Raw genomic sequence first — 72,089 nt, 5'->3', positions numbered from 1 at the left:
CCAAACCAAATCGCAAAAACTCGGATATAACTCAAAAACGACATCAGAATTCCGAAACCAAACACAAACTCTAACTTAAACTTCAATCAAACTCCATTCTTAAGGACCAGAAATAAAAAAAAGTGCTGGAAGTTTTGGTAATTTTCTGATTTCTTTTGAAATGAAACAAAACTCGAACAAAAATTAAACTCAAACCATTTGTATTTTTGTTTTTCTGAAATGCAAACCAAACGTCAAAAATCTGAAGAAAACTCAAAGAACCCTAGAACTTTTACCTCTCCTGATTTTTCGAAAATCTCTAAAGAAAAATATCCTCCTCTTTCCCTTACTCTGAAAATACTTTTATATCCTTCCCTCTAGATTCTTTTTTTCTCTCTTCAAAAAATCAGATAAGGTCCCTTTGAAAACAAGCACATGATGAATGTGAGGCGCGGATTGAATGAAATCGATCCGACTTCTCTCACTCATCCAACGCTCGTCTTCCAAAATCTTCCAATCACGTGATATAGCATGAAAACGGGCGAGTGAGGGAGGGAATCTTCTTGGTGTCAAAAACCGTTATAATATATGGCAAGAGGAGAGAAGGGGGGAGCGCATGAGCCGAGTGTTAGGTGTAACTCGTGTGAGTTTCAAGCGAGTTTGGGGCTGGTTCGGATGAGGGAGATGGAGGAACAGTACTGGGTGCCGTTTGGGGTCTCTAGGTTTAGGGTTTAGTTTGGGAAAAATGTTATAATAGGGGTTATATATGTTTGGGTAATGGGCGGGTCAGAGGGGCAGGTTTAGGGGTGTTTTGGGATAAGGTGAAGGGCTAAATTGGGGGTGGGATTTGCGCTTAGCATCAATTTGCCCAATTGAATTTAAAAACAGCCTTTTTCAATTTCCTTTTTTTCTTTTTGTTTTCTTTTCTTTTTTTAATTAATTAAATACCTAAATTAAATTCCTAAATTAATTTAAATTGTAAATTAAGCTAATTATCTAACTATAATATTTATAAAAATTAGTTAATCCTAAATTAAAAGCTAAGAATGTAAAAATGAGCAATATTTGCATTTTTTAATAAAGCAATTAATTAATTAATTAATTCTAAAACGTGAACACAAAATCTAAATGCAATGCATGATATTTTTGGTAATTTTTATGATTTTAATAAAGGTAAACATGCACAGAAATACAAACAATTAACGAAAAATCCTATATAATTGCAAACAATTGTAAAAAATCTATTTCCTTAATTTGTAGTAGTATTTTACATAGGGCAAAAATCATGTGCTCACACTTACTGCTCTCAACCCTCGCATCTTTGAGGCAATGCCCGATCGAAACCACTTTTCCCTGGAGGACATCTCTCTCAGAGATTACCTCACTTAGATGCCGCTTAAGCTCGAGAATTTTGGAGTCCCTGGCTCGGAGCTCCTTCCCCATAAGGACATCCTTCTCCTTAAACTGCAAAAATCAACCCAAAGATATTAAAGTATGGAAGTCAGTCAGACGTACAGACAAAAAACAGACAGGAGATATGTAACTTGTTTAGTAAGATGAGCCTTTCCCCGGGGTGCCGCCTCCAAGCAATTCTAAAGGCCGCAGAGTTCTTCCTCCCTCTTGGTAGAAAGAGCCCTGAGCTCATCGACTTCCGAGGTAAGCTTCTTATGTTCGCCCTTGCGGCGAGTCAGCTCAGTTTCAAAATTGGCGAACGTTTGGTCATAAAGCACCTTGGCCTGGAACCATGGAAGAAATAAGGTTAGAAGGGCAAAGATCGGGGAGCCAAGTAGGGTTTACAAATAGATTACCTGCTCGCATAGTCTATCGATCTCGGTAAAAATAAGCGAAATATCAGGCTCAAGCTTTCCCTCAGATGCAGTAGAAGGCTTTTCGAACACATCTTTATCACCCACTGACGTTCCCACGCTGAGAGACTCTATATTGGGGATATCTTGCATCTCCCTCGGAGGATAGGCCAATTCAGAAGGGGAATCACTCACTTCAATGGCCTCGATTGGGTCAATCGGGGCAGCCCCTTACTTTTGAAAAGCTTCGAAATTAGGCTCCCCTAGGTCGCCTACCAAGCGCACCTCGGCTTGAGGGAAATTTTGGCCATCGGCAATAGCATCCGATACACCCTCGAAGGCCTCTTTAGCCCGAGGCGAGACCATGACATAACCGAACAGCGATTCGGAAGCCGCCTACTCAACAGTATGAGAGACAACAAAATCCTCTCCCCCTTCGGGTGCTGACAAAGGATCATCTTTCCTTTCGCCTCCAGCTCGGGGACTCCCTGACCCTTCTGGAATTAAGACTACTGAACCATCCTTAGGATCTTCCATTCTCGTTTTCTTGGATTTCGGAGGACAAGCCGATGACCACCCCCCCTCGTTTTTTCCTCTCTTCATCGGGTGTCAGAGTACCCGCTCCCCCAGGTAGAGTTTCTCTCATCAAGAAGGCCTCCCCCAGACCTGCCAAAATACAAAAACAAACATGAGGAATGAGAGCGCAATTAGAAACAACCTTTATGAAACTTAAAATACAATAGAAAATGAAATCTCACCATGATCCTTGGCTTCCCATCGAGCCTTGGATAAATCACGCCACATGCGCTCGATGTATGGGCAAATCGAGTACAGTTTAGCTACCCAGCCTAAAAGATTCCTTACCGTATCAGGGTACGCCGCGACAGTTGCATCAGCGGAGGAAATCAGCCCATGAAGAAATGTAACCAAAAGAAAGAAATGGGCAGTTAATTAAATATGTCTACTTACGCTTCATGTTCCATCTTTCGGGGAACAGCATCCTCTCTGCGGGGATCAAGTCTAAAGTCCTAACCCAGACGAAGCAGCTCATCTACCCCTCGCTCCCAACCTCGTCGGTGCAAGAAAAGAGGGCTTTCGAGGCCCGACAACGGAGCTTAATCATACCCCCGCGAAAGAGTCGCGGACTGTACATTCTGATCAAATGATCAAGGTTGAAGGGCATCCCCTCGATCATATTCACGTAATATCTGGTTATGTAAACGATACGCTAGAATAACGGATAAATTTGGCCGAGAGTCACTTGATATTGTTCACAAAAGTCAAGGATCACAGGGTCTATCGAAGGCATGGAGGGCACCGTCGGGCCGAGGATAAATGGATAAGTATACTCATTGAGGAAGTCAGCCTTATACGTCGTTATGTCCTCCCCTCGAGAAGGAACCTCCTCTAGCACCGCATCTCCCTAGCGACAGTCAATTTTTACCCTTTCGATGTCCGTTATTAAACTGACATATCGGGACGCGGGTTCGCATCGCCCCGGCTTCGAAGAAGGTCTCTCGACCTTAAAATTAGAGGTCATCTCAAAGGCCCCTGGAACACACTCTCCAGCGAAAGGAGACGCTGTCACTTTCCCCTCGGAAGAGAGCGTGGAAGAAGAAGGCACATCTCCCTAAGGGATGGAGGCGGAAGTGTTCGCCATTTTTACCAAGGGATTACAAAGAAGAAACTAAAAATCACGTTTCAGGAAAAGGCACTGGAGATAGGTAAGAAGAAAGAAAAACTCTGTTGGGAGCCTGATGATGCGATAGAAAGGAAGGGGCGAAGAAATGAATACTTATATAAGCCTAACATATGCGGTTGGAGCAGACCAAAAGACAGCCAACCACTATAATTAATTCAAAGATTTTAAGGATTGTGTGGACGCGACCCTTAGAAGCCCTGTCTATTATACCAATCACTTGGTAGGAAATAACTATTTGCTTCGATGGAGGCGCCAGAGGGGCAAGATCTTGAGGACGTTTCTCTTCATTTTACTCTGAGAAACATAAGGACTATCTGTATACGGCTAAATTGGGAAGACCAATTTTACGTTCGGCAAGGTATTATGTAACCTCATCTCGGAAGGCTCGGAGAACAGCCCAGGGTCCGATGCCTCCGGGGATCCTTCGTGCCTGGTATCGGGGCAGAACGAATCGGTGCTCATAGCAAGTAAGCGGGAAATTACCTAGGAACAGTGCTTTCTAACAACGCCTGTGCAAACATCGACAGCCTGCACAAGATTGATGGAGTGGTTGTACCAGCTACTTTATGTAATAATTACATGTGTTAAATAGTTATTTTCCCCTCATATATAAAGGGGACCCCTTTTCATTTTGTGGGGGATCCGATACTCAATATTGAATGTACAAGAACATTCTCTCTGCTCTTTAACATATTCTATTGATCTCATTACTTACATTTATTGCTTATATTCATTGTGTTCTATTTATTATTCTTCATTCATTGCTCATCATTGGTCATAAAAGGCTTCTATCAAAGCTATCATAACTATTAATCCCCCCTCGATTGCCCCTAGCTAAGCATCTGACTCGACCTTGAGGCCCCGTACACGCCAGCTCGAGGCCCCGATTTCCGGCCAGTCTGTTTGGTCATTATACTATCTACAAGATCTTATCTCATTTTCTAATCTCTTACCTAGCATCTATTGCCTAAACAACCAGCATAAAAATAGATCGCGTATTTTTAGAACCACAAAATCAAATCTAATTGTAATTAACATTTTAAAGGTAAACAGTAAGCAAATCAAAGAAAATGAGTTTCGTCAAAGTTGACATTTTGATTTAAAATACGGTCCAAGCTATGATACCCCATATTTATGGACTAGTGCCATACAAGGTACCACATGACTATGATTGTAAGGGGTATTAAGTGTGTTAAAAGTAATTAGTACTTTAAGTAATTTGAGATAATTCCTAATTATGTGAATAATTGGGTAATTATTGATTAATGAGGGATTAGCAAATTAATTAAGGAATTAATTAAGACATTATTGGATAGGAATTGAACAGCTAACGTGGCAGCAACTTGAAGTCAATCAAATGACTCTTAAAGTATGTTGCAAGGTGGCATTTTAAGAGAATATTTGTAGCTTAGTCATCCCCTAAAGTGGGCCCCATAACAAAAGCCTTAAGCCAATCTTCCTACATCATTATTTACTACATTATTGTTATGTAAGAATGGAGGTATATGTGCTAGGAGTGGACTTTAATTCAACATAGAATGGAAACGTTGTTTCTTTAGTAAGGAAAGTGTGATAAAATTCACCAAAATGGACTTGTTCTACATCTGTCAAGTACGATCTTCAACAATGAATTCATGCAAAGTTATAGGGCGTAATAGTAACAGGATTTGCGATTCTAAGGGAACACGGTGCATCTTTCTCAAGAATATCATACGAATTTTTCCCTACTCTGATCTTGTCGTTATGTATGGTCGCAATTGACGTGGTTTAGAGGGATTGTCAAGAGAATCGGCTCAGGTAAGTTAAGGCTATCCCTTCTTTCCTTTTGGGCATGATCCATACGATACAAATGAAACGAGCAAATGCACAACTTTCATAAATAACTTTATTCATACAAATGCTAGAGATGCTTATGTTCTTGATTCCCCATGTGTCCTATTATTCTATCATCTGTTCATGGGTCTCAGAAAATACGTAAGTTGATAAAGTTTATTTTATGATATTAATCAAAGGCATAACGGTCTTATGACACTCCAAAAGATTTTATTGACGTAATTCTCATGCATTGCATTCATTTACATTGACCCATGACAAGATGGATTTATATACGCGTATATATGTATATATATGTATACAGGATATGGGAAAAGGTTACGATATTATATACGTATCACCACCTGATCAGCTGGTATACGTTGATGATTTGCCCAATGTGGCTGAAATAATATGATGGGATTCCCTCAGAGGCTTGATGATATAATGAACGCATATAGCCATGCATGATATTCCATTTATACGCATATGCATGACATTATAATGTAAAATGATTCATGTCACACCTCCTTTTTACTACCCCAGAAGGGAGTATATGGGAGTTTTTTCCAATTTAAGTGACCATCGAAACATGATTATTTATTAAAATCAAAGTCACCACTTGGGATAATTTATCGGTGTACCAAGTCACCGGTTTGAATCCCGAATCGAGGAAGTTTGACTCTATTTATGGCCCGCGACACATAAATCCGGGTAAGGAGTTCTGTTAACTCGGGAGAAGGTGTTAGGCATTCCCGAGTTTTATGGTTTTAGCACGGTCGCTCAACTATTAATATTGGCCTAATTATCTGATTTAATACATCTTCAAAATCTATGTGCAATTCATTCTTTTAAACCGCTTTAACTATTTTTTAGAAAAATGCAAGGTTATTTAAAACATATCGTAAGCCATGCTACATGAAATGCACCCGCAGTTCACGACACGCTTTATTTAACCTAGTTGGAAATTGGAGCCGGGTCACATGAAATGTACACCCAAATTTCGGCAATTACAAATCACAACTACGTCACGAGAACCGTACCCGTAGTCATGATATATGTTTAGTTAACACGCCTAAAGCAAACTACAAGATTCATTTTTCGTAACCAAGTTATAATATTTGTGTGGGCTATGAGTAGTCTAAATGTGGATGGCACTCCTCAATCCATTCTTTCTTTAAGAAATTGTACTTAACTAAAGCCATCTAATGATGTTTGGATTTTCATCTAATTAAATTCAATCTAAAGTTACTCAAAACAAGCCTACATGGGGTATTGTATTTAAGTAATTAGCTGTTTAGGGCATGGTTCCAGAATTGCAATAAGCCCAGAAATGCCCAGAGGTCCTAAGAGAGAAACTGGGCTCAAGATGAGGCCCATAATTGAAAAGGAATCAACAAGAGGCATTGGGGCAAAACTGGGCCAACTACAAAGCCAGTTGCACGACTTATCGTAATTACTTGAAGCAAATTTCATTACATGAACATCTCGAGATCGAACAATGCATTAAACAAAAATATATAAGAAAAATGAAACAATCAAACTAAGGCTGCAGTGCCCTAGCTTGAGACTGGGATGCCTCGATTTTGGGCCCATGTCAGGCCTCATTCGATGCTCAACAAGTCTTTTACCCTATTACAACCCAAATACTTGCCAATTTAAACTAGATTGAAAGGCATATTCTGAGGCCAAATCACATTACTATACTAATGATACAACACTTAGTATTATAATAGCCTGCACATAATTTATTTTTTTATATCATTATTAAAACATAATAAAATTCCTAACTTTAAGCAAACGTCAACATGATTTCAAAACGTATGGCTTGCTAACATGGATTCATTCATGTCTAATTCCAACATCTAAACATGAGTATTTACAGAATTAATAGAAAGCATGGTGAAAATGTTCTGTCACCTAAACTCATATGGAAACTTACAAACAGTAGTTTAATACAGTCCCAAATAAATTACAACTAGAACAATATACTAACTTAAACCCTGAACATTTGAACTTTGAAGCTTACTAAGGAATAGAATACTAATGCCAATACCTAACCACAACTAGAGAATAGTAATTACCAAACTAATTAATATAGTAGATGCTAAAAAAAGAAAACATGATCTGAAAAGTCCATTCCCACTTAAACAACGTTACACTTCAACTTGTCATTTCAGGAGTTGGGAAGATACCTAGATACATCCAAAAACAACAAAAAAACTTCAGAAAAAAGATAGTGAGATCAGCCAAATTTAGCAGCAATAGTCAGCAGCAAGACAACCAGTTTAATGCACGTTTAGAACCCAAAAACCAGCAAGGTATTGAAGTTCCCTTGTTAAAACCCAGAAAAATGAAAATCAACTTTTCAATAGAATAGTATTCGAGCCCGCTTTTTAGTGTTTTCCAGTTCTGAAAGTTTTATATCCATCTCCCTTTTAGTGAAAGAAATGGTGCTCTTTATAGGCTTCCAAAAGGGCCATGTGCTGGATAACCAACAAGGAAAATATTCTCTTCCAGCCTAAAAAAAGCATCTTTTCTAACCAACTGGGACAACTGGCTGTCCCTCATTGGCCTATGCATTTTGTGCAAACCAAATGAGGTCAGCTGCCCCGATTCTATAGCCTTCCAAATATAGGAATTATCTGAAAGTCCTATTTATATTTTCCAAATTACCCCCTAAGTTTCCATTTGTTCAATTAACCCCTCCTAAGTTTCCAATGATTTGCAAACTATGCCAAACAAGAACAAGGCAAGCAAACATTGGAAAATAAAATCAAATAAAAACAGAATGCAGTTAAACCTTCAAACTAACCCTAAATTTATTTAACATGAAACAAATTATCCATGAAACAGAAACAGAAATAACTCAAACCTAATACTAACACGAATTTAAAAAGAAAAGTTATTAAAGCCTATTAATAGATTACTGAGAGGGGAATTCAACAAACATCTAACTAAGTACTGAACGTAAATGCTGAAATTAGCCTAACTGACTCGTGCAAACTAAATAAGGAAAGCAGGTATGGAAACTAAACATCAACCAGAAAGCAAAAAAAACATTTAATTACCCTAGCCAAGTCATTTGAATCTTCTGACCTTAACAAAAACAAAGATGAATGAAAGCCTTAACAACATATATATATATATATATATATATATATATATATATATATATATATATATATATATATATATATATATATTTGTGTGTGTGTGTAAGCACAAACGAAAAAAAGAATAACATAAGATAAAAAAACAAGAAAATAGAGAGAGGAAGTACCTACTGAAAGATGGGGAAGAAGCAAACAGACTTATGTTTGGCTTCGATAATGCTTAAAATTGACCCTAAATGGTTATTCTCGTCAAGAAGAACCATTTGGGATGAATCTCAACACTATCGAATTAGAGAAAAAGTGACGAAAGACCGGCATGCACACCCAGTGCTCTTAGGTTTCTTAGATCGAAATTCTACGATTTGCAGGACTTTTTGACGTGGAACACTTGGTGATTGAAGAAAAGGGTTGTAGGGTGTGAGTTTAAGGCGATTTGGGTGAAATAGAGTTTTTAGGGTTGAACTTCAGATCTAAAATTGGTGAATTTGGATGGTGTTTTTGGGAAAATTGACGGTGGAATGGTGTTGAGGGTGGGCTCAGGGTTATGGAGGATGAATATGGGCGGTTTTGGAGCGCTAGAACTACCGTGAGGCGAATTTCGGTGGGCGGCGGTTTATGGTTCAGGTTGTGAGGATTTGGGAGAGAAGTAGGGCGGCTAGGGCTTGATGGGTTAGAGATTGGACTGTAACTGAAGGGGTCCTGTGGGGGAGGCTGTGTTAGGACAGTCTTATATGAAAACAAAGCCAAGTTCACAGCCGTCGGATCACACGAGTTCAACAGTTGTGATGAAATGAACAGAAACGAAGTCGTTTGGTCTAGAGTGGGGCTGGATTGGGTGGCCTGGTTTGGGCTTGGGTCGGACCGGGTAAAGGTGTGTTTGGGGAGAATTTGGAGCACAATTTTGGGCTACAACAACCATTAGCCCAAATTAGACTTAAGACCAATCCCCTTTTTTTCTTTTTCAATTCCATTTTTAATTTTTCCCCTTTTTTATTTCTTTTTTTCCTTAATTACTTAAAATCCTAATTTAAACTCTAAATTAATCTAAATTGTAAAATCATGCTAATTAATAAATTATAAGATTAATAAAAATCAAATGATCCTAAATTAAAAGAGAAAAACTATTGATCTAGAATTAAAAGCTAAACATGTAAAAGTAAGCCAATTTTTGTGGTTTCATTTTTTAATAAAGCAACTAATTTACTGATTAATCCTAAGATATGAAAACAGAATCTCAATGCACTGAATGATATTTTTTGATGTTTTTTCATGATTTAAATAAACGTAAACATGCACATAAATGCAAACAATTAACAAAGAATCCTACAAAAATCCTATAAAATTGCAAACCGTTGGAAAAAATTTATTTCTTTGATTTGTAGGAGTATTTCACATGAGGAAAAAATCACGTGCTCTCAGCTGCCCCTCTTTGCTTGGAAACATGAAGAGTTTTCGGGGAAAGATAAAGTGAGCGGATACGAGTGTTTTTTGCCCGTTTGAATACTCCGTGGGAAGCACTTTGAAATATCTGACCGCACCTTGCTTCCGAGGTTGCCTACATATCCTTGGCTATAAAGGAATCAGGTCAGTGTATGTGATGACCTGGCTAGTCGTCTCATGAATTACCGCTCTGTTTTCCCCATTTCTGCTTCTTCATGCTTTGTTATCCGTATTTTGTGGTATCGGGTTGGTCAGATCTAATCCAGAATGAATTTGGTAAGGTTTGAGACACTTAGTTTCTTTTGAGGAAGCTTAAGTTGGAAAAGTCAATCGGATGTTGACTTATGTGTTAGAGGGCTTGGATGTGAGTTCCGATGGTTCGGTTAGCTTTGGGAGGTGATTTATGACCTAGGAGTGTGATCGGAATGGGTTTTGGAAGTTTGGAGTAGTTTTAGGCTTGAATTGGCGAAGTTGATATTTTGGCGATTTCCAGTTGATTGGCGAGATTTTGATATAGGTGTCGGAATGGAATTACGAGAGTTGTAGTAGGTCCATCGTGTCATTTGGGATGTGTGTGTATATTTTCAGGTCATTCAGACATGGTTTGGTTGAGTTTTTGATCAAAAGCGGAATTTGGAAGATTTTAGAAACGTAGGCTTGAATCCGAGGTGATTTGGCAGATTTGATGTTTTTTTAAGTGTTTTGATGATTGGAACAAGTTTGTATAAGGTATTTGGTTATGTTTGTGCTTTTAGTTGAGGTCCCCGGGGCCTCGGAATGATTTCGGGTGGTTAATGGAGAAATTGGAATTGTGTTGCAGCAGCTGATATTGCTGCTTCACGTATTTTCGCACCTGCAGTTTGAGGGAAGGTGTATCACAGATGCGACATTTGGGCTATTAAGTGAATTCCGTAGAAGCAAAGGATTTACCGTAAATGTGGTACCGTAGAAGCGGCGATGGGGCCGAAGATGCGGAACAACTAGGCAGAAGAATTAAAAAGAGTCCTTCGCAAATTTTGGATTATTTCACCATTTTTGGACTTCGGCTTGAGAGCTTTTGGACGATTTGGAAATACAATTTCAAGGGAACTTCGCTAAGGTAAGGATTTTGGACCTAAAACACATTTCTATGGTAGTATTTCATGGATTGAGGATGTAATTAAATTAATTAAAGGGCTAAAAATGGAGGATTAGAGTTTGAGTTTAAGAGACCTTTAAAGGAGGATTTGAGAGGTCATTTGGACTCTGGTTTTAGTGTTCTTGATATGCATAGACTCGTGGGGAGATGAGGAATCTATTGATATAAAAATTTCTGACTTTTGAGACGTGGGCTCGGGGGTCGAGTTTTGGTAATTTCGGGATTTGTGCCCTTTATTGATTGTTTTTGTTTGAGCTTTGTTCCCTTAGCATACTTTGACGTCCTCGTTCTAATTTTTGATAGATTCGACGTGCGTGGAGGCCGATTTGAGGGCAAAGGCATCATGACCTAGATATTGAGCCGGTTCAAGGTGAGCAATGATTGTAAATGATGTTCTGAGGGTTTGAAACCCGGGATTGCACATCGTAGTGTCATGTTGAGGCGAGACACACGCTTGATGACGAGCGTGGGGTCGTGTACTATTGGGGATTGCGACTTGGTCCATCCTGGATGATGATTTTACCACGTATTTAACTGAAAACTATTTGCTATCATCATTATTTGGGCTGAATGCCATATTTGGGCTTCGTGCCAACTATTTGAACCCTTCAGGGATTTTCATTGCTATTTCCTCACTGTTTTGACTTTATACTTGACTTTAGTCATGTTATTTTCCCCTGTTTTACTACTCAGACATGTGTACTCAATTTTAAGACTTAACTGATATTTTAAATGATGTTTGGGCTGAGAAACACTATTTTACTATTGCCCGAGGGGCTTGTGAGGGTTTTTGACTGAGTAAGGCCGAGGGCCTATATTATGAGGAAACACTGATACTGATTTGAGGCCGAGGGCCTGAGATATGTACGCCACGAGGTGGCTTGATTGATATGAGGCCGAGGGCCTAGTTTTGATGCCACGAGATGGCTTGTTATTGCGCTTGGGCCGTAAGGGGCCCCTCCAGGAGTTTGCACACCCCCAGTGAGTGCGGGTACCCATTGTGATGTGAGATTGAGCCCTAGGGGCTGCTATTGTTCTGAGATGTTGCCTAAGGGGCGGATGTGGTGATATTGTGCCCGAGGGGTGAACTTTTACTTGTTTACTTCACCTTAATTACCTGTCAATTACTTGTTTACTTGTTGAAAGAGGATTTTACTTGACTTTTCACTGTTTTATTGCTTTTAAATGGTTTTACTGCTTCATTATAGAATGCCTTATGCCTTACATGTTTTCTTACTTTCAGTTGTTATTTACATTTGTTACTCACTGAGTTTGAGTACTCACTTTACTCCCTGCACCCTTGTGTGTAGATTCAGGCGTAGCTGGTTCCGCTCCCGAGTACTGATTCCTCCAGCTTCAGGCGGGCCTTCGGAGATTACGAGGTAGTTGTTGACGTCCTCAGCCCCGTGTCTCTACTCTTTTATCGCTTCTATTTCCCTTCAGACAGTTGTACTAGTTATGGATTTAGCAGAATTGTATTATGACTTATAGATGCTAATGGCTAGTGACACTCCAGTTAGGTGTGACAACCCAAAGGGTCATCACTTTTTTTCAGTTGATTTCTGTGTCTCTAAGGCCTTGAAAACCTCATTAGAGTTGCCTCAATTTACGTGCACAGTTTGAGCACGTAGCCGGAAAGCTTAAATATGAAGCTTTGTGGAAAATGCTAAGTTTTGATGTTAAAATGAATAAATTTGACTTCAGTCAACATTTTGGGTAAACGGAACCGGATCCGTGATTCGATGGTCCGGAAGGGTCCGTAGGAAAATATAGGACTTGGGCGTATGCTCAAAATCGAATTCCGAGGTCCCAAGCCCGAGAAATGAATTTTTAAGTGAAATTGTTTTCTGAAATTCGAAAAGAAAACTGATTAGAAGGTGATGGTATCGGGCCCGTATTTTGGTTCCGGCGCCCGGTACGGGTCTTATATATGATTTGAGTCATTCCTTTGAAATCTGGTTAAAAACGGACGTCGTTTGTCGCGATCCGAACCTTAATTGAGAAATTTGATGTTTAAAAGAGTTTTGAGAAATTTCATTGATCTTGAGGTTTAATTCGATGCTCGTGATGTTATTTTGGTAATTTGATTACACGAATATGTCTATAGGATGTTTTGAGGTTGTGTGTATACTTGAGTTGGAGTTTCGAGGGCTCGGGTGAGTTTCGAGTAGGTTCCAGGATGCCTTAGGCTTAGAAAGTCAGATGTTACAGGTTCAAGAAGTTGCAGGTCTCTGAACCGTCTAGTGCGGTCTGCGAGAAATCGCGTGCGACCACGGAGGGGGCCGCGGTCGGCTTTGTGCGGAGCGCGGTGGAGGCTGTGCAGCCGCAGTCACCTTTGTGCGGTCCGCACAGGGTGCTGAGCTGCAGGTCTTCATGGAGGCCTGTGCGGCCGCGGTCCATTTGATGCGGTCCGCACAGGAAGGGGGGGGGGTCTGAGAGGGGTATAAATAAACGGGAATTTCAGTTATTTTTCACTTTTCAAAACCCCGAAAACATAAAAGGCGATTTTTCGAACGACCTTTTTTCTCCAAAACATTGGTAAGTGATTTCTAACTCATTTTCTTCACTCCTTAACATCTTTTAACATGATTTCAACTTCAAATCAAAGATTTTCATGGGGGAAATTGGGTGTTTTGGGTAGAACCTAGGTTTTTCTAATATTGGGGGTTTCGACCTTAATTTGAAGTCTGATTTCAAAACAAATTATATATTTGGGTTCGTGGGGGAATGGGTAACCATGTTTTGGTCCGAACCTCGGGTTTCGACCACGTGGGCCAGGGGGTGATTTTCACTTTTTGGGTAAAACTTTGAAAAACTTATTTTCATGTAGTGGGGTTGATTCATTTAGCACTTATTGATGTAATTAAGTAACTTATGACTAGATTCGAGCGGATTGGTGGTGGAATCCAGGGGTAAAGCTATAATTGAGACTCGAGTGGTGTTCAAGGCATCGAGGTAAGTGTTTGGTCTATCTCTAGCTTGAGGGATTAGGAGTTGAGTCATATTTGCTACTTGCTTCTTGTTGAGTACGACGTATAGGCATGGTGACGAGTATCTATACATTGGTGTCAAGCATGACTGTGAGTCTTAAATTGAAAGTTGTTGTGTTCTTAAATGACACTTGGGTGCTTTACTTAATGATCTTCTATGATTTAGCATTTTCAATAATTGAACTAAGTATAAGCTAAGTTGAGATTGGTTATAGCTGATTCTCCCTTGACGGGATGACTATTTCAATATTAATGTTCCTATGCCAGGAAAATACATTGTTGTGTTCCCTCACATGGAAGTTATTATACTGATTATTTTCCCTTGTCGGGTTTCCTTGAAATTGTAAGACACTATGAAATAGGAGCGGGTGGTACGCCTACCAAAAGATATTAGGATATGGGAGCGGGTGGTACGCCTACCACAAGATATTATGAGATGGGAGCGGGTGGTACGCCTACCACAAGATATTATGAGATGAGAGCGAGTGGTACACCTACTATAAGATATTATGAGATGGGAGCGGGTGGTATGCCTACCACAAGATATTATGAAATGGGAGCGGGTGGTACGCCTACCATAAGATATTATAAAATGGGAGCAGGTGGTACGCCTACCACAAGTATATTATGAAATGGGAGCGGGTGGTACACCTACCACAAGATATTATGAAATGGGAGCGGGTGGTACGCCTACCACAAGATATGAGAAATGGGATCGGGTTGCACGCCTGCAACAAGATGGAAACTGAAAGTGAAAGTTGACTTTACTTTTCTTTATCTGTGCTAGAAGTTTTATTGTTGGAATCCTTATTTATTCCTTGCTATTTTGCTTTATCAGCTATCCCCGAGGCAGGTTCCCTTTCCCTAGCTTTAATTGCTTATTACCTGTTTATTTTTCCTCCATGTATTGTATAACTGCATAGGTTTATCTGGAGTCTGGTCCTATCCTCGTCACTACTTTGCCGGGGTTAGGTCAGGCACTTACCAGCACATGGGGTTGGTTGTGCTGATACTATACTCTGCACTGTGTGCAGATCCTGGAGTAGCTTTCGGACAATAGTTGGAGGGCTTTCTTCAGTCCATCCGGAGACCCAAGGTAGACCTGCAGACGTTCGCAGGCCCTGGCGTCTCCCTCTATCTCTATTTCATGTTTCCTTTATCTCTTCCTCATGAACAATACTATGTATTTTCTTCAGACTTTGTATGTAGTGACTCTTAGACAGTCTATGATACTGTGACACCAGATTCTGGGGTATTGAAGTTTAAAAGTGGTAATAGATGTAGCTCTAAGCTTTATGAATGTTGACTTCCACCTATTTCCTAACTTCCGTTTTATTTATATTGTCGCCCTATGTTTGTTTTAAAAGAAGTAATATGAACAAGGTAGTAGATAAGGGTTGGATTGCCTAGCTCACATTAGTAGGCGCCATCATGACTCCCGAGGGTGGAAATTCTGGGTCGTGACAAGTTGGTATTATAGCACTAGGTTATATGGGTCTCACAGTCTACAAACAAACTTAGTATAGTCCGAGGTATCGGTACAGAGACATCTGTATTTGTCCCCCAAAGGCTACAGAGTTAGGAAAACTTCACATTTGTTCTTTCTTGTCGTGCGGTTCTATTTCCTAATACTGATTGAATTTCTACTCCGTTCTTTCGCAGATGGCGAGAACACGCGCTTCCTCATCTGCCGCTCAGCAGCCCGAGCCCCCAGCAGCAGCTTCCGCTAGGGGAAAAGGGCGAGGGCGAGGCCGTGCTAGAGGCAGAGGTAGGGGCAGAGTTTAGCCCCGAGCAGTAGCACCAGTGGTGGAGCCTCAGGTTGATTTTGAGGAGGAGGTTTCGGCTCCAGCAGCTTCGGTGGGCCCAGCTTAGGTCCCCGAAGGGTTTATTCCTACCCTAGTTCTTTAGGATGCTCTGGTCCGATTGGTGGGCCTCATGGAGAGTGTCACCCGAGCAGGTTTACTTCCTGTAGCACCAGCCCCTTCTCAAGCTGGAGGAGGGGCTCAGACCCCTGATACACACACTCCAAAGTAGGTAGCCTCCCAGATTCAGACTCCAGCGGTTTAGCCAATTGGAGCAGTTCAACCGGGTGCCATAGCTCAAACCGACGATGGAGCGGCTATGTCCGTCGATGCTTTGTGGAGGCTGGATAGGTTCACCAAGCTCTTCACTACTACTTTCAGCAGTGCTTCTTCTGAGAATCCCCTGGATTTCCTATATAGCTGTCACGAGGTTCTCATGAACATGGGCATTATTGAGACCAATGGGGTCGATTTTGCTACATTTCGCTTGTCTGGATCCGCCAAGACTTGGTGGAGGGATTATTGCTTAGCTAGGCCAGCCGAGTCACCATCTTTGACTTGGGTGCAGTTTACAGTGTTGTTTCTGGAGAAGTTTCTTCCCGTGACTCAGAGAGAGGCCTATCAGAGGCAATTTGAGCGCCTCCAGCAAGGTTTCATGATGGTCACCCAATATGAGACCAGGTTCATCGACTTAGCTCACCATGCTCTTATCATACTTCCTACCGAGAGAGAGGGTGAGGAGGTTTATCAATGGTCTTATTCAGCCGATTCGTCTTCAGATGGCCAAGGAGACCGGGAGTGAGATCACTTTTCAGGAGGCGGCCAATGTGGCCCGCAGAGTTGAGATGGTTTTGTCGCATGGAGGTGGTCAAGGGTCGTCTGGAGGTAGAGATTCATATGGTAGAGGCCATCCTCATAGGCCCTTTCAGTCAGCTCTTCAAGTTTCTCATGGTGCTTCCGGTAGCTGTGGTCCTCCGATGCAGTATTCTGACCAGCAGTCCTTTAATGCACCACTAGCACCTATTAGTGCACCACTGCTTTAGAGTTTTCAGGGTCGTCAGCCCCAGCAACCGAGAGCTTATTTTACTTGTGGCGACCCGAGGCACATTGCTAGGTATTGCCCTCGAGCTTCGAGCAGTTCTCCGTATCAGGGTCCTCGTGCTATGGTTCAGGCACCAGATGTTCCACAGACCGCCCAACCAGCTAGAGGTGGGGGTAGAGGTGCTAGAGGTGGAGGTAGAGGTCCTAGAGGTGGAGCTCAGGCCGCCAGAGGTGGAGGCCAGCCAACAGCAGGCCGTCCCAGAGAGGTAGTTCAGGGTTGTGGGGCCCAACCCCGATGTTATGCCCTTCCAGCCAGGTTCGAGACTGAGTCTTCAGATGTAGTGATCACAAGTACGGTTCTGGTTTGTGATAGAGATGCTTCAGTGTTATTTGATCCAGGGTCTACATACTCGTATGTGTCATCTTATTTTGCACCGTATCTAATCATGCCTAGTGATTCAATGAGTGTTCCTGTTTATGTGTCTACACCGGTGGGTGATTCTATTGTGGTTGACCGAGTCCATCGTTCTTGTATTGTGGTGATTGGGGGTCTTCAGACTTATGTAGATTTGTTGCTTTTAGACATGGTCGACTTCGATGTTATTTTAGGGATGGATTGGTTATCACCTTACCATGCTATCTTGGACTGTCATGCCAAGATTATGACATTGGTTTTGCCGGGTATGCCTCGTTTAGAGTAGAGAGGAACTCCTAGTCATTCTACCCGTAGCGTTATCTCTTATGTGAAGGCTCGGCATATGGTCGGGAAGGGGTGTTTGGCCTATTTAGCTTATGTTCGTGATTCTAGTGCGAAGGTTTCCTCTATTGATTATGTGCCTATTATTCGTGAGTTTTCTGAGGTTTTCCCTTTAGACCTGCCAGGGATGCCACCCGACAGGGATATTGACTTCTGCATTGATTTGGCTCCAGGCACTCAGCCCATATATATCCTGCCGTATCGCATGGTCCCGCCAAAGTTGAAAGAGTTGAAGGAGCAGTTGCAAGACTTGCTTGAGAAGGGTTTCATTAGACCCATAGTTTTGCCTTGGAGTGCATCGGTATTGTTTGTTAAGAAAAAGGACGGTTCGATGAGAATGTGCATTGATTACCGGCAGTTGAACAAGGTCACAATAAAAAATAAGTATCCACTGTCGAGGATTGACGATTTGTTCGATCAGCTTTTGGGTGCCAAGGTATTTTCAAAAATCGACTTGAGATCTGGCTATCATTAGTTGAGGATTAGGGCATCCGATGTCCTTAAGACAACTTTCCGCACTCGGTACAGGCATTATGAGTTCTTGGTCATGTCATTTGGGTTGACAAATGTATCAAAAGCTTTTATGGATTTGATGAACCGAGTGTTCAGGCCTTATTTGGACTCGTTCATGATAGTTTTCATTGATGATATTTTGATATATTCCCGTAGCTAGGAGGAGCACGAGCAGCATCTCAGAGCGGTTCTTCAGACTCTGAAGGATAGTCAGTTATATGCTAAGTTCTCAAAGTGTGAGTTCTGGTTGAGTTCAGTTGCATTCCTGGGTTATGTTGTATCAGTAGAGGGTATTCAGGTTGATCCGAAGAAAATTGAGGCAATCAAGAACTAGCCTAAACCAGCATCAGCTACAGAGATTCGGAGTTTCTTAGGATTGACAGTCTACTATCGTCGGTTCGTGGAGGGGTTCTCATCTATTGCAGCCCCGATGACCAGGTTGACCCAGAAGGGTGCCCAGTTTAGATGGTCGAACGAGTGTGAGGCGATCTTTCAGAAGCTCAAGACAACTCTGACTACCGCACCGGTGTTGGTTTTGCCCACAAGTTTAGGGCCTTACACAGTTTATTGTGATGCTTCCCGTATTGGTCTTGGTGCAGTGTTGATGCAGGATGGCAAGGTCATTGCCTATGCTTTAAGCCAGTTGAAGATTCATTAGAAGAACTATCTGGTCCATGATTTAGAGTTGGCAGCCATTGTTCACGCATTGAAGATTTGGAGGCATTATCTTTATGGCATGGCATGTGAGGTGTTCACTGATCAAAAGAGTCTTCAGTATTTGTTAAAGAAAAAAGAGTTGAATTTGAGGTAGAGGAGATGGTTGGAGTTGTTGAAGGAGTATGATATCACTATCTTATATCACCCGGGAAAGGCCAATGTGGTGGCCGATGCTTTGAGTAGAAAGTCAGCCAGTATGGGCAGTCTTGCTTACATTCCGATTGGTGAGAGGCCACTTGCTTTGGATGTTCAGGCTTTGGCCAATCTGTTTGTGAGGTTGGAGATTTCTGAGCCTAGTCGAGTATTAGCCTACACGGTCGCTTGATCTTCATTATTGGAGCATATCCGTGATCGACAATTTGATGATCCTCATTTGTGTGTCCTTAGAGACATGGTGCAATGCGGAGGTGCCAAGCCGGTTACCCTAGATGATGATAGAGTTTTGAGATTGCAGGGTCGCATTTGTATGCCTATTATAGATGGGCTCCGAGAGTTGATTTTAGAGGAGGCCCATAGCTCCTGGTACTCTATTCATCCGGGCGCCGCGAAGATGTATCAGGATTTGCAGTAGCATTATTGGTGGCATAGAATGAAGAAGGATATTGTTGCATATGTGGGTCGATGTTTGAATTGTCAGTAGGTTAAGTATGAACATCAGAGGCCCGTTAGATTGTTTCAGAGGATTGAGCTTCCCGAGTGGAAGTGGTAGTGGATCACTATGGACTTCGTTACTGGACTTCCGCTGACTCGGAAGAAGTTCGACGTAGTTTGGGTCATTGTTGATAGGCTGACCAAGTCAGCGCATTTCATTCCTGTGGCAGTCTCCTATTCATCCGAGAGGTTAGCTGATATCTATATCCGAGAGATTGTTCGTCTTCATGGCGTGCATGTATCTACATTTCGGATCGAGGTACACAGTTTACCTCGTGTTTCTGGAGAGCAAATCAGCGAGAGTTAGGCACTCAGATTGAGTTGAGTACAACATTTAATCCTCAGACGGACGGGCAGTCCGAGTGGACTATTCAGATTTTGGAAGATATGCTTCGAGCCTGTGTCATTGACTTTGGAGGCTCGTGTGATCGAGTTTTTCATTTAGCAGAGTTTGCCTACAACAACAGTTACTAGTCGAGTATCTAGATGGCTCCTTATGAGGCTTTATATGGTAGGCGATGTCGATCTCCGGTTGGATGGTTTGAGCTGGGAGAGGATTGATTGTTGGGTACGGATCTGGTTCAGGAGGCTTTTGGACAAGGTTAAGATTATTCAGGATAGGCTTCGTACAGCTCAGTCCATACAAAAGAGTTATGCAGACCACAAGGTTCGAGATGTGGCTTTTATGGTTGGAGAGCGGGTATTGCTCCGAGTGTCGCCTATGAAGGGCGTGATGAGATTTGGGAAGAAGGGCAAGCTTAGCCCTAGGTTCATTGGTCCATTTGAGATTCTTGATCGAGTGGGAGAGGTGGCTTATAGACTTGTATTGCCGCCTAGCTTATCAGTCGTGCATCCAGTATTTCATGTGTCCATGCTTCAGAAATATCATGGCAATCCATCCCACGTGTTAGATTTCAGCACTATCCAGTTGGACAAAGACTTGTCTTATGAGGAGGAGTTGGTGGCTATTCTAGACCGGTAGGTCCGTCAGTTGAGATCGAAGAGTTTTCCTTCGGTTCGTGTTCAGTGGAGAGGTCAGCCTCCTGAGGCGTCGACTTGGGAGTCCGAGTTCGATATGCGTAGCCGTTATCCTCTTCTTTTCCCCGACTCAGGTACTTCCTTCTTCTGTCCGTTCGAGGATGAACAATTGTTTTAGAGGTGGAGAATGGAACAACCCAAAGGGTCATCACTTGTTTTCAGTTGATTTCTGTGTCTTCGAGGCCTTGAAAACCTCATTAGAGTCGGCTCAATTTGCGTGCGCTGTCCGGGAACGTAGCCGGAAAGCTTAAATATGAAGCTTTGTGGAAAATGCTAAGTTTTGATGTTAAAATGAATAAATTTGACTTCAGTCAACATTTTGGGTAAACGGAACCGGATCCGTGATTCGATGGTCCGGAAGGGTCCGTAGGAAAATATAGGACTTGGGCGTATGCTCAAAATCGAATTCCGAGGTCCCAAGCCCGAGAAATGAATTTTTAAGTGAAATTGTTTTCTGAAATTGTTTAAGGAAATTTAAAAATGAAACCTGATTAGAAGGTGATGGTATCGGGCCCGTATTTTGGTTTCGGCGCCCGGTACGAGACTTATATATGATTTGAGTCATTCCTGTGAAATCTGGTTAAAAACAGACGTCGTTTGACGCGATCCGGACCTTAATTGAGAAATTTGATGTTTAAAAGAGTTTTGAGAAATTTCATTGATCTCGAGGTTTAATTCGATGCTCGTGATATTATTTTGGTAATTTTATTACACGAATATGTCCGTAGGATGTTTTTGAGGTTGTGTGTATACTTGGGTTGGAGTTTCGAGAGCTCGGGTGAGTTTCGAGTAGGTTCCGGGATGCCTTAGGCTTAGAGAGTTAGATGTTGCAGGTTCAGGAAGTTGCAGGTCTATGAACCCTCTAGTGCGGTCCGCGGAGGGGCCAGGGCGACCACGGTCGCCTTTGTGCGGAGCGCAGTGGAGGCTGTGCAGCCGCAGTCGTCTTTGTGCGGTCCGCACAGGGTACTGAACTGCAGGTCTTTAGGGAGGCCTGTGCGGCCGCGGTCCATTTGATGAGGTCCGCACAGGGGGGTCTGAGAGGGGTATAAATAAACGGGAATTTCAGTTATTTTTCACTTTTCAAAACCCCCAAAACATAAGAGGCGATTTTTCAAACAACCTTTCTTATCCAAAATATTGGAAAGTGATTTCTAACTCATTTTCTTCACTCCTTAACATCTTTTAGCATGATTTCAACTTCAAATCAAAGACTTTCATGGGGGAAATTGGGTGTTTTGGGTAGAATCTAGGTTTTTCTAAAATTGGGGGTTTTAACCTTAATTTGAGGTCCGATTTCAAAACAAATTATATATTTGGGTTCTTGGGGGAATGGGTCACCAGGTTTTGGTCCGAATCTCAGGTTTCGACCACGTGGGCCCGGGGTGATTTTGACTTTTTGGGTAAAACTTTGGAAAACTCATTTTTCATGCATTGGGGTTGATTCATTTAGCACCTATTGATGTAATTAAGTAACTTGCGACTAGATTCGAGCGGATTGGTGGTGGAATCCAGGGTAAAGCTATAATTAAGACTCGAGTGGTGTTCAAGGCATCGAGGTAAGTGTTTGGTCTAACCCTACCTTGAGGGATTAGGAGTGGAGTCATATTTGCTACTTGCTTCTTGTTGAGTACGACGTATAGGCATGGTGACGAGTATCTATACGTTGGCATCAAGCATGACCGTGAGTCTTAAATTGAAAGTTGTTGTATTCTTAAATGACACTTGGGTGCTTTACCTAATGATCTTCTATGATTGAGCATTTTCAATAATTGAACTGAGTATAAGCTAAGTTGAGATTGGTTATAGCTGATTCTCCCTTGCCGGGATGACTATTTCAATATTGTTGTTCCTTTGCCGGGAAAATTATTACATTATTGTGTTCCCTTGCCGGTAAGTTATTATATTGATTATTTTCCCTTGCCGGGATTCCTTGAAATTGTAAGACATTATGAAATGGGAGCGGGTGGTATGCCTACCACAAGATATTATGAAATAGGAGCGGGTGGTACGCCTACCACAAGATATTATGAGATGGGAGCGGGTGGTACGCCTACCACAAGATATTTTTAAATGGGAGCGGGTGGTATGCCTACCACAAGATATTATGAAATGGGAGCGGGTGGTATGCCTACCACAAGATATTATGAAATGGGAGCAGGTGGTACGCCTACCACAAGATATTATGAAATGGAGTGGGTGGTACGCCTACCACAAGATATGAGAAATGGGATCAGATTGCACGCCTGCAACAAGATGGAAACTGAAAGTGAAAGTTGTCTTTATTTTTCTTTATCTGTGCTAGAAGTTTTATTGTTAGCATCCTTATTTATTCCTACCTATTTTGGTTTATCAGCTATCCCCGAGGCAGGTTCCCCTTCCCCAGCTTTAATTGTTTATTACCTGATTATTTTTCCGCCATGTATTGTATAACTGCACAGGTTTATCTTGAGTCTGGTCCTAGCCTCATCACTAATTCGCCGGGGTTAGGCGAGGCATTTACCATCACATGAGGTCGGTTATGCTGATACTACTCTCTACACTGTGTGCAGATCCCAGAGCAGCTTTCGGACAGTAGTTGGAGGGCTTCCTTCAGTCCATCTGGAGACCCAAGGTAGACCTGTAGACATTCGCGGGCTCTGGCGTCTCCCTCTATCTCTATTTCCTGTTTCCTTTACCTCTTACTCAGGAACATTACTATGTATTTTCTTCATACTTTGTATGTAGTGACTCTTAGACAGTATGTGGTACTGTGATACCAGATTCTGGGGTATCGAAGTTTAAAAGTGGTAATAGACGTAGCTCTAAGCTTTATGAATGTTGACTTCCGCCTATCTCCTAACTTCCGTTTTATTTATATTGTCGCCCTATGTTTGTTTTAAAAGAAGTAATATGTGCAAGGTAGTAGATAGTTAAGGGTTGGCTTGCCTAGCTCACATTAGTAGGCACCATCACGACTCCCGAGGGTGGAAATTCTGGGTCGTGACATTAAGGCTGTGTTGGGTTGTTCTTCCGCGTATTTATGATATTATCTGCCACATTGGATTATCTATTCATGTTTAGACTATTTCTAAATGTTAAATTGTTAATAATTGGAAAAACGGTAAGGGTTGGTTGGCCTTGTCTTCATGAGAGGCGCCATCACGATCGGGTCCGGGTTTAGGGTCGTGATAGTGTGTTCGAGAAGTTTTGGTAGCTAGAACAACCGGAAAGCTATGATTTCACTGTTGCTGCTGCTGCTACTGCTTGATAAACTCCTTATTTCACCGAGGCAAAATAAAAGAAGTTAGGCTAAACTATGATCTATGAATTACAAGAATCCTATCTACCATCTTCAAACTTAGTCTTGCAGCTTCTACCATTCTATTGTGCATCTTAAACTGTTAACCTGTACTCTAGAGGTGAATTTCTATTGTTGCTAACGTGAATTGAATTCTGAAATAATTTTCCTTGTTTTCCAGGTGGGTGCTTAATTGCCGAAACTTGACCTGTATTCCCTTATCCTCTAGGTGAGCGCCTGATTACCAAAACTTGAACTATGTTCCCTTGTTCTCCAGGTGGGCGCCTGATTGCCAAAAACTCGAACTATATTCCCTTGTTCTCCAGGTGGGCGCCTGATTGCCAAAACCTGATTTGTATTCCCTTGTTCTCCAGTAGGGCGCCTGATAGCCAAAATTTGAACTGTATTCCCTTGTTCTCCAGGTGGGCGCCTGATTGCCAAAACATGAACTGTATTGCCTCGTTCCCTAGGTGGGCGCCTAATTACCAAAACTTGGATTGTATTCCCTTGTTCTCCAGGTAGGCGCCTGATTGCCAAAACTTGAATTGTATTCCCTTGTTCTCCAGGTGGGAGCCTGATTGCCAAAGCTTGAACTGTATTCCCTTGTTCTCCTGGTGGGCACCGGATTACCGAAAACTTAAACTATAGTTCTTTGTTCTCCAGGTAGGCACCGGATTACCGAAAACTTAAACTGTAGTTCTTTGTTCTCCAGGTAGGTGCCTGATTACCAAAACTTGGACTGTATTCCCTTGTTCTCCAGGAGGGAGCCTGATTGCCAAAACTTGAACTGTATTCCCTTGTTCTTCAGGTGGGCGCCTGATTGCCAAAGCTTGAATTGTATTCCCTTGTTCTCCAGGTGGGTGCGTGATTGCTGAAAACTTAAATTGTATTTCATTATTTTCCAGTTGGGCGCTTGATTGCCAAGACTTGAACTATATTCCCTTGTTCTCTATGTGGGCGCCTGATTACAATAAAACCGACAAAACAAAAGAAACCTTTCCGCCCCAGTTTGGTACCTAGGCACATTTGTGAGTGTTAACCAAATAATGTTACCCAAAAGAGTCCTGAAAATTAAAAGGCTAAATCTCATTATCCAGAAGGGCCCTGACAATTGATATTAAATCTCATCTTAAGAGTGAAAACTTCAACGCTAACTTATATCTCCTAAAGGTAGAACTTACGCTAGTCTTGTTATCTATGAAGGTCTTGGAATTCAACTAAGTCCCATTATCCAGGAAGGTCCTGAGAACTTTTTAAAAAAAAATTGAATCCTATTATCCAAGAGGCCCTGAAAACATCATATTAGATCCCATTATCCATGAGGGTCATGAAGAAAATTTTATTAGTTTTAAAAATATGGTGGTTAGTTTGCGGAATTCTTGTTAAAGGTGGCCTTTTCACGGTCGTGCTTTTTTCTGACTGGCCGCCTCGAACTGGCAAAGAATTTTTTGACTTTCTGACTGACTCTCAACCATACGACCCTGAATGACCCGAGTGCTCTACACTCAACAAGCTATTTTACATTTCTGTCCTTCCAATCTTAACTTCTGTATCTTCCACAAAATCCACCAACCACTCTACCACTTGAACTTTTACTAACACCTTATTTTCCATTTTGCCTCATGCTATTTCTGGTATGTTTTGGCCGCATTTTGCTTTGTGTAATTTGGACGTTGGTAGTAAGCTTTGAAATCACTTCCTACTTGCTTAAACAAAGCTGACATTGGAAAAGCCTTAGAGAAGTAAACCTAAAAGAAATGAAATGCAATGCCTTCGCGAGTTAGGAATAAAGAAGAGAATTTGTCACAGGAAGAATGTTTGAGGAAGAAAAGGAAAAGAGACTTATCTGAGTGAGGCGGCTGGCACCAATATTCATGTCATGCATTTCGGATTAATCAGCCAGCCTGTTTAACCAATCATCTTTCAGTTGTCATACTTTATGCCCCGGAATTTCCATATTCCAATCTCTTTGCAAAGTCACCAACTTTGTTTGGCTTGCGGCGCCCTGAAGGGTTTTCACCAACAAACCTCTCTCATTTGTTCATCCCTCAACTTACTATCGCCTTACGGTTCCCATGAAGGTTTTCACCAATAAGACTCTCTCATTTTGACTTCTCTCATCTTTCCATCGACCTACGGTGCCCGTGAGGGTTTTCACCAATAGGACTCTCTCATTTATTCATTTTCCTTATGTAGAATGCAGTGTTGCCCCTGATGCGAATCGTACCTCTATCTCGCTTGACTTGACATTCTCAAATATTGGTCGGAAGATCTTTCTTTGGACTACAATGTGGGTATAAAGGCTCAAAACAACTTGAATGGGTTCAAAGTTACAACTTTTGGAATCATATCTTTTACAAAACCACAACTTCTGCCCTAGTTTCTTTGCCTGGGGACTTTTGAATTTTATTTTGATGGGACCGAACCGTGAGGCTACCTACGTATCCTTAAAAGGAATCAGGTCGAACGTAGTTCATGTCATAGGAATTGGTTTGTTGTTGTTACTTTTCTCTTTTTCTTTTCCTTTCTCTTTTTTTTCTTTTCTTTTTTTTTTCTTTTTTTTCCCACCTTTTTCATTCTTTTCTTTCTCCTTTTCTCTTCTTTTTTCCTTTTTTTCTTATTTGTTTACCTTTTATATATGTGTTTCTGAACTTTGCTACTGATTTCAAAATAGGGGTACAAAAGAAAATAAATAAGGCTCAAAGGGGTAACAAATAATGAAGTATTTAGATAGTAGAATAAAATGCCTTCGTCATTCCAATCTTCAAAATATGCCAAGTAACAACAATTAGACAAACCAAAGGGATCATACATAATATCTTTTGACCGCATCAGAATTGATAGCGGTATCTACACATTTGCCTTCTATATCTATTAAATACAAAGCATCATTGGACAACACTCTTGTTACAATGGGGAGTTTTTCCAATTAAAGTGTCAATAATCAAAACGGGATTATTTATTCAAATTCAGAGTCGCCACTTGGGATAGTTTATGGTATCCCAAGTCACCGGTTTAAATCCCGAATCGAGGAAGTTTGACTCATATTTATGGTCTGCGAACACAGAAAGTCGGGTAAGGAATTCTGTTAACTCGGGATTAGGTGTTAGACATTCTCGGGTTCCGTGTTTTAGCACGATCGCTTAACTATTAATATTGGCCTAATTATCTGATTAATTACACATTTTAAACCTACGTGCATTTTTAACTTTCTAACCGCTTTTAATGTTTTTAGAAAAATTCATGATCGTCATACACTTGTTTGTTTTTTGAAAACACATCGTAAACCACACTACATGAAATGCACCCATGGTTCACGACATGTTTATTTTATTTAACATTATTGGAAATTGAAGTCGGGTCACATGAAATGCACACCCGAATTTATAACATTTTTATTTTGTTATTATTATTCAAAATTATGGTAGGGTCACATGAAATGTACATCCGAATGGGAAATTACATATCACGATTACTTTTAAATCCCAAACCCTACGATTCATCTCAACAGATCATCCATTCATCATATCATAGAACAGAATAACATCCAAAATAAATAATCATTCGCGCGATCAAAAAATAACTGAAGACTAATACTGGGAGATATCGAAAAGGGAGTTAGGCTCATGTAAAGGAACAAAACAAATCCAAGCATCAAATTAGCTCATTGGAACGCAAATAAACCTAAGGAAATGCAAACTTCCTAACAGAGTGCTATGGAAATGGATTATAAGCTCAATTGACTTTAGCAGACAAAGACAAACTAGCTGGAGATAAATATTTTCTAGATCTTAACCAAAGAGAGGAAGCAGAAGCATTGGCAGCAACACAATTTGCAGTTGTGTTACACTCGGGACAGTCAAGAGGTGTACAATTTACGATAGCATCAGCTACACTAGCCACACCAACTACACCAGCAACGCCTGCTTCAGTGGATCACGTTTAAACAATAAGAACCACATATCTTTTTTAGATAAGGTAAGAATTTCATGTGGATGTATATCTATGCCAGTTGTGGGAGGACAAGCAATGTACTCAATAGTCTAATAACAAAGAGTGTCCTTGGTCTCTCATTTTTAAGCTATAAAAGCTGCATTATGCTTAATTTGTTTATCTGTATTGTGGACAATAGCACCATCTGATCTTTACTCAAAATATTAATGTCAAAAAAAAGAAAGGGAACACTTTAAACATATTACTAAGACTTCACTAAAATGCTGCAAATTATATTATATTGTTAAACTTGAATCATTAAGAAAACAACTCCATCAAATGACTTTGTCATCTACCCAATTTTAACGAAATTGCCATCCATGATTTTAACGACATCAACAGAGAAACAATGCAGAAAGATGAACCTAAATTAAACTTTCGATTAACCTTGTTCAGAAGCTATTACAAGCAAATCCGGCGCCGGAATTCGTGCGTCCAGTAGCAAACGAACAAGACAGCAATAGAAATTGACTCAGAACCAACGAACTTGAACCTCACGAGCAGTCAACGATCCTCAGCTAATCTCTATGTATTTGGAACCCAAAGTCAGAGTGGAAACTTGAATTTTTTGTGTATTTTCAAATTTAGATTCAAATTGAAACTAAGAAGAATTGAAACTTTTTGTTTATTTCCCTTCGGATCTGTGAACGAGAGAACAGAGTGAGAACATTAGATAGAAAATGGTGAAACAGTGGTGGTTCGTCGATGTTGTTCAACCATGCTGTCACCGGACTGTTATCGATGAAACCGGATGAGGAAAATGAAGAATGAGGTCATTTTGGCCATGGCTAGTTGGGTTAAAGGGTGAAGATGGGGTCTGCGGTTGCTTCTCATTTTTGCAGAAGAAGAGGTGCTCCAGGTATTGGTGATTTAGGGTGGGCCTTTTGGATGTGTTGATAGCTGAAGAAAATGAAGAAGAGAGGTCTAGGTCGGGGTCCTGCGGTGGGTCTCCTTCAGAGTAAGGGTCACTGGTTTTTTTCCAGGTCTCCGGTAAGTAGATCCACACCTGTATGAGAAAACTAAAACCAAATAGAGTTAAAGATTTAGAACACTATGTGAGACAATAAAACTTCCTATCGGACATATTCAGGATATGATTGACGCTATTTTTGCAAAATAGCCTATGTGGCCAAAAGGTTGCTAGAAATGCAAACTCAACAAAAGTGACCTCTAAGACATGGGAAAATGGAGTGACTCATTTTATAGAAATGGCCTATGTGGACAAAAAGATGGCTAAGCATGCAAATTCAACACAATGGACCTTAAACAGAGAGAACATCTTTTTGTGTACTTATAACTCTAAGACATGGGTCACTGAACCACTTTTGCAAAAATGACCCCATTTTGCAAGAACGGCCGATGTGGCCAAAAGCGGCTAGACATGCAAATTCGACAAGGATGGGCCTTAAAGTAAAGAGACACCTAATTGTGGATTCAAGACTCTTCAGACAATTAAACAAACCGCATTGCAAAAATAGCCATATTTTTGCAAAAACGGTCGATGTGGCCAAAAGTGGGTAGAGATGCAAGATTTGGCTACGACCCTCGAAGCCAAGAACCTAAGACTCACTAAGAAGACCGGACCCTCTTTGGGTTGCCTACGTATCCCTCCTTGAGAGACGAGAATCAGGTTCGCGTAGTTCAGGAAGATTGGGGTGAGAATTAAAAAAAACTAATTTAGAGAAAATATATTTTTTGCCTTCTTCTTGAAAAATGACGAAACATGTAAAATCTTTTTGGATTTTCTTTTTCACTTTTTTTGGCGAAATTTTTTTTGGAAAAATAAATGATACACTTCACCCTACATGCTTTATTATAACTGGGCCCTACATGCTTTATTTTACTGGGCCTTACATGCTTTATTTTACACTTCACCCTCTTTTCTTTCTCATTTACCCTCAAACCTCTTTGGTCCGCCAAATGACCCCTTTTACCCTTGAAGATTGCAACATGTAGCACATTAGGATGCATCAGGATGGTCTTTTATTTTTGGGTACACTTGTCCTAGATGGACCCAACCCCTATGTTGAGTCCCCTAAGTCAAATGCACATGATGCAAACAAACGTTCCTACTAGGAATTCGGCATGGGTATATGTTATTCTAGGTTTATAACCTGGGTGTATTGTTCTAAACCTGGCTTACCCGAGCAGACAGCTCGAGCCGAGGGGGGCAGCGTACCGAGAATACAGAAGCTTCACCGACTTTGCAACTTGTCCGAACCTCATTCTAAAATTAGGATATGACTCTAACATAAAAGAAGTCACACGAAGTGCACACTTCCCAGATGATTTAGAAGACTCATAGATAAAAGGGTTTCGTAACAATTTATATACAGTCCAAGCAATATCAAAGCGGTAAAAAGCGACATTTAGCACAGTAAGCTCAAACACGTAAAATCAGATAATAAATAAAAGCCAACTATAACAGTTATTCTAAGCTCGAGTTCTGAACCCTGAACCAAAAGTTTTGGTTCAGAATTTTGTCTTAATTTCTCCAAACGGGTTTTGACCCACTCATCATCATCAATTTTGGTTTCAGCAACAATCCGAAGAGATGGAATTTCAACTTTCACGGGTATCACTGCTTTAGTACCATATCCCCAGCAGAGTTGTCAGAGCTGTCACACCTCATGTTTACTACCCTAGAAGGGAGTATAGGGGAGTTTTTTCCAATTTAAGTGACAATCTAAATGTGATTATTTATTAAAATCAGAGTCGCTACTTGAAATAATTTATCGGTGTCCCAAGTCACCGGTTTAAATCCCAAATCGAGGAAGTTTGACTCTGTTTATGGTCTGCGAAACACAAAAATCCGGGTAAGGAGTTCTGTTAACCTGGGAGAAGGTGTTAGGCATTCCCGAGTTTCGTGGTTTTAGCACGGTTATTCAACTATTAATATTGGCCTAATTATCTGATTTAATACATCTTCAAAACCTATGTGCAATTGATTCTTTTAAATTGCTTTTAATATTTTTTATGAAAATGCAAGGTTATTTAAAATACATCGTAACCCACGCTACATGAAATGCACCCGCAGTTCACTACACGCTTTATTTAACCTTGTTAGAAATTGGAGTCGGGTCACATGAAATGTACACCCGGATTTTAGCAAATACAAATCACAACTACGTCACGGAAACCGTACCCGTAGTCATGATAAATGTTTGGTTAACGCGCCTAAAGCAAACTACGAGATTCATTTTTGGTAACCAAGTTATAATATTCGTGAGGGCCATGAGTGGTCTAAATGTGGATGGCACACCTCAATCCATTCTTTCTTTAAGAAATTGTACTTAACTAAAGCCATCTAATGATGTTTGGGTTTTCATTTAAATTAAATTCAATCTAAAGTTACTCAAAACAAGCCTACATAGGGTATTGTATTTAAATAATTAGTTGTTTGGGGCATGGTTCCAGGCTTGCAATAAGCCTAGAAACACCCAGAGGTCCTATGAGGGAAACTGGGCCCAAGATGAGGCCCAGAATTGAAAAGGAATAAGCAAGAGGCATTGGGGCATAACTGGTCCAATTACAAAGCCCAGTTGCATGACTTATCATAATTACTTGAAGCATATTTCATAACATGAACATCTTGAGATCGAACAATGCATTAAACAAAAATATATAAGAAAAACGAAACAATCAAACTAAGGCTGCAGTGCCCTAGCTTGAGACTGGGATGCCTCGATTAGGGCCCATGTCTGTGCTCATTCGAAGCTCAACAGGTCTCTTACCCTATTACAGCCCAAATACTTACCAATTTAAACTAGATTGAAAGGCATATTCTGAGGCCAAATCACATTACTATACTAATGATACAACACTTAGTATTATAACAGCCTGCACATAATTCATTTTTTTTATATTATTATCAAAACATTATAAAATTCCTAACTTTAACCAAAATTTCAAAACATATGGCTTACTTACATGGATTCATTCATGTCTAATTCCAACATCTAAACATGAGTATTACAGAATTAATAGCAAGCATGCTAAAAATATTCAGTCACCTAAACTCATATGGCAACTTACAAATTGTAGTTTAATACAGTCCCAAATAAATTACAACTAGAATAATATACTAACTTAAACCCTGAACATTTGAACTTTGAAGCTTACTAAGGAATAGAATACTAATGCAATACTTAACCATAACTAGAGAACAGTAATTACCAAACCAATTAACATAGTAGATGCTAAACAAAAGAAAACAGGATCTGAAAAGTCCATTCCCACTTAAACAACGTTACACTTCAACTTGTCATTTCAGGAGTTGGGAAAATACCTAGATACAGCCAAAAACAACAAAAAAACTTCAGCATAAAGATAGTGAGATCAACCGAATTTAACAGCAGTAGTCAGCAGCAAGACAACCAGTATAATCCACGTTTAGAACCCAAAAACCAGCAAGGTATTGAAGCTCCCTTTTTAAAACCCAAAAAAATGAAAATCAAATACTCAACAGAATAGTACTCGAGCCCCTTTTTAGTGTTTTCTAGTTCTGAAAGTTTTATATCCGTCCCCCTTTTAGTGAAAGAAATGGTGCTCTTTATAGGCCTCCAAGGAGCCATGTGCCGGATAACCAACAAGGAAAATATTCCATTCCAGCCTGAAAACGGCATCTTTTCTAACCAACTAGGATAATTGGTTGTCCCTCATTGGCCTATGCATTTTGTGCAAACCAATTGAGGCCTCTATTCTAGAGCCTTCCAAATATAGGAATTATCTGAAAGTCCTATTTATATTTCCCAAATTACACCCTAAATTTTCATTTGTTCAATTAACCCCTCCTAAGTTTCTAATGATTTGCAAACTATGGCAAACAAGAACAAGGCAAGCAAACATTGGAAAATAGAATCAAATAAAAATAGAATGCAGTTAAACCTTCAGAATAACCCTAAATTCATTTAACATGAAACAAATTAGCCATAAAACAGAAACAGAAATATCTCAACCCTAGTACTAGCACGAATTTCAAAAGAAAAGTTATTAACGCTTATTAATAGATTACTCAGAAGGGAATTCAAAAAACATCTAACTAAGTACTGAATATAAATACTTAATTTAGCCTAACTGACTCGTGCAAACTAAACAAGGAAAACAGGTATGGAAACTAAACATCAACCAGAAAGGAAACAAAACTGTCATTAATTATGCTAGCCAAATCATTTGAATCTTCTGACCATAACAAAAACTAAGATGAATGAAAGCCGTATATATATATATGTATATTGTTTTCATGGGTTTGAATCAGCACAAATGAACAAAAGAATCACATAAGACAAAAGAACAAAAAAATAGAGAGAGGAAGTACCTACTAAAAGATGGGGAAGAGGCAAACGGACTTGTGTTTGGCTTCGATAATGCTTAAAATCGACCCCAAATGGTTAATCTCATCAAGAAGAATCATTTTGGGGTAAATCTCAACACTATCGAATTAGAGAAAAAGCGACGAAAGACCGGCATGCACACCAGTGCTCTTAGGTTTCTTAGATCGAAAAACTCTCTGATTTGCAGGACCTTTTGACGTGGAACACTTGGTAATTAGTGGTGAGGGGAAGAAAAGGGTTGTAGGGTGTTAGCTTAAGGCGATTTGGGTGAAACAAAGTTTTTAGGGTTGAAATTTAGATCTAAAATTGGTGAATTTGGGCGGTGCTTTTGGGGAAATTGACGGTGGAATGGTGTTGAGGGTTGGCTCAAGGTCGTGGAGGATGAATTTGGGTGGTTTTGGAGCACCGGAACCACCGTGAGGCAATTTCCGGTGGGCGGTGGTTTAGGGTTCAGGCTGTAAGGATTTGGGAGAGAAGTAGGGTGGCTACGGTTTGATGGTTTAGAGATGGGAGTGTAAATGAAGGGGTCCTGGGGTAGGCTGTGTTAGGACAGTCTTATACGAAAACAAAGCCAAGTTCACAGCCATTGTATCACACGAGATCAACGGTTGTGATGAAATGAACAGAAACGAAGTCATTTGGTCTTGGGTGGGGCTGGATTGGGTGGCCTGGTTTAGGCTTGGGTCGGATCGGTAAAGGTGTGTTTGGGCGAATTTGGGGCACAATTTTGGGCTTCAGCAACCATTAGCCCAAGTTAGACTTAAGATCAATCCCCCTTTCTTTTTCAATTCCCTTTTTAATTCCTCCCCCCTCCCCTTTATTTCTTTTTTTCCTTAATTACTAAAAATCCTAATTTAAACTCTAAGTTAATCTAAGTTGTAAAATCGTGCTAATTATTAAATCATAAGATTAATAAAAATCAAATGATCCAAAATTAAAAGAGAAAAACTATTGATCTAGAATTAAAAGGTAAACAAGTCAAAGTAAGCCAATTTTTGTGGTTTTCATTTTTTAATAAAGCAACTAATTTACTGATTAATCCTAAGATATGAAAACAGAATCTCAATGCAATGCATGATATTTTTTTGTATTTTTTCATGATTTAAATAAAAGTAAACATGCATAGAAATGCAAACAATTAACAAAGAATCCTACAAAAATCCTATAAAATTACAAACAATTGGAAAAACTTTATTTCTTTGATTTGTAGAAGTATTTGACATAAGGCAAAAATTACGTGCTCACAGCTGCCCCTCTTTGCTCGAAAACATTAAGAGTTTTTGGGCAAAGATAAAGTGAGCGGATACGAGCGATTTTTGCCTGTTTGAATACTCCATGAGAAGCACTTTGAAAGATCTGACCACACCTTGCTTTCGAGGTTGCCTACATATCCTTGGCTATAAAGCAATCAGGTCAATGTAGTTCGGGAAGTTTCGGTAGCTGGGATACCGGGAAGCTGTGATTTCATTGTTGCTGCTGCTACAGCTTGCTGAACACCTTATTACACCGAGGCAAAATAAAAGAAGCTAGGCTAAACTATGATTTATGAATTACAAGAATCCTATCTACCATCTTCAAACTTGGTCTTGTTGCTTCTACCATTCTGTTGTGCATCTTGAATTGTTAACTTGTACTCTTAAGGCGAATTTCTGTTGTTGCTAACGCAAATTGAATTCTAAAATGAGTTCCCTTGTTTCCAGGTGGGTGCCTGATTGCCGAAACATGACCTGCATTCCCTTGTTCTCTAGGTGGGCGCCTGATTGCCAAAACTTGAACTATGTTCCCTTGTTCTTTAGGTGGGCGCCTGATTACCAAAAACTCGAACTATATTCCCTTGTTCTCCAGATGGGCGCTTGATTGCCAAAACCTGAACTGTATTCCCTTATTCTCCAAATGGGCACCTGATTGCCAAAACTTGAACTGTAATCCCTTGTTCTCCAGGTGGGCGCCTGATTGCCAAAACTTGAATTGTATTCCCTTGTTCTCCAGGTGGGCACCTGATTACCAAAACTTGGACTGTATTCCCTTGTTCTCCAGGTGGGCGCCAGATTGCCTAAAACTTAAACTGTATTCCCTTGTTCTCCAGGTGGGTGCCTGATTGCTAAAACTTGGACTGTATTCCCTTGTTCTCCAGGTCGGCGCCTTATTGCCAAAACTTGAACTGTATTCCCTTGTTCTCCAGGTGGGCGCCTGATTTCCAAAGCTTAAACTGTATTCCCTTGATCTCCAGGTGGGCGCCTGATTGCCAAAAACTTAAGATGTATTCCCTTGTTCTCCAGGTGGGCGCCTAATTACCAAAACTTGGACTGTATTCCTTTGTTATCCAGGTGGGCGCCTGATTGCCAAAACATGAACTATATTCCCTTGTTCTTCAAGTGGGCGCCGGATTGCCAAATCTTGAACTATATTCCCTTGTTCTCTAGGTGGGCGCCTGAATACTGAAAACTTAAATTGTATTCCCTTGTTTTCCAGGTGGGCGCCTGATTGCCAAGACTTGAACTGTATTCCCTTCTTCTCCAGGTAGGCGCCTGATCACAACAAAACAGACAAAACAAAAGAAACCTTTCTGCCCCAGTTTGGTACCTGGGCACATTTGTGAGTGTTAACCGAATCATGTTACCCAAAAGGGTCCTGAAAATTAAAAGGCTAAGTCCCATTATCCAGGAGGGCCCTGGCAATTGAAATTAAATCCCATCTTAATAGTGAAAACTTCAACGCTAACTTATATCTCCTAAAGGTAGAACTTACGCTAGATCTTGTTATCTATGAAGGTCTTGGAACTCAACTAAGTCCCATTATCCAGGAGGGTCCTGAGAACCTTTTAAAAAAAAATTGAATCCCATTATTCAGGAGGGCCCTGAAAAATTCAAATTAGATCCCATTATCTAGGAAGGTCCTGATGATTTACGGTCAAACCTGTCTGGTACATGCTTTCCTCACGGAGGGTTCCTCCGGAACAAATAAAATTTCCTGCCCCTGTTTCAATCAAAGAAAATTTTAGTTTTAAAAATGTGATGGTTAGTTTGCGGCATTCTTGCTGAAGGTGGCCTTTTCACTGTCGTGCTTTGTTCTGACTGGCCGCCTCAGACTGGCAAAGAATTGTTTATTTTTTTGACTGACTCTCAACCACAGGACCCTGAATGACCCGAGTGCTCTACACTCAACCCGCTGTTTTACATTTCTATCCTTCCAATCTGAACTTTTGTATCTTCCATAAAATCCACCAACCACTCTACCACTTGAAATTTTACTAACACCTTATTTTCCATTTTGCTTCATGCTATTTCTGGTATGTTTCGGCCGCATTTTGCTTTGTGCAACTTGGACATTGGTAGTAAGATTTGAAATCCTTTCTTACTTGCTTAAACAAAGCTGACATTGGAAAAGCCTTAGAGAAGTAAACCCAAAATAAAGGAAATGCAATGACTTCGCGAGTTATAAATAAAGAAGAGAATTCGTCACAGGAAGAATGTTTGAGGAAGAAAAGGAAAAAAGACTTATCTGAGTGAGGCAGCTGGCACCAATGATCATGACATGCATTTCGGATTAATCATCCCAGCCTGTTTAACCAATCACCTTTTAGTTGTCATACTTTATGCCCCGGGATTTCCATATTCCAATCTCTTTGCAAAGTCACCAACCTTGTTCGGCTTGCGGCGCCCTGAAGGGTTTTCACCAATAAACCTCTCTCATTTGTCCATCTATCAACTCACTATCACCTTATAGTTCCCGTGAAGGTTTTTACCAATAAGACTCTCTCATTTTGACTTCTCTCATCTTTCCATCGACCTACAGTGCCCGTGAGTGTTTTCACCAATAGGACTCTCTCATTTATTCATTTTCCTTGTGTAGAACGGAGTGTTATCCCTGATGCAAATCATACCTCTATCTCGCTTGACTTGGAATTTTCAAATATTGGTCGGAAGGTCTTTCTTTGGACTGCAATGTGGGCATAAAGGCTCAAAAAAACTTGAATAGGTTCAAAGTTACAACTTTTGGAATCAGATCTTTTACAAAACCACAACTTCTGTCCCAGTTTCTTTGCCTGGGGACTTTTGAATTTTATTTTGATGGGACCGAACCTGAGGCTGCCTACGTATCCTTAAAAGGAATCAGGTCGAACGTAGTTCATGTCATAGGAATTTCTTTGTTGTTGTTACTTTTCTCTTTTTCTTTTCCTTTCTCTCTTTTTTCTTTTCTTTTCTTCTTTTTTTCCACTTTTTTCCATTCTTTTCTTTCTCTTTTTCTCTTATTTTTTCCTCTTTTTCTCCTTTGTTTACCTTTTGTATCTGTGTTTCTGAACTTTACTACTGATTCTAAAAGAGGGGTACGAAAGAAAATAAATAAGGCTCAAAGGGGTAACAAAGGATAAAGTGCTTAGATAGCAGAATAAAATGACTTCGTCATTCCAATCTTCGAAATATGCCAAGTAACAACAATTAGACAAACCAAAGGGATCATACATAATATCTTTTGACCACATCAGAATTGATAGTGGCATCTACACATTTGCCTTCTATATCTGTTAAATACAAAGCACCATTGGACAACAATCTTGTTACAATGAATGACCCCTGCCAATTTGGGGCGAACTTGCCTTTTGCTTCAGCCTGATGTGGAAGGATGCATTTCAATACTTGCTGACCCACTTCAAATTTTCGGGGACGCACCTTCTTGTTGTATGCTCTTGTCATTCTCTTTTGATACAACTGGCCATGACACACTGCTGCTAGTCGTTTCTCGTCAATCAGACTTAATTGCTCTAAACGGGTTTTAACCCACTCATCATCAGCAACAATCTGAAGAGATGGCATTTCAACTTTTGCAGGTATCACTACTTCAGTACCATATACCAGCAAATAAGGAGTTGCACCTACTAAAGTGCGAACATTAGTGTGATATCTCAGCAAAGCAAAGGGCAACTTTTTATTCCATTGCCTGGAACCTTGCACCATTTTCTGAAGTATCTTCTTTATGTTCTTGTTGGTTGCCTCGACTGCTCCATTCGCCTTGGGACGATACGGGGTGGAAATTCGATACGTAATCTTAAACTGCTGACATACTTCTTTCGTCAAATGACTGTTAAGATTAGCACCATTATTTGTGATGATCACCTTTGGGATTCTGAACCGACAAATGATATTTGAATGAACAAAATCAACCACTGCCTTCTTGGTCACAGATTTGAAAGTCTTAGCTTTAACCTACTTAGTAAAATAATTGATGGCCACCAGAATGAACCTGTGCCCATTTGATGCCGCGGGCTCAATTGGTCCAATGATATCCATTCCCCAAGAAACAAAGGGCCACGGTGCGAACAATGTATGTAACACAGATGGTGGAGAATGAATCAAGTCTCTGTGTACCTGGCATTGATGACACTTGTGCACAAAGCTGATGCAAGCCTGTTCCATGGTGAGCCAGTAATAACCTTCCTAAAGAATTTTCTTTGCCAGAACATACCCACTCATATGTGGCTCGCAAACCCCAAAATGCACTTCTGTCATGATAGTCGTGGCTTGTCTAGCATCTATGAATCTCCACAATCCAAGATCTGGAGTCCTTTTGTATAAGATTCACCTGCTCAAGAAAAATCCACTAGATAAACGTCGAATTGTTCTCTTTTGATAACCTATGGCTTGTATCAGATATACCTCCATCCTGATGTATTCATGGAACCACGTTTCACCATCAAGTTCTTCCTCAACCACATTACAATAGGTATGCTGATCACGAACTTGAATATGCAGAGGGTCAACATAAGCTTTGTCCGGATGGTGCAACATTGAAGCCAAGGTGGCCAAAGCATCGGCAACCTCATTATGGATCCTTGTAATATGCTTGAATTCTATTGATCAAAAACGTTGACAAAGATCATGCAAACATTACTAATACGGTATGAGCTTTAAATCCCGAGTCTCGCATTCTCCTTGAATCTGGTACACCAAAAGGTCCGAGTCTCCCAAGACTTCCTGTATTCCCATATATACCACTAACCTTAAACCCAGAATGAATTCCTCGTACTCAGCCATGTTGTTAGTACAATAGAAACGAAGCTGGGCCGTAATAGGGTAGTGATGCCCTGTTTCAGAAATGAGCACAGCCCCTATTCCGACACATTTCATATTAGCGGCTCCATCAAAGAAAAGTTTCCAACCTGGTTTTTCAACCTACTCCGCCTCGTCAATATACATCACCTCTTCATCGGGAAAATAAGTTCTCAATGGTTCATACTCTTCATCCACCGGATTCTCGGCCAAATGATCGGCTAATGCTTGGGCTTTCATCGCGGTCCGAGTCACATAGATAATGTCCAACTCTATGAGCAAAATCTGCCACTTTGAAAGTCTTCATGTGGGCATAGGCTTCTGAAAGATATACTTTAGAGGATCTAGGCGAGAAATGAGGTAAGTAGTGTAGGACGACAGATAATGCTTCAGCTTTTGTGCCACCCAAGTTAGGGCACAACATGCTCTCTCAATGGGAGTATACTTAACCTCATAGGATGTGAACTTCTTGTTGAGATAATAGATGGATTGCTCCTTCCTTCCAGTGATGTCATGTTGACCCAACACGCACCCGAATGAATTATCCAGGACTGTCAAATAAAGAATCAAAGGTTTCCCGGGTTCCAGTAGGACCAAAATAGGTGGGTTAGACAAGTACCCCTTGATCTTATCGAATGCCTCCTAACACTCATCAGTCCATTTGACCGCAATATCCTTTTCAGCAACTTAAAGATGGGCTCACAGGTTGTCGTCAGTTAAGTAATAAACCTGCTGAAATAGTTCAATCGCTCGAGCGGACTCATTACCTCAGTCTTATTCCTTAGCGGTGGTAACACTTGGATGGCCTTAATTTTTGATGGATCCAACTCGATGCCTCGCCGACTAACTATGAATCCCAACAGTTTTCTAGAATGGAACACCAAATGCACACTTGGCAGGGTTAAGCTTAAGATTGTACCTGCGGAGCCTTTGGAAGAACTTCCTCAAATCTCTGACATGGTCATCCTGTTGCTTTGACTTTACGATCAAATCATCCACATAAACCTCAATCTCCTTGTGTATTATGTCATGGAACACAGTAGTCATTGCCCTCATGTAAGTTGCCTTAGCATTTTTCAAACCAAATGGCATTACCCGGTAGCAACAAGTCCCCCATGGTGTGATGAATGCTGTCTTTTCTGCATCCTCCTCATCCATCAAGATCTAGTGGTACCCCGCAAAGCAATCCACAAAAGAACCGATCTCATGCTTGGCACAGTTGTCAATCAAAATGTGAATATTTGGCAATGGAAAATTATACTTTGGACTTTCTTTGTTAAGATTGCGGTAATTAACGCACACCCTGGTCTTGCCGTCCTTCTTTGGCACTGGCACAACATTAGCTAACCAAGTGGGGTATCGCGTGACTCGAATGACCTTTGCGCCCAGCTGCTTTGTGATTTCCTCCTTGATCTTCATACTCATGTTAGTTTTGAACTTTCTTAACTTCTGCTTGACGGGAGGGAATGTCGGGTCAGTGGGCAATTTGTGAACCACCAAGTCAGTACTTAGACCCGGCATGTCGTCATATGACCATGCAAAAATATCTTTATATTGAAAAACAGTGCTTTGATTATTTCCTCCCTGATTTGTGGTTCCAAGTGTACACTTATCTTGGTTTCCCTGATATTATCTGGATCCCCTAAATTGATTGCTTCGGTTTTATTCAAATTAGGCTTGGGTTTCTCTTCAAAGTGACTTAGCTCTTTACTAATTTCCTCAAATGCTTCCTCTTCATCATTCTCTATTTCATCATCACACTCTATTTCTTGGATTATTATTATAGAGTTAGATTGGCTTTTAAGACTTGGCTAAAGATTCCTCATGCATGTCATGTCATTGAAACCAACATAAAAAGAAATGTACAAAGAAAGAAAAGAAAATGACACTATCAGGAGTAATGGAAAATGGAAATTTCATTTCATTAAAATTAAAGGATAGAAGAGTTTGTACATCAATAGACAGAAAATAAAATCTGAATTACAACCCTGGAATAATCAAGATAAACTGAAAGGAAAACAAAGCAAACTATCAAAACTCCTTCCGGGTAGGGAGAGGAGTAGCATCCCAATTGTTAAGCTTCACTTTCAGACCAATAAATGCACATCCATTTTGCTGGAACCTTCCCCAGCATGTTCACCTCACCAAACAGACTCTGGAACCTTTTAATCAATTCCTCATCAAAATCAACCACAGGCTTCGGAACTGTTGTCACTAGACGCTTCACGATCCCTGCCTTGATGAAAGACCTAGAGAGATGTGGGACTGGCTTAGGGAGCGACCATGCCTTCTTTTTCAGATTTCAGGCCTTCTTCATATCATCCCGTGTAGGCTTGAACCCTAGACCAAATGTGCCCAAATTTTCACGCAAGGACACTGGCTGCACGTTACCTTACAGAGATGCACACAGACTTTTGCCCGGCATAAAACCATTTTTCAACATCTCGGTTGCTACCATGACGATTGTAGATGCTAACTTTGGACCCGGGATGTATTCCTATTCTGGAACCTTTTCAACTGATGCCGTTTTGGACACTTGATAGACCCACAACCCCTTATCATCTTTAGCCTCAATAAACGGGATGGAGGTATCATTGAAAGCACACAAATTCTGATCGCCATTCACGACGATTTCTTGTCTATCCCCATCTGATGTAAAGAGGACGGAACCGCCTTGGCAACATGTATCCAAGGCCTACCCAACAGCAAATTGTATGAAACAGCCATATACAGTACCTAGAACTCTATGGTGAATTCGACTGGTTCTATTGTCAACTCGAGCATGATGTCGCCAACAGAGTCTTTTCCCCCTCCGTCAAAACCTCGGACGCATATGTTGTTCTTGTGAATCCTCTTATCATCAACTTTTAACTTGTTCAGAGTAGAGAGAGGGCAGATGTTTGCACTGTAACCATTGTTAACTAATACCCTTGTGACCACAGAATCTTCGCATTTCATGGTGAGATAGAGGGCTCAATTGTGCTCCGTACCCTCCAGAGGAAAATCATCATCCGAGAATGTGATCATGTTAGACTCAAATATATTATTGGCAATCTTCTCCAAATGGTTCACTGTGATTTTGTCAGGGACATGAGCTTCATTCAGAATATTTATCGGGGCCCGACGGTGCTCATCTGAATGGATCGACAATGATAACAGGGAAATCTGAGCAGGAGTCTTTCTCAATTATTCTACGATGGAGTAATCTTGTACCTTCATTTTTATTAAAAACTCCTCCTCTTCTTCTTCAGTGATAGTTTTTTTCACTAGAACTGGATTGTCCATGAGTGTTTTAGCTTTCCTTAACTCTTCTGGGGCAAAGCATCTCCCCAAACGAGTTAATCCCTGGGCCTCGTTAACTTCCTCTTTCACTTCATTTTTCCTTATAGGTCACTATCACTAGCTTATAGTTCCATGGGACAATCCTGGTGTTAGCTACGGATAGCTGGGTCACAGGTTTGATAATGATAGGGTCCGTGCGAGCACCCTCCACAATTATGACTGGCTTACTTACTACCCCCGGCACGATCACCTATGACTTTTATTACTTTGCTACATCAACACTTGGGGACCTCTTTTCAACTACCGCAACTGGCTTATCATTTGGCATGCTCAACTTATTCGTCGATCCTTCAGCTATTGAAGAGGTTGCTTTTGTGACAACTGGGTCCTTGACTGACTTACTTTCACTAGACCGGATCATCATGATAGATTGTGAAAGCTTCTTAGGTTTCCTATATTTGTGCACTATCTCAATCATGTGCATTTCAGCATGGGCTGGTAATGGGTTCTAATTAATGTTGGGTGCTTCTGGGCTCTGGACCACAATCTGGTTTGTATCAATAAGCTCTTGGATGGCGTTTTTCAAGTTCCAACACTTTTCTGTGTCGTGCCCCGGAGTATCAGATCAGTACACACATCTGAGAGAATAATCTAGGTTCTTTGGATGGGAGTTTGGTAGTTTTGACTCAATTGGCCTCAACACATCCAACTGCCTCAACCTTTGAAATAGGGTGGTATAAGATTCCCTAAGCGGGGTGAATGTTTTCTTCCGCTGCAACCTTTCATTCGTGAATTCTGGCTTGTCTCGACAATTTGGACCAATAGGGTTTCAGTATGTTTGTGGTGGTGGGTAAGGGTTTTGTGGAGCTGGTGCACGCCATTGCTAGTGTGAAGGGGGTTGAGCATATGACTGTGCATGATAGACATGATATTAGGGTGGCCTGACTGAGTATTGAGGCTCTGGTGGTAGGAAGTAGTGATGGGATGGACTATATGGAGTTGGGGTATAGGCTTGAAGCTGGGGTCGAGGTTGGGTGTAGTGGGTAGGAGAATCCCCTGGTCCGTGCCATGATCCTGAAATGACCATAACAACATCCTCTTTCTTCTTTTTCCTAAGCAAGCCTCCGGTGCCATTCTGGATTGCCTGCATAGTTGCTTTGATGGAAGAGTAGCTCATGATCTTGCTTGATTTGATCCCTTCCTCTACCATTCCTCCCAGTTTTACTACTTTATTGAAAGACTTACCTATGGTCGAGATCAGATGACCAAAGTAAGTAGGCTCCAAGGCCTGAAGAAAGTATTCCACCATTTCGTTCTCTTCCATTGGAGGGTTAACCATTGCTTCCTGTTCTCTCCAGTGGAAACCATATTCCCTGAAACTTTCACTAGGATTCTTCTCAATCTTAGTTAAAGACAAACGATCTGGAACAATCTCGATGTTGTATTGGAAATGATGAGCGAATGCTTGGGCTAAATTATCCCAGGTATACCATCTGCTGTGATCCTGATGATTGTACCACTCCAATGACGCGCCACTCAGACTCTAGCTAAAGTATGCCATTAATAGCTCATATTTCCCACTGGCTCCTCTCATTTTACTTTAGAATCCCCTTAAGTAAGCCACATGATCTCTATGTCCGTCATACAGGTCGAATTTGGGAATTTTGAACCCAACAGGTAGTTGTACGTCAGGGAACAAACACAGATCTTTGTAGGCTACACTCACTTGACCTCCCAACCCCTGCATGTTTCTGAGAGACTATTCCAAGCTTCTCACCTTCCTAAACATCTTCTCTTGTTTCGGGTTCTTAGGTAGTTTCTTAGCCTTAACAAGAAGGTCGAAACGAGAAGTTAGGAGTAATGATCTAGGGCCTTGAAGGTAGGTTCTGGTGGATAATACTGATTATCTTGGGTTTGGAATAACGGCTCACTAGAAGATCGATGAAGCGTAGCTGGTGGAGGTGCTACGAAAACAGGGGAAGCTGGTGGAGGGCGGTATGGGGTTGCTTTGGCTGGTGGAGCCTGTATGGTTTGGGAATTGGTGCCATGATAGTGGTGGTATGGGGTGAAGCTTGGTGCATGTTGTGGAGATAAATCAACAGTGGGAGGTTCTTGGGATTGAGCCATTGGTAGGATGAAAGTAGGGTTGGCAGGGTATGATAGTGGGGGATGCCCTTTCATCCATGCCTGGTACATTTCGGTCATCTGGTGTTTCAACTTATGTAACTCCTCTTTCAAACCAACCTCAGACTCCTCCACCTTTCTCGGTGGATCAATAATACTTGCGTCCAGTTCTTGGCCAGCCATGATCAACTTGTTTTTAGACCTGGTGTTGTACGGATGATTGCCAGAATGACAAACAAACTAACCACCTTCCCGTTCTCAATGACAACAGCAACATGTTAGGGTTTAAGATTTAACAGATAGGCAACCGCACATTTCGGATGCAATGCACCTAAACAGTTAAAGCTTCTATCGTGTATTTGAATGACTGCATGTTTCATCCTGGCTTTTAACTAACTCTTCAAATTTTGTGCTTTCTCTTCTCTCTTTTTTTCTTTTCACTCCAATCCCTTTTTAATCACTATTGGCCATTCCCACTTGTTTTTGTTACTTCCCTTTCGTTTTACCATTATTTCTTTCCACTCAATTTTCTTTTATTCTCTCTCTTATTTTTCCTTTTCATTTTATGGTTATGATCGAATCCTATGGGGATTGCCTACGTACCATGACGCCGCATGAATTAGATCATTGCATAGTTCGGGGGATAAATGCAAAATAAAAGAAAGATACATTTTTTGGGTTTCAAATTTTCATAAAATAAAATAAAAACAAAAACATCCTGATTAAAACGACTTCTCTTACAGAATTAAACATAAAAACTAACAGAGTCAAGGTGGACTAATAGACTCCAAAAGAAAAAATGAAAATATAGACTCGAAAGTGGACTAAAGAACTCCAAAAGAAACTGAAAATACAGACTCGAACAATAAAATCAGAAATACATGAGTGCCTCAACTGCTACTCCAAGGGCCCGAGGGACATCAGTCGGTTTCGCCGCGGCCTATGCGCCATATCTTCTTGGAGGCGAAATAGGTCATACATGATCTGCCGGACGAAAATCATAACTGAAGCGAAGAACATGGACCTAGTCATGTCCTTACATTCGTTGCACTTCATCACAATGTAGTCCGCAATCCTCCTAACCCTCTCCCTGATAATACCCTTCTCTTGTAGCAACCGTCCGATCTACTGTGACCTGGCCCCCAAAACTTGTTCGGCTATATGATTTTTCTCTTGAAGCTGCTATAGGTCTTTTTCTAACTGCGACATCAGGGCATAGCAGTGCTCTCTTTCTTCTTTGAAGTCAGTTGCCTGCTTGGTTATTTAGTTCTCGAGAGTAGTTAGATTTTTCTTCAGGCTCGCGACTTCTCTATCATATTTCCCTTTCAATTGCCGAAAAAACTCTGCCCGTCCCTCTGCATTCTTTGCCAATTGTGCCCGAGCTCTTGTCACACTACCCTCGGATTTCTCCAAATCATTCTTGTACTCACATACTTTCTTCTTAAGACCCTTTATGAGTCTTTCATCTATTCGGCTCCTTTCCTGATTCTCAGCAGCTATCTTCATTCTTTGGATCTGGGATCGAAGGGCTTTGTTATTTTGGGCCAACTTTTTCTTCTCCCCTTCATCAACAACAGCCTGTACGCTACTATCAAATTTAAGATCTCTGATTTGCCCCTCCAATTTGCTTATCGTGGCCCTGCAGCTTGTCACTTTTGCCAACCAACATCATTGCTCATGTGCCCCATCAGTGAACTATTGGACATGGGACCTTTTGGCGGGTCGTTCGGGTTATTGATGGACTTGAGACCTTTTACCATACCAGGCCGTATAACTAGGCTCTAACTCGCCTTTGGACAAATCCCGTACCTGAGTGTGTGGTTCTAGGAACCTATACTGATGCCAAATCTAGCAAACCTTTTCTTTCGGGAATGCAACTTTTGGACCTAGCTCAATGACTTGTCGACTCAAAGCTTCATCATGAAGGATAGTTTGGTACCTGCCTAGCTGGCATAGAACCCTGTTTGGAGCATACGGCTAAATACTCCGGAGATCCATTAATAGAAGAAAACACTCTTGGGCTGACATATAAATGACTTCAGCGACTGGGAGCCAACCGAATGTCCACTCAATTTTGCTTGCCCTCAAGGAACTCAAATGTGCAAACCATGCCTCTGTACCTTCTGGAAATTCATGACCCTCTACTCGGTTTTTATGTTCTTCAATGCATTTAAGACCGGTCATACCATAGTTCATGTACCCCGAACGATTGCAAAGGTGTTCTTCCATCCAAAGTAGTAAAAGCATGTTGCAACCCTCAAAAAAAATTTCCCCCGCTCGGCAAACAGTTAGAGCTCGGTAAATCTCTGCTAGGATCATTGGTACAATAGTGCCATTAGCCTTTTTAATCATGAAGTCGGCCATCCCTACGAGCCCCAACTCTATATGTCCATTCTTCCTTGGGAAGATTAAGGTACCCCAAGAATGCCACTATAAAGGCCAGTCCCCTACGTGCTTCCCATTTTTCTTTGTTCCCTAAATAAGTTAGACTAGTATCCGGAGCCTCAAAATCGTGGGGATCCCAATAAAGACGGTACAAGCAGTAGAATGTGCAAAACCCCTCAGCCAAATTTGCATATTTGACTTCCCGACTGATACTCAGAAGGTCCAGAAACTTGTGAGGAGTCACCGCTCTCGGTGCCACCGGGTACCGGCTCCTGAGATTCCTACTAAGGCCCGCATAGCCCGTTATTTCCTCAAGTGCAGGAGTCAGCTCAAACTCCGATAAATGGAATACATTATGCGTCGGGTCCCAAAAAGGTATTAAAGCTTCAATTGTATCCAATCTCGATTTAACCTTCAAAAGACCAATGAGACCACCCAAAGCTTTCATCGCAACACCTCTGCTGACCTTTCCTAGGTCATTCCACCACATATGGAGTTGTAGCGGGATTTCATCTACAACTTTAAAAGGTTCAATTTCAATAGTGTTCATCCTGCACATTTATTTAAAGTGATCGGTTAAAATAAACCATGATTTATTTTGACTCAAAAGAAGATTATCAATTTTTCAAAATTGCAATTCGAAACAAAAAAAACTTTGTAAATACGGCCCTTCAGCACCTCAGGAAAGAAGATTTTAGGGTTGTGTTCTCTAATTGGCAAAATTTTTGAAAAAAGACCATAGATGGCTATTCTTGCAAAAATAGCCTTCTGACTCCTTTTTGGAGACATTTTGGATATTTAGACAAGAACGACATCACCTAATTTTATTTATGACAGCATAACAATATTTCATTTTTTTGGATTATTTTTGCAAAAGGAGTTGGACCCGGTGAGGGTTGCCTACGTATCCCACATCCGGTGAGAATCAAACCCGCATAGTTCGGTCAATTTTGACGCAACAGAAAAACATAAACACTTTGAAATAGCTTTTCCTCTTTTTTTTGTTTTTTTTTAAAACATTTCAGCAAAGTTTCGGGATATTTTGGACACCAAATTTTTCATAGGCGGGTAATTTACTCTCTCCTACCTCAATTTGGTTTTTTCTCAATTTTTTCTTTCCCATTCTAGAAGCCTGTCAACATGCAATCCGCATCAAATAAATGCGCAAGTAGCAAGTAAAATGCATCAGAATGGTCTTTTGATTTCGGGTACACCTATCCTAGAGTGACCCAACCCCTGTGTTGAGTCCCTAAAGTCAAATGCACATGATGCAAACAAGCGTTCCTATTAGGGATCCGGCATGAGGCTATGTTATACTATGTTTAAATTCTGGGTGTATTATTCTAGACCTGACTTACCCGAACGGACAGCTCGAGTCGGGGGGGAAGCGTACCGGGAATACAGAAGCTTCACCGGCTTTGCAACTTGTCCGAACCTCGTTCTAAAATTTGAATATGACTCTAACAGAAGAGAAGTCACACGAAGTGCACCCTTCCCAAATGATTTAGAAGACTCAGAGAGAGGAGGGTTTCGTAACAATTGATATACAGTCCAAACAATATCAAAAGCGGTAAAAAGCGGCAATTAGCACATTAGGCTCAAACATATAAAAATCATATAATTAAATAAAAGCCAACTATAACAGTTATTCTAAGCTCGAATTCTAAACCCTGAACCAGAAGCTCTAGGCTTTTATTCCCCAACAGAGTCGCCAGAGCTGTATCACCTCTTTTTTACTACCCCGGAAGGGAGTATAGGGGAATTGTTTCCAATTTAAGTGACAATCGAAACGGGATTATTTATTAAAATCAGAGTCTCCACTTGGGATAATTTATCGGTGTCCCAAGTCACAGGTTTAAATCCCGAATCAAGGTCTATTTATGGTCTGCGAAACACAAAAATCCAGATAAGGAATTCTGTTAATCCGGGAGAAGGTGTTAGGCATTCTCGAGTTCCGTGATTTTAGCACAGTCACTCAACTATTAATATTGGCCTAATTATCAAATTTAATACATCTTCAAAACCTATGTGCAATTCATTCTTTTAAACTGCTTTAATATTTTTTAGGAAAATGCAAGGTTATTTAAAACACATCGTAAGCCACGCTACATGAAATGCACCCGCGGTTCACGACACGCTTTATGTAACCTTGTTGGAAATTGGAGCCGGGTCACATGAAATGTATACCTAGATTTTAGCAATTATAAATCACAACTACGTCACGGGAACCGTACCCGGTGTCATGATAAATGTTTTGTTAACGCGCCTAAAGCAAACTTCGAGATTCATTTTTGGTAACCAAGTTATAATATTTGTGAGGGCCATGAGTGGTATAAATATGGATGGCACACCTCAATCTATTCTTTCTTTAAGAAATTGTACTTAACTAAAGCCATCTAATGATGTTTGGATTTTCATCTAAATTAAATTCAATCTAAAGTTACTCAAAACAAGCCTACATGGGGTATTGTATTTAAATAATTAGTTGTTTGGGGAATGGTTCCAAGCTTGCAATAAGCCCAAAAATACCCAGAGGTCCTAAGAGGGAAACTGGGCTCAAGATGAGGCCCAGAATTGAAAAGGAATAAGCAAGAGGCATTGGGGCATAACTGGGCCAACTACAAAGCCTAGTTTCATGACTTATCGTAATTACTTGAAGCAAATTTCATAACATGAACATCTTGAGATCGAACAATGCATTAAACGAAAATATATAAGAAAAACGAAACAATCAAACTAAGGCTGCAGTGCCCTAGCTTGAGACTGGGATGCCTCGATTTGGGCCCATGCCTGGCCTCATTCGAAGCTCAACTTGTCTCTTACCCTATTACAGCCCAAATACTTGCCAATTTAAACTAGATTGAAAGGCATATTCTGAGGCCAAATCACATTACTATACTAATGATACAACACTTAGTATTATAACAGCCTGCACATAATTTATTTTTTTATATCATTATTAAAACATAATAAAATTCCTAACTTTAACCAAACGTCAACATAATTTCAAAACATATGGCTTACTAACATGGATTCATTCATGTCTAATTCCAACATCTAAACATGAGTATTTACAAAATTAATAGCAAGCATGCTGAAAATGTTCAGTCACCTAAACTCATATGGAAACTTAAAAACAGTAGTTTAATACAGTCCCAAATAAATTACAACTAGAACAATATACTAACTTAAACCCTGAACATTTGAACTTTGAAGCTTACTAAGGAATATAATATTAATGCCAATACTTAACCACAAGTAGAGAACAGTAATTACCAAACCAATTAATATAGTAGATGCTAAACAAAAGAAAACAGGATCTGAAAAGTCCATTCCCACTTAAACAACATTACACTTCAACTTGTCATTTCAGGGGTTGGGAAAATACCTGGATACAGCCAAAAACAACAAAAAAAACTTCAGCAAAAAGATAGGGAGATCAGCCGAATTTAACAGCAGTAGTCACCAGCAAGACAACCATTTTAATCCACGTTTAGAACCCAAAAACCAGCAAGGTATTGAAGCTCCCTTTTTAAAACCCAGAAAAATGAAAATCAGCTACTCAACAGAATAGTATTCGATCCCCTTTTTAGTGTTTTCCAGTTCTGAAAGTTTTATATCATTTCCCTTTTTAGTGAAAGAAATGGTGCTCTTTATAGGCCTCCAATGGGCCATGTGCTAGATAACCAACAAGGAAAATATTCTCTTCTAGCCTCAAAAAGGAATCTTTTCTAACCAACTGGGACAACTGGTTGTCCCTCATTGGCCTATGCATTTTGTGCAAACCAATTGAGGCCTCTATTCTAGAGCCTTCCAAATATAGGAATTATCTGAAAGTCCTATTTATATTTCCCAAATTACCCCCTAAGTTTCCATTTGTTCAATTAACCCCTCCTAAGTTTCTAATGATTTGCAAACTATGGCAAACAAGAACAAGGCAAGCAAACATTGGAAAATAGAATCAAATAAAAATAGAATGCAGTTAAACCTTCAGACTAACCCTAAATTCATTTAACATGAAACAAATTAGCCATGAAACAGAATAGAAAAACTCAAACCTAATACTAACACGAATTTAAAAAGAAAAGTTATTAAAGCCTATTAATAGATTACTAAGAGGGGAATTCAAAAAACATCTAACTAAGTACTGAACATAAATGCTGAAATTAGCCTAACTGACTCGTGCAAACTAAACAAGGAAAGCAGGTATGGAAACTAAACATCAACCAGAAAGCAAACAAAACCGTCATTAATTACCCTAGCCAAGTCATTTGAATCTTCTGACCTTAACAAAAACAAAGATGAATGAAAGCCTTAACAACATATATTTTTTTTCATGGGTGTGAATTAGCACAAACAAACAAAAGAATAACATAAGATAAAAGAACAAGAAAACAGAGAGAGGAAGTACCTACTGAAAGATGGGGAAGAAGCAAACAGACTTGCGTTTGCCTTCGATAATGCTTATTATCGTCAAGAAGAATCATTTGGGGTGAATCTCAACACTATTGAATTAAAGAAAAAGTGATGAAAGACCGGCATGAACACCCAGTGCTCTTAGGTTTCTTAGAATGAAAACTCTCGTATTTACAGGACCTTTTGACGTGGAACACTTGGTGATTAGTGGTGAGGGGAAGAAAAGGGTTGTAGGGTGTGAGTTTAAGGCGATTTGGGTGAAATAGAGTTTTTAGGGTTGAACTTCAAATATGAAATTCTTGAATTTGGGCGGTGTTTTTGGGAGATTAATGGTGGAATGGTGTTGAGGGTGGGCTCAGGGTTGTGGAGGATGAATTTCGCCAGTTTTGGAGTACTGGAACTGCCGTGAGACGAATTTCGGTGGGCGACGGTTTAGGGTTCATGCTGTGAGGATTTGGGAGATAAGTAGGGCAGCTAGGGTTTGATGGGTTAGAGATGGGAGAGTAACTGAAGGGGTCCTGGGGGGGAGGCTGTGTTAGGACAGTCTTATACGAAAACAAAGCCAAGTTCACAGCCGTCGGATCATACGAGATCAACGGATGTGATGAAATGAACGGAAATGAAGTCGTTTGGTCTAGGGTGGGGCTTGATTGGGTGGCCTGGTTTGGGCTTGGGTCGAACCGGGTAAAGGTGTGTTTGGGGAAAATTTGGGGCACAACTTTGGGCTTCAGCAACCATTAGCCCAAATTAGACTTAAGACCAATCCCCTTTTTTTCTTTTTCAATTCCCTTTTTAATTTTTCCCCTTTTTTATTTCTTTTCTTTTCCTTAATTACTAAAAATCCTAATTTGAACTCTAAATTAATCTATGTTTTAAAATCATGCTAATTATTAAATCATAAAAATAATAAAATCAAATGATCCTAAATTAAAAGAGAAAAACTATTGATCTAGAATTGAAAGCTAAACATGTAAAAGTAAGCCAATTTTTGTGGTTTTCATTTTTTAATAAAGCAACTAATTTACTGATTAATCCTAAGATATGAAAACAGAATCTCAATACAATGCATGGTAATTTCATGATTTAAATAAAATTAAACATGCACAGAAATGCAAATAATTAACAAAGAATCCTACAAAATCCTATAAAATTGCAAACAGTTGGAAAATATTTATTTCTTTGATTTGTAGGAGTATTTCACATAGGGCAAAAATCATGTACTCACAATTCACAGAGCTATTCAGATATACATGTTGAGTCTTTTACTCCATGTTTCTCTCATGTCTATTATTTACTGATTTTCATTCCTTACATACTCGGTACATTATTTGTACTGACGTCTCTTTTTCCTGGGGACGTTGTGTTTCATGCCCGCAGGTCCCGATAGACAGGTCGAGAGTCGTCCAAGTAGGCTATCAGCTCAGTAGAAGATGTTGGTGTGCTCCATTCGCTCCAGAGTTGCTTGTTTGTTCATTATGATTTAGACGCATATTGTTTGGTATGGCGGGGCCTTGTCCCGACCTTTATGTTAAGTGTGTACTCTTAGAGGCTTATAGACAGATGTCATGTATATGAATGCTTGTATGGCCTATGTCGACCTATGTTTTGAGTTTACAAATGATCATGTTGGCCTTATAGGACCGTATGTCACATGTATAAGTTTTTATATCAGGTTGGGTCATTCTATATTGAGTATTCCCTTATGTTTATTCTAGTTAGTCCATAACGGCCCGTTTGGCCCATTTGCCAATGAGAGCACGATAAGAAAGATATGTATGTTTTTACTAGATTGAGTAAGGTACCGGGTGGGACGTGACATGGAGGATAAATATAAGAGGATCATGGAACACAATAGGGCTCATATAGCCATTATCTGTGATCTTGATCTTAGCCTTAGCGCCGCTAGATTCGAGTGGGATGGCCTTTCGAGTGAAGTTGATCGACTTAAATCAAGACTTTAACGACAAGGGGATTCCCTAATTATTGAAAAAACACATTCTATGTATAGTATAAGGAGAAAAACCTTGGAAGAGGCCAAAGTGGGCGTCATTGATTTTGATTCCGAAATCGCCAAGGCCCGAGAGTTGGAGTCCACCGCTCGAAGACGCCTCCCGGCTCAGCCCAGTGCAACTGACTCTTCTGGTTCCAATTCTGTGTTCTCGGGTATCGAGAAGGAATTTGAGAAGGATGATGACGAAGGCTAAGATCCCGAGCCGACGGCAGATCCACCTACTTCTCTTGGGGGGTGCAGATGCTTCTCTTCCCCCGAGTTTTGGGAGTGATATAATTTAGTTTTTTGCTTTCTTTTTCCTTTTGTATTTTTGTACTTAGTGCTACTTGGCATGTTTGATATATAAGGGTTCTTTTTCGTTTAAGAATTGCACGAAGTTTACTTTTTTGTATCAAATTATTCAGGGCTTTCGGGTGCATTTTTCCTCGATAGCATTTGGGTCCCGGTCATAAACTCTTCCGTAACCAACCCTTTACTGTGAGGGTTTCGTAATGGAGGGCCCTCTTATGTTTACATTGTTCTTGAAGAGAACGTCTATTGTTCATTCCAGCACATGCATTTGAAGTACTTGAACTTTCAAATGATAAAATTAATCCATCTCTTGGACAAGAAACAAGATAAAAATAAAAGGACTTTGCTCTATTCCTTCTATCTTCAAAAGTACATAAGCATTCGTCTTGCTGAAATAGAAATTACCATTACTTGTGGCTAATTTGTACAACATATTTCTATGGGGCTGGCTGCACAGTCCCCAGTCCCGATGAGACATTTTTGTTCCCGAATTTTGTATTCTCGGTTTTTGTGGCAATCGAGTTTTCGTATTCTCATATCATTCTCCCCCCAGTGTTCGAATGCGAAGAAAGCGAATTGGAACATTATAAGTCTTGCTCCTTTGAGGATTCCACTAGTGAATGGTTGGATAATCTTTGGTCTGATAGCAAGTTTCATTTCTTATTATGTACTTTGCTACCGAAAAAGAGATTATCTAACCAACCCCTGGTGGCTTGTAGTGAAGAAGCATCGTGAACGGTTGAATAGCTTTTGGTCCAATAGCAAGCTTTATTTACCACTAGGAACTTTGCTATCGAGCCAAAGACTATTTTACCATCCCACAGTGATTTGTTATTTCCATGCCTTGTCATTTAAAGGTCTTATTTCTGCTGATGACGTTTCCTTCATAGTATGCTTTCTGTTGCTTCCTCGTTAAAAACATTGCCAGAAAAATCAATTGTGACAAAAACTAGACGAAGGAAAAAAGAGTGCAGCACATACTTACAGTATAAGCGGTGCTCATTAGCAATAATACCTTTTGAGATATGCCACATTCCAGTTGTTTGGAAATTTTACTCCATTTTGGTTTTCCAGTTCATATGATCCTTTTTTGGTGATAACTGAAACCCACTAGAGACCAAATTGGCCAATGCATCTCCTGCTGCGTTTTCTTCTCTCGGGATGTGGGTGATTGACTATAATTCCCTAAACCATCCGAGCATAGTTTAAACTTTTGCCACATATTGTTGCATGTGTTCCTCTTTGGTGTCGAATGTCCGGTGGCAGCAGCCCGACTATATCTGTCCCCCATTTGATTTCAGTGATCTCGGAGTCTAGCCCCCGGGCCAGTTCAAGTCCTGCAATCAAAGCCTCATACTCGGCTTCATTGTTAGTCAATGGAATAGTTTTTATTGCCTGCCTCAGGGTATCTCTCGAGGGCGTAACTAATACTACCCTGAGCCCGGACCCTTTCACGTTGGAAGATCCATCCATGAACAAGGTCCAAACTCCTGATGTCGTTTTCAACACCATCATTGCTTCTTTGGTGGCCAAAGGTAGTAGTATGGGACTAAAGTCGTCCATGAATTTAGCCAAAACTTGTGGTTTGATCGCAGCCCTGGGTTTATACTCGATGGCAAATACAATTATTTTGACTGCCCACTTGGCTAGTTGAACTAACAATTCGAGTTTGTGAAGGATATTTTGCAAGGGAAAATTTATCACTGCGGCTATCGGGTGGCATTGAAAATAGGCCTAAGCTTTCAAGCGGTGACTATGAGAGTTAAGGCCAACTTTTTTGAGGTGCGAGTAGCGAGTTTTCGCTGCCATTTAAATTTTGATGACGTAATAGATAAGAGATTACGTACCTTCATCTTCCCAGACTAAAACGGCACTTACCGCTACCTCTGAGACTCTTAGTAAATTAACAATTGTTCACCTTTCTCCGGTTTTGATAGTAAATGAGGGCTTGATAAACACCATTTCAAATCTTTTAGGCCCTGTTGGCATTCCAGAGTCTATTCAAAGCTTTTTTTCTTCTTCAGAAGTGAGAAGAAATTATGGCATTTTTCTGAAGACTAGAAAATGAACCTGCTTAGAGCGTCCATTCTTTCAGTTAACCTTTGGACTTCTTTCACATTTGTCAGCTGGTCAGGAATGTCCTCAATGGCTTTAATTTTATCGGGATTGACTTTGATCCTCTTTGTGACACCAAGAAACCTAAAATTTTACTGGAGCTAACTTCGAATGCACACTTTTCGAGGTTAAGCTTCATGTTGTGCTTCTTTAGGATGTCAAAAGTTTCTTGGAGGTGTTTCAAATGGTTCACCTACATTCAAAGACTTAACCAACATATTATCTATGTAAACGTCCATTATTTTCCCTATTTGATTTTCGAACATTTTGTTCACGAGCCTCTAATAAATGGCTTCGGTGTTTTTAAGCCCGAAATGCATCACATTGTAGCAATATGTACCAAAGTTCATTATGAATGAAGTATTTTCCTGATCCTCCAGGTTCATTTTGATTTGGTTGTACCCAGAATATGCATTGAGGAAACTCATCAACTCATGCCCGGTCGTTGCATCAATCATTTGATCAATGTTTGGCAATGGGAACGAGTCTTTTGGGCATGCCTTATTTAAGTCCTTATAGTCTATGCACATGCAAAACTTATTATTCTTCTTTGGAACTACTACTACGTTAGCTAACTAGTCAGAATACTTTACCTCCCGGATTGAACCAATATCAAGCAATCGAGTTACCTCTTCTTTGACAAATCTGTTTTTGACTTCGACAATCAGGCACTTCTTTTGCCTTACCGAAGGGATGTTGGGGTACAGGCTTAACTTGTGCATGTCCACCTCTAGAGGAAAACCAATTATATCCGCATGTGACCACACAAAACAATCAACATTAATTTTAAGGAACTCTATAAATCCTGACCTGAGCTCGGGGTTTAATCATGTCCCCAAGTGGAACTTCCTCTCTAAGAACTTCTCGAACAATGCAACTTGTTCAAGTTCTTCCACTGTGAATTTGGTTGCGTCCATTTCTTTCGGTACCTGGAAATACCTTGGTACCTAATAGGATACCGAGATCTCCTCCCCTTTGTCGACTTTGTTTAGTTTGGGAGCGGGTGTCATCTCCTATAATTGCTATGCCGCATGTTCCTTTCCTTTACTGCTGGAAACCAAGATCACGTTCATCTCCCTTGCCGCCGGTTGATCTCCTCTTATTTGTTTAATTCCCTCTGGAGTTGGGAATTTCAGAAGTTGATGGTATGTTGATGGCACAACCTTCATCTCGTATAGCCATGGTCTGCCAAGAATAATATTATAGCCCATGTCGCCGTTTATTACTTTAAACAAGGTAGTCTTCATGACCCCTTCGGTGTTTGTGGGCAGCAGGATCTCTTCTTGGGTTGTCACTCTTTCTAAGTTGAACCCGACGATGAGCTTTTTGGCCGGAATGATGCTTCTAGATTGCTTGGTTTGTTCCAACACTCTCCATTGAATGATATTGGTTGAACTTCCTGGGTCCACTAAAACACGTTTAATTTTAAAATCTAAAACATTTAGAGAAATTACGATGGCATTGTTGTGCAGTAGTAGGAGTCCATAGGTGTCCTCCTCTGTGAATGTGATATCGTGCTCGACGACTTCCCAGAGTTTTTTGCTATGAGTCACCGATACCTTTGTCTTTTTTTATGCTGAAAAGGTTACATAATTAATCTCATCCCCCCCCCCTAAAAGTCATGCTGATTGTTAGTCGAGGAGGATTTTCTCTTATCTTTGGGGATTCTACGCTATCCCGATTGTGGCCGTAGTTATTTTTATCGCGGTCACTTAAGAATTCTTTGAGATAACCATTTTTCAACAACGCCACCTCCTCCTCACGTAAATGTTGGTTGTCCCCAGTCCGGTAGCCGTTAGCCCCATGATACTTACACCGTAGATTAGGATGGATCCCTCTGACTGGGATCAGATCTCATAGACCAGTTGTGCCACACTAACATTGAAATTATACTCGGACAGTTTGGGGTAGGCAGAATACCGGGAGCCTAATATCTCTTAGTCCTGCAATGATCTATTATTCCGGCCGCGGTCAACTCTCCTATCGGTAATGAACCTATTCGCTGACCGAAAACCTCTGCCATGTCTTTCGACCCTTTTGTAGGGCAAAAACTGGCCCTTAGAAGATCTTCGATCTGTATCAAAATCATCCTTCGACTTCTCCTTGTTATTTTCTCGATCCCGACCCTTGGTTGATGCTGGAAAACCGAGTTGGCCGTCTTATATTCTTCACTATAATTTGTAGCGGTTGTGGACATCTGCCCATATAGTTGCCTGGAACTCAACCAGGATTTCATTCAATTATCGGGAAGCATCGGAGCTCCTCGGGTTTTAGCCCCTTAGTAAATGCCTCAGCTACCCATTCACTTGACACGGTCGGTAGCAGCATCATTTCCTTCTAAAACATGGTCACAAACAATCGTAGCAATTTTGACTCTCCTAGCGCAATTCTGAATATGTCGGCCTTTCGGTCATGTACCTTCCTGGCCTCGTCATGAGCCTTGATGAAAGAATCCGCAAGCATCTCAAAGGAATCTATTGAGTGTTCGGTCAAAGTGAATACCATGTCAGGACCCCCTTCGTAAGGTTTTCCCGAACTTCTTCAGCAGGACTGACTCAATCTCGTGCGGAGCTAAATCATCTCCATTTACCGTCGTTGTGTATGTGGTCATGTGCTCCTGAGGATCCGAAGTACCATTATATTTTGGTATGTCTAGAATTTTGAACCACTTCGGGATTAAAGTTGGTGCCATGATTGGTTTGAACGGCAGTTGTGCGTATTTCTTTGAGTCCAGTCCTTTCGAAACTAGCGATGTGCTCAAAATTTGGTCCATTTGGGCGTTTATTTTCCTCATAAACGGCATGAGCTCGATCTTAAAAGGATAATTCCCATTGTTGTTCCAGATCCGCTGACGTTACCTCCTCCCCCCTCCCGCCCCGTCGAAGCCGACCTCACCCTTCGGGGTGTTGTTGTCAACCCTTTTGTGCTATTTTATTTGCGGGAGCATGGGGAAGAACTGGACCTCTTCCATTCGCATTGTTGGAAGCACCCGACAACACTTGCCTCAGTTTTATCATGGTCTGGTCTTGCAGAGAGAGATGACCCATAATAGCGTTTTATTGTTCTCTCGAGATCCTTATCGTTTTCTCAACGTGCTCGTCTGCACCATCACCAGGAGTCATCTCACGTACATGTCATGGATATTGTCCGCCATGGACCGGCGTGGCTACGTCCTCCTCGTTGCGGGTATCACTGATTGAATCTCCGTGTTGAGGCGAATTTCTTTGTGCCTCCATGTTGTGTGCGATGTTGACATCGTTATCTGCCATTGTTTTTTTACATTTTTTGCTTAGAAATATGAAATCAACCAGATTAGTAATAGATGCAAGGATCAACTTAATTACGTAACTGCCTAAGCCCCACAGTGGATACCAAACTGTTTACCCATAAAACAGTACAGTTAAATTTATATCTTGATTTATAGACAAGTGAATCAATTTGATCCCAAAATAATAAATAAATTAAATAAAATATAAGACTTAGCGTTGAAATCGAGATAAGACAGCAAACAGCTTGGTTCCGGGAGCAAGGCTTTCGAAGACAGCAATAAGAATATTAATAGACAAAAAATAAAGTATTATTGAGCTTAGAATAATGTGTAGCATAAGTTTGTCAGATTTTTCGTGTCCTACAATGGTTGTTAAAGTCATTATTTATGGCTACACCTAGGAAACAAGGTCTTAGGATCAAGCGCCTCTTAAATGATAATTATGGGGGCCATTGATGAATATATAACGACAAGCTATGAATGCCAAAATTCTCTGTAACGGATTATGCACTTAATACTAAGGAATATTCTTCATTGAATATCATCGGGTGGCGAATATTCGTTTGTCCTCGTTAGTAATGTTCCCTTCGGAGTCTGCCCGGTGCCAACCGAAGCTATTGTCCTCTGTCTTGGTTCCCACTCGCTTCGTCTTCCGTCTGTCCCGGGTTCCACGTATCACTCTATCATTCGAGCATTTAATATGAATCGATTTTACTCTATACAATTACATTTCATAATTTAGTGTGTGGATCTCTTAATGGAGGTAGCACTATGCCATTCTACTCTTCTTCTTTTTTTTTCTTCTCTTGTAGAAGTGAAAGGGGAATTAACGAGAAGTTACGATCCATTCTACCAATGTTAACTCTTTAATTCTTCTTATACGTTATACTACCATAAGTGTTGTTGATAGAAAAAGTGCCTTTTAATTTTTCCAAATAATTATTTATTCAAACATATCTTTAAGATTTTCAAAAGTCTTCTAAACAGTTTTACGTTTAACTGAATATTTGCTGTTTTTCCACGAAATTTATCTTCCAAACTTGCAAAAATTAATAAGTCATTAGATTTCAAAAAGGATCTAATGTGAATTATACTAGGCTTATTGTTGTTATTTCAGGAAGAATATAATAATAGATAGAGACTTCAACCTATGGTGGAGTAAGGATGAAGAGTCAAGTGATTAAGGCATAGTGAATTGTGATGTGGCACCAGTTTATGCTTGTTCATTTTTTTGAAACAATAATCTCAAAGAATTTAAGGTTGTTCCTAGTTTTCATATATTTTTTTCAAAAACAATAAGAAAACTCCCACTCATAAAATCACTCATAAATCTTCAAAACAGCTACAATTATGCAAACAAAATTGATCAACGTCCACAGATCGACTTGTTTCCAATTTTTCCCACAAAAAGAGATCCCAAAAATTGTCCAAGATTAGGTAATTTACATTCTCAATAATCGTCTTTGTGTCTGGGAAAAGGGTCAAAAAGTTAATCTAATATGACCGCTTAATTCTCATTTTTAAGAACTATCTGGATAGAGTTCATATTTTTTATTAGAAGAAATAAGAATAGATATAGTCATCTTTTAGTTAGTTTTTCCATGATCTTAATACCTGAAATCTCTTGCAATGATCATTTTTACGTTTGACTTCTATATTAAACTTATATTTCTTTTGCTCTATCCATACATGATTAAGAAATTTATCCTTATAATTTTGAAAACAGAATCTCACATTTTATTTTGGACCATGCCAATAAAATTTTTGTTACGTACCTCATGTCCCACCTCTTGATTTGTTCATATATTCAAGAATAACGTATAACCTAGGCTTCCTATTAGAGCCACGTGTAATGTGTCACTAAGATTTTACCATCACGAATTAAATGGCTAAAACATGGAGTATTATGGTCAGTTGGAATATGACAGTTGGAGAGATGTACATCATCGGCTTCTTTTCTTTTTCATTTTTTGATCAATGCTTCAACTGAAGCATCTTCCAGCGATTTTATGCGTTGAAAAAGCTAAGATATCTAGTTTGGATGCTCTACTCTATTAGTGTCAGTTGCTCTTTTAAATCTGACCTAAAAAGTATTGGTTGGTCATCTTTTAAACACAAACCATCAATTGATTATCTTGATTATTAATGACTACCTTGATTCGTTTTTCTTTCTGTATAACAGAACCTTAACCTTGATGGGTTGTTTTAAGAAAGCAAAAGGCAAAAATTGTTGCCACATTCTTGTTGTCGGGTTACTGGGGTGCATGGGCGCAGGGAATTTTTTAAAATAAAAAATTTATTATGGGTCACAAATTGATTAATGTTTTAACTCGGAAGTTGGAACTCGATGTAATCTCAAAAAGCAGATTTTTCTTCGAGAACAAAATCCAATATTTCCTTTTTTTCCTGTTCTTTTCTTTCTGAAATGGCCTTTAATTTTTTTGGTTGGAATCGTTAATACTCCTATTGTTAAAAGATAATTTCAAAGATCTTTGCCTCCTAATTTTAACCTCCTTTTTGTAATTATAATAGAGACGTACCCGCCACTAATCATAAACCCGCATCATTAATCATCAAAGACCATCCAAATATCATGGAAACAATTCATCAGAACTGAACGATAACCAATAAATCATCATAAAATGTGCTATAATCTGAAAGTAAGAGCCATTCCTTCACAGGTGGGATTCAGGATTTTAAGACCATGGGTGCACCATCGACTTTAACGTAAATTTGGTGTTTGTAAATAGTGTCAAAAAGAAATTAGCCAATAATGTCAATTGATGTGAGAACATTTAGTATTTTATGACTTATTATCAATTTTAAATAGTATTATTTAAAGAGATAAATTATACTCTTCTTAAATAATTCAGTTCTTATCTTCTACATTCAAAACAAAGAAGGAAAATACAATGTTAATGATAAGTTAATACCGTAAAATTTGAAACTTGTGCAAAATGAAGCACAAACATAAGGGAGCAAAGAAAGAAACGCAAGGAAACACATGAAAGAAAGGGAAAAACAGAAGGAAACAAATGAAAGAAAGAAAGAAAGGAAAGAAAGAAAGAAAGAAATAATTCAGTTCTTAGGGAAATGAATTAACCAACCAGCCAATACACCACTTAGTTGTATAGAGCATGGGCTCCTAAAGTTAATATTAGACCATTTCTATAAATTGTGTACATGAAAAAACTAATTTGTTGTGAAGACCATGGGTTCACGTGAACCCCAATTTATAGGGTTGATCCGCCCTTGCATTCTTCACGCCATATAAGTGTCCATGAAAAAATAAGTATTGGCCTAAGTGAAGTTTGTTTTGATGATTGACAAAGGAACTCAAGCATGAACCCGATCCATACATAGTGTACACAGACACGGCAGATTCGAGCACAAGGCATGCACGTGAAGGAGATAAGCTTAAGTGTTTATCTCCTGAATGAAAAGATTGCATAAATGATAAGGAGAAGGACTCCTTACTCGAAGAGAACTCTATCCTAGATAAGGAAGGAGTTAGAAGTTGAAGGTAACTAGAACTCTTCCACCAAGAAAGAGTATAGCATTAAGGCTCTAGTTATTTCCTATGCTACTAACTCTATATATTTCACGATATTCTCATTTTACAGTCACGCACAAACGCTTAAGTTAAACGTGAGTTGAGAGCAAAATAGCAAGGCATTTTGCAAGCAATTCCTATGTGATTCAAGTATGCGAACCTGAAGCTACATGAACCAGATAGAAGAATCAGTTCCAATCTGTCTTTTATTCTAGTTTTATTGTAGTAGGGCTTTTGAGTTGTACCTTTCAGCTTTATGTAGAAGCAATTGACTAGGTACTTTGAGTGTTGTATTCAAGTTAGAGTTAACTTGAAGTTGTCACAACAGCTAGAGGTTGGTTGCCACAATGGTTTAGAGGTAATCTTTAGATTTACAAAGAGTTTTGTAAATACTGCCTTTGGCCAAGTGATTTAATGAAGTGTTGGAAAAAATCCTACTGGGTAGTAGGTCGTAATTTTTTCACGTTTTGAGCCGGGTGTTTTTCACGTAAAAATGCTTGTATTCTTTACTTCCTGCATTTATTCACAATAGTAGTATAAGGAACACATAGAAGAATCGGGTTCTTCTATAATCTGTGCACACAAACAATTGAACACCACACAATTCATCTCATCTTGTGTGGTATTGAAGTATAAAAAATCAATTGGTATCAAAGTCGGTTATCCTTGAAGAGGTTAACACCTTAGGAGAAGAACAGGATGAGTGCATCACCTGAAAACTGGGAAGGGCAATCCATTGCTAGGCCACCACTCTTTAATGGCCAATACCACTCTTGGTGAAAGAACAGAATGAGAGATCACATTCAAGAAGAGGACTATGAGTTATGGGACATTGTCATTGATGGTCCACTGGTTACCTTGAAGAAGAATGTTGAAGGATAAAATGTGCCAAAGGCAAGAGCGGATTGCATTGCTAAGGACTTAAAGAAGTGAGAATCCAAGAAATGAGTTGTTTGTGGACTTGGTCCAGATGAGTACATCAGAATCCAAGGTTGTGCCACTGCTAAGCAAATTTGGGACACACTGCAAGTGGCTCACGAAGGAATAACTCAGGTGAGGAGATCTAGAGGAACTCTATTGTATTCTCAGTATGAGAACTTTGCTTGAAGGATGGAGAAACCATTTAAGAGATGTACACAAGGTTCATTACACTGACAAATGAGCTAAAATCTATTGGAAGGATTATTCCTGAAGAAGAAAGAGTCGAGAAGATACTTATTAGGGTTTTGCCTATCACTTGGGAGATCAAGATCACTGCTATCCAGAATCAAAGAATATTGTCACTCTCTCACTAGATGAATTGATTGGAAATCTTACTGCTGTGAGAACCTAATTTTTGCCCCACATGGAAATTACTCCTAAAAATAGTCCAAAAAATATATTTTTTACGATTTTATGAATTTTAGGAGTTTTCTTTGTTTGGTTTTGCATTTAGTTGCATATTTAATAGCCTAAAATCATAAAAAAAATATTAAATTTATCATCTCATAGCATTTTTAGACCTTAATTACATTTAGAATTTAATGATATTAATTAAATGGATTATCAAACGAAAATCACAAAAAATACAAGTCATTTTTATATTTTTAACTTTTAGTTCTAAGTTAATAATTTCCAATCAATAGTATTAAGTTAATTAATCGTTAGAAAATAGATAAGTAAGTTTAATGGTGAAAATTAGATTTAGGAGTTAATGTAGGTTAATTAGAAGTTAAAATTAAAAACAAGAGTATTTTTCGGACTAGGCCAAGAAATATCACCAGCCAAATTCCCCTCTCAAGTCCACGCTATCCCAAGCCCAAAACCTACCCAACTCATTACCTAACCGGATCCCCCCTCCCACCATCAAAACACACATTTTCAAAAACCCTAAAAAATATATTAGGAGACCCCTCCCTTAACAGAGAGCTAGCGACTCTCTAACAAAGAGAATGAAAAATTGGACCCTTCCCCCTAAAGCAAAAACCCTAGCGCCGTTTCCCCCTTTCTTCTTCCACATCTCTCGCTCAGCCTCACTATTTCTCTTCCTCCTCGCCTCTCCCCCATTTGTGACAAGTCTTGGGTTTGGCCGGAAGGTACGTTAACTCCAGCAATCTATTGAAGATCTGGCCCAAAAAATCTGATCTCGTTCACTCTTTCATCCGATCCCGAACTCCAAAAATATGAAACGAAAAACAGAAAAATAAAAGGATTTGAATGCTATTCGAATTTCTGCTCTTTTATTTCAATTTGTTTTTGAATTTCGGGTGGTATTTGGGTTGTAGAAGTGTGGTTTGGTCGCTGAATCTGTGTTATTGCTTTGCCGAACTCCGTTATCTTCATTTCTGGCGTTGTTTTGACCATTTCAACTTCTGATTCGGGCATTAGGTACATATCCCTAAATCTCTATTTGATTGTATTTGTTACTAAAAAGAGAAGTGTTAAATTCATGGCAAGCTGTCTATACACCGTTTTGTTGAGTTATTTTGCTATTTTCTTCGAACAATTGCTTACTAGATCTCAAATGCTGTTCAGTTATATTACTTTGTTGGCTCTAAATGTACCTCTGTTAGTATCAAGTTGTTAACTGTTGTTGATTTGAGTAGTATGCCTCAGATGATTCTGTGTTCTGCCATTTTAATTGATTTTAGTAATTATATTGATATGGTTGAAGTTTGTTTCCTATTCCGTAATATGAGAGATTGGTGGCTCTAATTTTGGTCCTTGGTTTGCCTTCTCTATGGTTGTGAAAGTATAGTTTATCCTTAGTCAAGTTCCTAATGGATTGTTACATTACTCAGGCAACTAAGTTCCAAATGTTATAAAACAAAGACTGTAAAGTAAAAACAAGTATAGAGAGAAACTGATATATTATTCGAACTCAAACTGATGTACATAATGAACTGAAATCTCTTCTATTTATAGAAGAAAGGAAGCTGCTCTGTAAGCTGCTACTACAAGCTGCAGTGTAAGCTACTACTAAAAGCTGTTGTGTAAGTTGCTGTGTAAGCTACTGTTGTACCAGATATGGATAATCTTCTACTGAGAGCAATATTTATCCATAACGGACTACTGAATGGATAAGCTTATTATATCTGGTATGGATAATCTTCTACCGGGGGTAATGTTTATCCATAACCGGGTACTGAAAAGATAAGCTCATTATACCCGGTATGGATAATCTTCTACCGGGGGTAATGTTTATCCAAAACTGGGTACCGAAGTGATAAGCTTCTTCAGGAAGCTTATTTCCAATATAGTACTAAATAGATAAACATATTTACGGTGGAGTCCCATATGGATAAGCTTCTTCAGGAAGCTTATTTACAACGGAGTACTAAATGAACATCCATAATATAATATATTTATAACACTCCCCCTTGGATGTTCATTAAAAGATAATGTGTCTCATTAAAATCTCACTAGGAAATACCACGTGGGAAAAAAAATTCTAGTGAAGGAAAAAGAGTACACATATTTAGTAATACGCATTGTTAGGTGCCTCATTAAAAACCTTATAAGGAAAACCCCATGGGAAAAAACCTTAGTAAGGGAAAAAGAGTGCATCGCGTATTTTACTCCCCCTGATGAAAACCTTGTTTCAAATATTTGAGTCTCCGCATTCCAATCTTGTATACCATCTTCTCAAAAGTTGAAGTTGGCAAAGATTTAGTGAATAAATCTGCTGGATTATCACTTGAACGGATTTGTTGCACATCAATGTCACCACTTTTCTGAAGATCGTGTGTGTAGAATAATTTTGGTGAAATGTGCTTCGTTCTATCTCCTTTTATAAATCCTCCCTTCAATTGGGCTATGCATGCAGCATTATCTTCGTATAAAATTGTGGGTCTTTTCTCACATTCCAAACCACATTTTTCTCGAATAAAATGAATTATTGATCTCAACCATACGCATTCCCTACTTGCTTCATGAATAGCTATTATCTCAGCGTGATTTGAAGAAGTAGCAACAATAGATTGCTTTGTGGAGCGCCATGATATGATAGTACCTCCATATGTAAATACGTAGCCGGTTTGAGATCGAGCTTTATGGGGATCAGATAAATAACCTGCATCTGCATAACCAACAAGGTCTGCACTATCTTTGTTAGCATAAAACAAACCCATATCAAGAGTTCCCTTTAAATATCGCAATATATGCTTAATCCCGTTCCAATGTCTCTGTGTAGGAGAAGAACTATATCTTGCTAGTAAATTAACAGAAAATGCTATGCAAGATTGTAGCATTAGCAAGATACATTAGTGCACTAATTGCACTGAAATAGGGTACTTCGGGACCAAGGAGTTCCTCGTCCTCTTCTGGAGGTCGGAACAAATCCTTATTCACTTCAAGTGATCGAACAACCATTGGTGTACTCAATGTGTGCGCTTTGTCCATGTAAAAGCGTTTTAAGACCCTTTCTGTATAGGCAGATTGATGGATAAAGATCTCGTCTGCTAAATGTTCAATTTGCAGACCAAGACAAAGTTTTGTCTTTCCAAGATCTTTCATCTCAAATTCTTTCTTAAGATATTCAATTGCCTTTTGGAGCTCTTCTAGAGTTCCAACAAGATTTATGTCATCAACATAAACAGCAAGTATAACAAATTCTGATGCTATTTTCTTTATAAAAATACATGGACAAATAACATCATTTACGTAACCTTCTTTCAGCAAATATTTACTAAGGCGATTATACTACATGCGCCCAGATTGCTTTAAACCGTACAAAGATCTTTATAATTTGATCGAGTACATTTCTCAAGACTTTGAATTATATGCTTCGGGCATTTTCAATCCTTCAAGGATCTTCATATAGATTTAGCCAAATAAGTCATATAGGTTAAGACTTGTATCTAAATGGTACGACATCTTCAAGTGTCTGGACTGCTAGTCCGATCCTCACAATCATTTACAATATTGTGCACTATATTGTATTAAATGTATCGTCAACGATCATTTTGTGTCAGTTCTGAAGCGACATAACTTGTGGAGATCTCATCACTTTCTTTATTTTCAGGTACCTGAACTTTTTCAGGAGTTTCATGAAATGTTATGTCGTGGGCTCTTCTAGAGCATATTTCCTCCTCATTATGATCATTTTGATCATTAGCTCCTACTATTTTTCAAGGATTGTTACCTTTGGAACCGATTGGTCTACCACGCTTCATGCATACAATAAACTCTATCCTTCAGGGACTTTAATTTTAATAGGAGCATTTGCAGCTAAAATATGATATTTAATTTTAGATCAGCAAATGCTTCTGACATTCGACTTGAATTATCTTCTAAGTGAGGATCATGATAATTCGATTCATATAGCATATTTTTCAACTGCTTATTTCATCCCCCAAATGTTAGAAAAACTAACATATATCCCCAATCATCTTTGGGAAGCATATCTTTGTGTATTATGGTAGAGAAATTAATCATATACCACGCAACAAAAGATAGTAAAAATATTTGGTTTCTGATCCTAAACCAATTGAAGGGAGGATTTATCATATATTGTTGATCTGATGCATACAAGTGCTGCTATATGCAATTTAGAAAATCTTAGACCAACACATGAAGCTTTGTTCTCATAAGCAATGGTTTAGACATTAATAGGAGGTATTCAATGCTAAACCAGCTTGGATATAAACCAGCATTATCAAGATGAACTGTCTTGATTTCATAATCTGAAAATTATGCTTTTAATCGAGAAAAGCAATTCCAAATGCCAAACTGCAGGTTGACAATAATTACACATGTAACCATCTCATATATGCACCTATAAGTGGTTCACATGATAGGTGAACGGGCCCATATTCACCTTTTATATATTTCAGAATCAGGGGTCTTAGTCCCAACTTTAGCTGGTATAATCAATTCATTATGGGAACAAGCAACACATGAGAATTCCTGAAGAATCTTCTAGTTCTTTAGTATATGCTTATCTGAATTCTCAAATAGCTCATTTAAAAATGGCAAATGAAAACTTCAAGTTTATCATGTCATGTGCTATCTCTTAGTAAACTTCTGGTTTACTATGGCATAAACTTTTGCTTTAGTAAACTTCTGGTTTACTGCGATACATGATATAGTACAAATTAAAGAATAAGGTAGGTAACTTCTCACATACATATTATTTTACCCCCTATGATTGTGGAAACATGAAGATTATCAATCTTCCAATCAGTTGTAGTCTCAATATGATAGCCATTTGTATTAGTAAACTTCAGGTTTACTACAACATATGTTTTGACCATAATCATATAATATGAATGACATATTTGTATATAAGCTCTTCGAGAGCCTTAATTTATTATCCACAATCTAATATTTATCTGGCACTACTGGTGTCATGTATTCTTTAGGCAAACATTTAGCTCTTCAGGAGTTATTGATACATTTTGTACTATCAAACATTGCTCAGACACTGCTGGTATCATGAGAGAAAATCACAATCAAATAAACAATGTAAAACAATTGTTTAAGCACACGAAAACTCTTCTTCGTAATATTTTTCCACTTCAGGAGGCAATTTCAACTATGTTACTTCTTCAGGAGCAAATTTAAAATACGAAATATTGAGTATATATTCTCTCGATTATATTAACTCTTCTGGAGGTGAATTGTAATGTATTCACATCAAGAGCGCGTTCATATTTACCCGACTTATTAGTATTGTCACATTCACTTCAGGGAATGGATTAATGTTATCAAAAGTTCTCATCCTTCGGGAAATCGAACATAATTATCTGAATGCGCATTAATCACATCAAATTGTGATGCCTCAACCTCTTTTAAAATATTTACTACTTCAGGAGCAAATCGAGGCGTGCATTTAATATAGAGAATATTTATGTAGCTTATCTTCAATTGTAACTATAGAAAGCCTAAATTATCACTTCTGGTGATCATAGACATATACCACTTCTGGTGGTTAACAAAATATAATTACAATGAGATATATGAAATATAACTACTTCTGGTGGTTGTATATTTCTTGCAAACTCTGCTAGAGTTTAAGTTGATCTAATAATATTATCCATATTCTTTAAAATGACATAAATAAGATATATTATAGTAAACATCAAATCATAATTTTTCTTTATGTACAACAATTACATAACCATACTATCTATTACAAATAACAAAAATTAAAATATTTACATTTCTACAGATTCATCACCGATTACATGACTTGTTTCTCCTTCTGGGAGTGCAAAGTAATCAGCTACATCCAAATGCATGAAGTCTAAATTATCTTCAGAAATAAAATTTGCTTCAGCATTTTTTCTCTGTCTTCTTCAGGGAGGCTTGATAAAGCTCAACCAGGTGCTTTGGCGTACGACAAGTACGTGACAAGTGCCCTTTTCCTCCACATCTATAGCATGCATTTTCTACATTTGGCGTTTGCACCGCTTCATGCTTTTGTTCCTTCCTTTTCCACTGCTGGTGGTCAGAAGGCTTTTTTGGTGCATTATTATTACCATGATTGGGGTTTCTTCCCCGACCATGGCCATGACCACGACTGGGGCCACGACCTCTTCCACGTTTAGCTTGGTGGAAGTTCGTCTCATTCACTTCAGGGAATGGACAAGAACCAATAGGTCGGCTTTCATGATTTTTCATTAATAGCCCATTATGTTGCTCTGCTATAAGAAGATGTGAGATAAGTTCAGAATACTTTTTAAATCCCATCTCTCGATATTGCTGCTGCAGGAGCATATTCGAGGCATGAAAAGTGGTGAAAGTTTTCTCTAACATATCATGATCAGTAATATTATCACCACATAATTTTAATTGGGACATAATTCTGAACATAGCAGAATTATACTCACTGATAGATTTAAAATCTTGTAGCCTTAGATGAGTCCAATCATAACGTGCCTGTGGAAGAACGACCATCTTCAGGTGGTCATATCTATCTTTCAAATTATTCCACAGTATGACTGGATCTTTAATAGTGAGATATTCCATTTTCAGGCCCTCATCAAGGTGATGGCGTAGGAATATCATTGCTTTGGCACGGTCTTGGTTTGATGCCTGATTTTCATCCTTGATGGTGTCTGCCAGACCCATCGCATCAAGATGAATTTCAGCATCAAGCACCCAAGACATGTAGCTTTTGCCCGATATATCCAGAGCTACAAATTCAAGTTTAGAAAGATTTGACATTATTTAGGAAAAGAAAGTTTTTACCTCAGATACTTTCAAAATATTTGCTCGAGATGGTAGAGCTTCGTGCTGATAACGTGTTATAAAACAAAGACTGTAAAGTAAAGACAAGTATAGAGAGAAACTGATATATTATTCGAACTCAAACTGATGTACATAATGAACTGAAATCTCTTCTATTTATAGAAGAAAGGAAGCTGCTCTGTAAGCTGCTACTACAAGCTGTTGTGTAAGCTGCTACTACAAGCTGCAGTGTAAGCTACTATAAGCTGCTGTGTAAGCTGCTACTACAAGTTGTTGTGTAAGCTGCTGTGTAAGCTACTGTTGTACCAGATATGGATAATATTCTACTGAGAGCAATATTTATCCATAACAGAGTACTGAATGGATAAGCTTATTATATTCGGTATGGATAATCTTCTACCGGGGGTAATGTTTATCCATAACCGGGTACTGAAAAGATAAGCTCATTATACCCGGTATGGATAATTTTCTACCGGGGGTAATGTTTATCCAAAACTGGGTACCGAAGTGATAAGCTTCTTCAGGAAGCTTATTTCCAATATAGTACTAAATAGATAAACATATTTACGGTGGAGTCCCATATGGATAAGCTTCTTCAGGAAGCTTATTTACAACGGAGTACTAAATGAACATCCATAATATAATATATTTATAACACCAAATGGATTGTTACAGTCTTTAGGCAGTTGAATTTTATTGAATTAATGAACTAATTGGGCTAAGGAGAAGTGGACCTCAAATGTGGTGGGCTTCAGATTTTGGATTGTATATTAATTAATGTAATTAAGCTATACAATGCTCCCCAACAATTTTGTATTCATACCTCATAACTTTGCAATAATCTCAAAGTAATTTAGGAAATAATTTGAATATCGTAGTTTGTTTCAGGTACGATTAATAATTAAATTATCACGGCTATGGATACGATTCCCGTGATATAGTTGCGATACATAATCCCCAATTCGGGTGCGCATTTCATGTGACCCGATTAAAACTTCAAATAATAATAAAATAAACATATTGTAGATCATGGGAACGGTTCCCGTGACGCGATTCGCAATGTGTACAAAAACAAACAAGTGCACGACATCGCGACTTGTTCAAACAAACTCCATAAATAAATAGAAGAGGCTATAAAGTTTAAAAAGCACAATAGGTTTAAAACATGTAATAAACTAGATAATTAGACCAATTATTAATATTTGAGCAACCATGCTAAAATCACGAAACTCGGGAGTGCCTAACACCTTCTCCCGGGTTAACAGAATTTCTTACCCAGTTTTTTGTGTTTGCGGACCAAAAATAGAGTTACTTTTCTCGA

The sequence above is a fragment of the Nicotiana tabacum genome, chromosome 6, assembly GCF_000715075.1.
Source record: "Nicotiana tabacum cultivar K326 chromosome 6, ASM71507v2, whole genome shotgun sequence".
Classification (NCBI taxonomy): Eukaryota; Viridiplantae; Streptophyta; class Magnoliopsida; order Solanales; family Solanaceae; genus Nicotiana; species Nicotiana tabacum.
This window is presented reverse-complemented; position numbering follows the sequence as displayed.